At 34.0% G+C, this 72,089-nt stretch overlaps 3 annotated features.

The window, feature by feature from the left end:
* Window positions 33,033-33,534: an enhancer, noted in NCBI's record as "H3K27ac hESC enhancer chr1:191401715-191402216 (GRCh37/hg19 assembly coordinates)". NCBI's record gives its function as "activates a minimal SCP1, AML or CMV promoter by ChIP-STARR-seq in naive H9 embryonic stem cells {active_cell/tissue: H9 hESC(naive)}" and the evidence as "EXISTENCE:reporter gene assay evidence [ECO:0000049][PMID:30033119]".
* Window positions 33,535-34,034: an enhancer, noted in NCBI's record as "H3K27ac hESC enhancer chr1:191402217-191402716 (GRCh37/hg19 assembly coordinates)". NCBI's record gives its function as "activates a minimal SCP1, AML or CMV promoter by ChIP-STARR-seq in naive H9 embryonic stem cells {active_cell/tissue: H9 hESC(naive)}" and the evidence as "EXISTENCE:reporter gene assay evidence [ECO:0000049][PMID:30033119]".
* Window positions 71,185-71,718: an enhancer, noted in NCBI's record as "NANOG hESC enhancer chr1:191439867-191440400 (GRCh37/hg19 assembly coordinates)". NCBI's record gives its function as "activates a minimal SCP1, AML or CMV promoter by ChIP-STARR-seq in primed H9 embryonic stem cells {active_cell/tissue: H9 hESC(primed)}" and the evidence as "EXISTENCE:reporter gene assay evidence [ECO:0000049][PMID:30033119]".

Below are 72,089 nucleotides of genomic sequence, written 5' to 3' on the forward strand. Positions count from 1 at the left end.
ATGGAGTAGGATAAAGAGAACAGACATAGACTCACGCAAATATAATCAAATGAACTGTGACAAAGATCCACAGCCAATTCAATGGAGAAAGGATAGTGTATTCAACAAGTCATGCTGAAACAAATAGATGTCCATATCCAAAAAATGAGGCAAGACACACAGCATACACCTTCATCAGAAAATAACTCAAAATTGATCATAAATCTAAATGTAATGCAGAAAAGCCTGAAACTTCTGGGAGAAAACATAGGAAAGAATGTATGTGATGAAGTCCTTGATATAACACCAATAGTACAACCCATGAAAGAAAAAAAATGACAATTTGTATTTTTTAAAAATTAAAAATTCTTCTCTGTGAAACACAGAAATGAAAGAATAAAAGATAAGCTATATATGTGGGAACATATTGGAAAAACATTAATAAAGGTCTTGTATGTAAAATATACAAGAACATTTAAAACCATACAATAAGAAATTACAAAATTAAAATGGCAAAAGATCAGAACAGACACCTCATTAAAGTTACACATAAGGCAAATAAACATGTAACTATATGCTCACAATTATTTGTCACCAGATAATTCCAAATTAAAACAATAATACGATACCATTATACATCTATTAGAATGGCTAAAATTCATACAACTCAAAATACGTAATGCTACCAAAGAAACGGAGCAACAGAAACTCACATTAATTGCCGGTGGGAATTTAAAAGGTATAGACACTTAGGAAGAAGTTTAAGTCTCCTACAAAGCTAAAAATATTCTTAAAATATAATCCAGCCATCATGCTTCTAAGTATTTACCCAATATATTTGAAACTTATGGTCACACAAAAACCTTCATACAATGTTTATAAGTGACTTTATTTAGAAGTACCCCCAAATTGAAACCAATCAAGATGTTCTTTGATAGGTAAATGGATTAAAAAAAACTAGTACATCCATATAATGGAATATTATTCAGCCATAATAAATAATGAGTTAGTGAGCCATGAAAGACATGAATGAATATTAACTGCCCATTACTACATGAAAGAAGACTGTCTGCAGGGGCAAGATACTGTACAATTCCCACATATGAAAGCCTGGAAAAGGAAAAACTATACAGACACAATAAAAGATCTGTGTTTGCCATGGGTTCAGAAGGTAGAGATAGGATTGACTATATGAGTCACAGGGGATTTATATGGTGGTAAAAATATAATATATGATATTGTAATGGTGGTTACATTAGTATTATAAGTATGTTAAAGCTCATAGAACTTTACAGCAAAAAGAGCAAACCTTAATATATGCAACAATTTTTAAAAAAACCTTAGGAGTTCAGGGGATCCCAGGAAGGAATGCAGGCTGTGAGAAGAGAATCAACTGTGTTACAAATGAAACAACCTCACTGAATGGAGCGCTGACATGAGTAACTAGACACAAGAGGAGTCTAAGACTCAAAGCAAAAGCAAATGCATGTAAGCACTGCATTGTATTAGACAAAGTTGTATCCCACAGGGGTATAGGTTACCACTTCTAACACTGCTACACCTGTGTAAAGAAGATGAAATATTAAATAAATTCACACCAGATTTTGTTTACTATTGTGAGCCAAGTTTTCTACTTTTGGGAATTTACAGGAAAACAAAGGGATAAGGCTAGAGTAATCCATGGGGTGATGGATTAGAGTTGGGGAGATCAGTGTGAACTTATTTTTACCTCAGTATAGATACAGATGGTTAGACATAAAAATACTTACACATACATATATACACTGGTTAGTATACATTCAGATATTTCCTTGCCTTGTCAGCTTAGAGGCTTAGAAGATACAACACTTCAGTAGCAACAGTCCTCACCTTGCACCTGGATATTAGTTTTTTATACTATTCTCTAGGAAGAGAAAGCAGGAAACCTTAAAGAAATAGCTGATTACAAGAAATATGCAAGGTGAGGCTGAAATATCTTGTAGTGCCAGAAATTAAGGAAGTCTTAAAATAAAAACAGACAACAAAAGAAGTCACAGTGATGGAGGGATCTTGAAAGGACACAGGGAATAACTGAAAGTGCTCTCAATGCCCAAAGTGAAACAATTTGAGTAATGAAATAAATAAGCTAGTATTGTATTATAAGCCGAAATATAAAATCATATGTCTACACTAATACAAATTTTCAAAAAAAAAAAAAAGAAAGAAAAGACAACTCTCTTGTGAAAATTTCAAATAATTCTTGCAGGCATTCATCCCTCCAGGTCTCACATGTTAAATTATTCTCTTTTGAAAAGGTGTGTTAAAATTACTAACATTCAATCCAGGTGCTTTGTTAATAGATTTGAGCCATTTGAGTTTAATGTAGCAAGCAATATCACAATAACCCTCTCCAAATCTTAATAATTCAAAAGAATCTACAATTTTTCCTGTTTCCCATTCTTCATCAACTGAAAATTCAGTGCTTGAATTTTTTTTTATTAAATAGATAGTTCTTTCTGCTTTTGTGGTTTTACAATTGCACGGCCTAAGTGATTTATTGCAAAATGAAAAGTGAGTTACCAGGTAACAACGTAAGTAGTATGTTACTAACGTGGTACTACTATTGCCACGGTAGGGTTCACATTACACTCAAGGTGCTCAAGGGCAAGGCTGTTCATCCTCTATTTCAAGCTTATGTCTCATTTCAATGTCAAACAATGTCATTTCCCAAAAATATAGCCATGTGGTGGTCTACTGCTTCATTGATTTTGCAGGACCCAGCACAAGTTATGGCACAACTGACTATTTTTCACCAAAAGGCTAGTAGGTACACTAGCATACACACACCTCCCACCACCCTCTGAGAACAGAAGGCATCCTCTCTAATTGGCTGCTCAGATTCCAAGCAAGCTTCGATATTTTTGCAAATGTTATTTTAGCAAATGTTGTTTTCCTGCATGTTGTCTTGAAAGGGACATGTTAATTATATTAAGCCTGGCAAAGATCAAGAGAAGAGAAACATGATTGTCAGATTTAGTCAAATATTATTGTGAATATATACTATTAACTATATATGCATTTTATATATGATTATGGGAGACGAAGAAATAAAAGGTACAAAATGTCAGTATCCCCAAATTCTCCTAGGTTATTTTAGTACAATAATTATTAGTAATATAAATAACACTCTCCTAGTAGTAATATAAATAAAAATATCCAAGGCATCATACTGAAGCATAAGGACTGCCAGCAGAACCGGTTTAAATCATTACAATATATTGTCATCCTATATAGACGTCTTCTTTTATCATTTTTCCCTTTATTTCTTGATGTTTTCCTTGAAAATTTTTATTATATTCTTATCCTTTCTCTTCTGTATCATACTAGTAGAATACATTTTACTTTTAAATATTTTTCTTTGTAAGTTTACAATTTTAAATATTAAAATTACAAAACTTGTCTAAGATTTGTTTCCAGATAATTGTGAGTTGAAGTTTTCTTAATAGATATAAATTCCCTTCATTTAAAAATATTCTAGAACTATAAGTTTTAAAGTTTTTAAAATAATAAATTATTTTGAAGAATATTCATATCCATATAAAAACAGTCAATAAATAATGTTAAGATCATTTTTAAGACCATTCAGAAAATTTACATTAAACCTTTACCTCAAAAGACAGAGGAACCAGTGTAGATACATTATTTATTTATTTGTCTCATCTGTTTAGTTAACTATCCAAAATATTCACCACTCTTCTCCCAATAAGTAATATAACTTCTCTTCTTTTTCTTAGCTGTGTCATGATGACAAGTAAATGTAGCCAACTATCATATTCAGGTTGATTTCCTGCATTGGGAACAGATCTGAAAAGGAAGGTCTGCCTAATGGGCATATTTGAGTCTTTATTAGTTGCCAGATTTATGGAAATGTTCTATAGTCAATTAAGCTGATGGTGTTTTTCAGTGATTTCCAATTGAACTTATGTTTCAACCATAGAATTAACAGTAAGAGGATTCACTTAGAAGTGTTTTCAAAAGTGAAAATCAACCTTTTCTCTCTCCTTTTTTGTGGCTTCTCCTGAAACCAGGAAGATTTGGTGATAACTAGTTCATTGTCTGTCACTAGGTGTGAATATTTGACAGATTTCTTCAGTAGTCTTACATGCTAGAGCTGCTAGGATAGAAATAAAGTATAAAATTTTAAGACTGCAGTGAAAGAAATTGGTGATTGGCCTTAAAATTGGAAAAGTAAAAATGGGTTCATTAATAAGCATTACTTGTTGGAAATAAAATGATGAGACAAGGAAAAGAATCAGGTGTGCAAAATTTCATATAATTATATTATTATTAAAATAAAAGTATTAAAATTATGAAAATATACTTTTTGAGATATTATGATACAACAAACTCTTATATTTTTTATACCTTCACAATGAAAGACATCATGCAATTTATTATGCTCCCTGGATTTTACTTCTTTCTCCATAAATTGTTTGCTTAGTGATCCAAATGGATTTTGGACAGTGGAAATTTAAGGTTGAAATAAGGACTGTCACTCACTTGGTGAAATCCTCATTCGAAGTCTCAGCTTATGCATAAAATTAGAAAACAATATTTACCACATAGCAGTGATATGTGGATCACATGGAATTTTATGTGAAAATGCTTAAAATATTAAAATTGTGTATGTATGTTGTTAAAAAAAGGTTATGTGATAGAAATAGTAGTATACACTTTGGTTATAAAATTTAAAATTTGTAGTCAACTATAAAATGTCTTACCAGTTATTTTGTGTGAATACCTGTTCTGGGTTAATTCTACTCCCTTTCTCAAGTCATGTACTGATATCCTATTCCCTATACATCAGAATGGGACCTTATTTGGGAACACAGTTGTTCCAGGTACATTTAGTTAATGTGAGGTCAAACTGCAGTAGGGTGGGTCCTACTCAAATATGACTCATGGCCTCATAAAAGAGCGAAATTTGAACACAGATAAAGACACGAGGCAAACAGCATGTGAAGGTGAAGATAGAGATTTGGGTGAAACTTCCATAAGCCAACGAATGCCAAAGGTTACCAGCAAACCACCAGAATCCCTCAGAGAGAACCAACCTTGCCAACCTTTTAATCTTGGACTATAGCCCCCAGAAGGGTGAGGCACAAACTTTCTGTTATTTATGCCACCCTGTGTTGTGCTACTTTGTTAGGACATCCATAGGAACTAATACAGTGCCTATTACCAACGCATTGTCTTCTGTAGAGCTGGATTAGCCTTATTTGAAATTCCCATACTTTGCTAATTCCCATACTTTGCTAAGTTTACCTAATCCATTCTTCAACAATTTAAATTACTGCTATACTGTGATTGTTTTCTTAACATTTTTGACCTTATCTTTGTAAATAGTTGGTTTCTATGATATAATCATCTCTGACCTCTACTACAAATTTATTTTTCTTATAACTTAATTATTAGGACATAGTTAATCTTTAGTACATTCTTTGCTAACTTAAAACTCCTTTCTCAAAATCCTCTCTAATTATATATTCCCTCAGGATGTTTTATTTTCCTAAAAAGCTTCTCTAATTACCATTCCATGTAATCATCATCATTATTTATTCATTCAGCAGCTATTATAATTCTTCTAAAAACAATAATGGGATTATGCTACTCTCCAAATAAAAAAAAATTCAATAATTTCTTTCACACTTAGACTTAAATTATACATTAAAGTTGTCCTCAAGACCCTGCCTGTTCTGATCACTGTAACTCTCTCCAGTATTCTCTCTTCCATTTTTTTTCATCCCTCTAAGGCTCAGACTCACTGTGCTATATTTTAAATGCACAAAGCTCACTTTGCCTCAGTGTGGGGTTGCCAGATTGAGCAAAGAAAAAACAGGATGCTCTGTTACATTTGAATTTCAGAAAAACAATGAAAACTTCTTTAGTCTAATTATGCCCCATGAAATATTTGGGACATTCTTCTCCTAAAACAAATGTTGTTTTTCTGAATTTCAAATATAACTGGGTGTCCTGTATTTGATTTGGCAACTCTAGCATCAGGATTTTCGCACCTGTTTTTTTCAACCATAAGCTGTCTTTCTCAGATCTCCACGTGACTTGCTTTCTTATTTTGCTTAAGTGTCTTCTCAATCGTTGTCTTCTCCAACAGGCCTTGTTTTGATTACCCTACTTAAAATAGAATTGCAGTGAAGCAATGCCCTACCATGCTTTATTTTTTCTTTATAGGACTGATATTTAATATTTATGTGTTCACTTTTTGTTTGTCTCATCCCACTAATGAAGCTGTCAAAGGATAAGGATTTTTGTTTGTTTAGTTTTATCACCAGCAGCTATAATCATGGGTGTTCCCCTTCAATATTATATCCTTAGCCCATATACATATGAACTCTAAAAAACCTTCAGTAAGTTATTTTATATCAAATGCATGAATGATTGTCAATACTCATTGGATAACAGACATTATGCAGATATAATGCATATAACAAATAAATAAACATGGGTATGATTTATAACAACTTATACTCTGGTGGGGAAGATACACATTGGTTCAAATAATTTCAAAATAAATACATAAAATTATAATTGACATAAATGCTAAGTAGAAAACATAATGTTTTATAAGAGAAGATAAAATCAGTAATTTCATCTTTTCAGGGTGGGTAAAAAACTCTTTTCTAATGTAAATAGTTTTGAACTTAAATGTGTCTGAGGAATCCACATTAAAAAAGGACATAATTGTGTTTCAGTATGAGTGAAAATTATAAGCAGTTTTCCATGGTAGAGGATTGAAAAAAGTTAAGAATGGCTGGAATAGGGAAAAATAAAAAGTACAATACAATAAAAAGTTAACATTAGATGGATAATTTGTAAACCATGTTATAAAGATTTGTTTCTATCCTAACAATGATTAAGATTTTTAAATATATTTGAAGTTATTTGAGAAGCTTATATCATCAGACAGATTTTAGAGGTGGGGGGAGGGAGAAAGATAACTGGACCTGCAGTGTCAAGAGCAGATGACAGAGTGAATGCAGATGAAAACTTTGAGAAGGATGTTGTAAATGTCCCAATGGGAACTGTTAGTTTGAACTAGGTGATAGAGAGAGTCTGATAAATGTCAAGGAAGAAAAGCAGACAGGACTCAGTAATAAATTAACTACTGTGGGTGAAGGGGATGGACATGCCATGGTTCATTGCTAGTTCTCTGGCTTGCAAAAATGGATTGAATTGGGCCACTTACTAAGAGAAATCAAATAGTTAAGGAGAAGAGACAGGGAAGTGATCAGCTTGGGTTTTTTTATATGTTAGATTTGAGTATCCTTGGACATGTGTAAAACTTCAATTAGACTGTTAGGTAAATGGGTAGTACTCAGTGGAAAAATAGGAGTTAGGAATAAAAGTAATGACACAGTTGAGTATAGGTAATAATTGCATTTTTGTGAATGGATACAACGCTTATGGGTAGACTATAGTATAAGAAGAGATCAGATCAGATCATATCGCTTAACATCCAATCTTGAGTAATTCCAACTAGAAATGGCTTGGTAGGGGAAGACAAATCAGCAAAAACAGAGAGGGAGAAATGACAAAGTAGGCAAGATGACCACTTAAGAGTATCGTTGGTGTCAAGACAAAAAGTTTTCCAACAAGAAAACATCCTCAGCAGGCTTGAAGTTGCTACAGATTAAAATTACACAAGCCAGATATAACTCAAGGTTTATATCTGATCTCTGTATGTTAGCTGTGAATATCACCCATTGAAATCCCTTGTTTTACAAATTCTTAGAAGTTGTTAAACTCTATGATTAATACATTATTTTATTAGAAAAAATTGCTAATCATTGTTTATCTATATCATGAAATTATTGGGAAAAACAAGTTCATTTGCATTACCACAGTGAAAATTTGTTTCCTACAGAAAACATTGTATATATTCCATATGTATATACATTTTTCAAATATAAACATATTTATTAAAACATATTTTGAGACAGGTGCATTTCTACATAATTGCAATGGTTTAGTCATACATGTACAGTTTCAGTTGAACAGAATCTCTTAAGCTTTGAGCTCAAAGACAGACAAGGCAGAAAAGTATTGTCAATTTCATTTCATTCATTTCAGGACCTAGAAAGATGAGAGTAAGTGACCTACACAAGGCACCATGGCACACAATATGAGTAACAGCTATGCCATAGGAATAGAAACAAAGCTAAAACAGAAAAGACCTAACAACTGAAATACAACCTCTGAGAAAATTGAGGTAATCTAATATTCTATGCATCTTACAGAAGGAAAACTCAATCTGAACAGCATGACTTACTTTAATGACTTTTTTTTCAACCACTAAATACTCATTGTTCTTAAGTTCACATGAAAATTTTTCCAAAATAGGTCATCAGCTAAGTCCAAAAACAAGCCACAACATAATACAAGTAATTGGAATACTACAGAATATAGTAAATAGGAAGGGAAAGTTATCAGAAAAATAAAAAAGAAATTAAGCAAAATACTTTTAGATAATTCATGGGTAGGAAAAAAGTACATTAGAAAATACTTTGAGTGAAATAAAAATAAAATTGCAACATATCAAATTTTGTAGTATAGCTAAACCACAACTTAAAATAAAATTATAGCTTTGAATACATACAGGGTGAAAAAAGATGGGTTGAAAATAAATAATCTAAACCTTCTAACTCAAGAGCTAGAAAAGTAATGACAAATCAAGCTCTTTACAATTATGAGGTAAAATTCTATGGAGTAGAACAAAAAGATAAGAATGAAAAATATGCGGTGGGGGAAAAGCATGAGACATGAACTCAATACAGCATTTACCTCATATGATTTATATAGATGCTTAAAAGCTGATCTTACAGATTCATATGTAGAGTAAATGAACAATTTTCACCCATAGCTGCACCCTGGATAACAACAGTCCTAATCCTAAAGGGAACTGAACTCTTCTACTTCAAGTAAGCAAAGGCTACTGAAATGTATATGTAACTGGCACTAGACTCTTATACAACATTGAAAAGTAATTTCAAAAATATTATCATAATACATAATAACATGATATTTAATACCATATTAAAACTGTGATGTACGATTTTCATCAAAATGAGGGAAATACTCTGAATCTGAATTTATATGCAGTAACACTCTCAATTCAAGTTTGGCAGAAGACTAAATATAAAAAAGACAAGAACTCAAAAATTGTACATTGCTTATACCCTTTCTAAAGAAAACAAATCTAAAAGCTTTGAATGAGAGAATATTTTAACACCACATAAAAATAAAGATAGTAAAATGGTATCTAATAAGCTGAGAATCTACAAAGTATCATAATAAGAAATAGCAGTATGTTATACCATAGGAATTCAAAGAAATCAGAGAAAGTATCTTCAAGCAAACCACCTTAACTAACAGTAAGAATCTGGAAAACATTAATGGATGCAAGTTGCCAGTGTAGAAGCTAAAGAAGAATGGGCAATTAAAATCCTTGGAATGAAGTCCCATTTCTAGTAGCATGGTTATTTATGTATCCACTCTAGTAAAAAGTCAAAACATAAAAAACGAGGCTTCAAAAATATCAAAGTTCTTGAAGGAGAATAGGGAAGTAGCAAGTTATAATCTCAGTGGAACAGGAACTCACAGAAACATATTTTTATTTTGACGGTATTTTCTAAGTCTTATAATTTGAACTTTAGTTTCCATGGCTTTGTTGAAAATGGGAACATATATAAAGTTCAGTGCTGCTACAAGGTGGGTGACTCTTCCAAATAAAACAGAAACACCAAAAGCAAACACACTTGGTATGTGATGGCACCTGAAATATATTTTTTCTAGCCCTTATACCAAGAAGACTGATATGAGGCTTACCATGGCAGTGAGCAAAGGTGGAGGATAAAATGAGTATATGATAAGTTATAGCACAAAGCTCACCTTTGCCTGCATTTACAGATCAAATTTATGTGATCTGTGTTCAAAAATACAAATTTTTAATTAAGTATAAAATACCAGGTAGGTTATGTTCCCCAGTGCCTGGCATAGCATTGGGTCCTCCTCTATAGTGGAAATGATCTTAAAATTAGAATCTAAATATAAAGATTTTTCAAAATAATTTCCCAAGAGAGCACACAGCTCATAATTTAAAAAAAGAAAGAAAGACAGATGACATGCTATCATCCATGGGGTATAGCAACAGACCTAGAATATATATATACTGTGATAATCAGAACAGAAAGAAAACAAAAACTATGCTGACTGTACTTAGACAGACAGACACACACACACACACACACACACACTCATAATACATAAATTTAAAAATGTTTGCAGGAAATCATTTAATATATAAACACATAAATTCTAAATGTATAAGAATGTAAGAATCTGGGAAACATTAGTGATAAAGCAGATATACTTTTCAAGGAACAAACTAAAGAAAGACAGCAATTAAAATCCCAACAATCCAAATCCACAATTACAGTTTGAGATATCAACATTCATATCTCAGCTATTAATAGAATAAGTGAAAGAAATCAGAAAAATAGAGAAGACCTAAACACCATTAACAGTCTACCTTAGGTGTTTGTTTATAAAACCTTTAACCAACAAAAGAATACACAAATACCAGTCATAACAATAGATCATATACTGTGAAAGAAAACAAAAATAGCCCCAAAGATACATAATATAATATTGTACCATAACAGTATTAAATATGAAGGAATTATTAGAAATATATCAGCAATTTGCCTATATTTTGAAAATTAAAGAACACACATCTGAATAACCCCAAGGGCAAAAAAAGAAAGTATGTTAAATTAGAAATATTTTGAATTGAACAAAAATGAAAATATAACATACTTATATTTGTTATATGCAAACAAACAGTGTTTAGAGAGTAATTTATCACATTAAATACTGATATTAGGCAGGAAGAAATATATCAAACTAATGCTTTATGCTGCCACTTTAAGAAATAAGAAACTAAAAAGAGAGGATCAAGAAGACGAAATTAAAACAAACAGGTAGTAGAAACAAATGGCCAGTAGGAGGGATAAAATGGTGTTCACATGGGAAAAAAATCATGAACTTGAGAACAGAAAAATAATGAGGAAGGCAGATTACACCGAAATCTGATCTTTGTGAAGATCAGTGTAGTAGACAGAATCTTAAGATGTCTTCTTTCCTTCAAGTTTCTGTTCCTGGTTATTCAACCAGGCACTAATCTATATAGTGCTATGAAGGGACTTTGCAGATATAATTAAGGTTAATAATCAGAGAACTATAAAATAAGGAGACTATCCTGAATTATCCAGGTGGTCTCGGTCTAATTCCTGAGCCAATAAAATAAAAGTTAAAGCCAAAAGAGTAAGTTGAAGAGATGCAGCAACAGGAGATATCAGGAGAACTCAAACATGAAGCATGCCATCAGTGCTCTGAAATAAGGGCCAACATGCAATGATCAGAGAGAGTCATTTAGGAGCTAATGTCATCTCCCAGTTGAGAGCTAGTCAACAAGGGAATGGAGATCTTAGTCCGAAAACCACAAGGAATTGGATTCTGCCAACAACGTGAACGTGCTTGAATGGGGATTTTTCTCAGAGCCTCCTGATAAGAGCTCAGCTGGTTGATACCTTGAGTTTAGCCCTGTGAAACCCAAAACAGAGAAAGTCATCCAAGCTAAGCCAATCTAGACTTCTGATCATCAGAACCATGAGAAAATAAACTTGATGTTTTCAACTGCTCAATTGTGTAATTTTTAAGGCATCAGGAATTAGGAAACTAATATGATGAATATAATCATTAAACTTCCTGCAGGATGACAAAGAAAGAGAAAGAAAGAAATTTTAAATATGAGGTACTAAAAAAAAGGACATTACAATAGAGCCCACAGAATTTATTAGGAAAATAGGAAATGGCATGAGAAGCTCTTTGCCCATAAATTTAACAACTTTTAAAAGTCCTTTAAAAAACACAAATGCCAGGACCAATCTAAAAGAAATACATAATCTAAGATGTATTATATCTATTAAATAATTATTTTTATAATTAAAAACTTCCAAATGAGGAAAATGCCAAGTCCCAACAGTTTAATGGTGAATTCTACCCGACATTTAAGAAAGAAGTAGTTTCAAATGTACAGAATTTCTTCCAGAATATAGAAGTGAAGGGAATGCTTTCAAATTCATTTTAAGAGACTAGCATTAATATGACTCCAAAAACAAATTATTATAAAATTTGAAATCTGCATGTTACTATTTCTCAAGAACATTGACAAAAAACTCAAATTTAGTGCAAGAATATTTAAAAGTAGGTCATGGAAAATAAGTTTACCCTGGCAATAAAAACTGCTTCAGTAATCAAGAATTGATTAATAAAACTCACTGTATCTACAAACAAAAAAAAGAAAAAACGTATGATCATCACAATAGCTGCATAAAAATAATTTGAGAAAATTCAATATTTGTGATACAAAATCTAAGCAAACTGAAAAGAAAATAGGCTTTCTTAAGCCTTTTAAGGTAGACTAAAAATCCCTGCAGATAAAAATATACTTACTAGTTGAAGAAAGGTTTTCTTTTAAGAGCAGAAAGAAAGTGAATGTATCAGATGTCATTACTGTACTGAAGATCTTAGCCAGTGAAATTAGTCAAGAAAAAGACAGGAAATGCATAAAATTTGAACATAAATAATTTGTTTCTATACAAAGGTGACATAAATATCTACAAGGATTAACAACCAATCTATTTGTAAATATCTTCTAGATCAAATAAGTTTACCAACATTGCAGAATATGAGGTCAACACACACACACACACACACACACATATATCCTGTATATGTGTATATATATACATTCTGTATATGTGTATAAATATATAAAATACATAATACATATATTATAGATGTATGTATATTATACATACATATTACATACGTATGTGTATGTATCTATAAAGATGTGCTGTGACATAAAACAAAAAACCCAAAAGATACATAATATACACACACAAACACATACATATATGCACGTATAATGTATTATAACAATGAGCAATTGAAATTAAAATTTAAAGTACAAATTTTCAAAAGCAAGAGAAAGCATGAAAAATGTAGGTATAAAACTAACACAATATTTTTACTACCTGTATGTTGAAAACTACAAAACACTGATGAAAGTAATCAAAGAAGATCTAAATAAATGGGAAGTTATATAAATAAAATGGAAAATTGTTTAAGTCTTAGAATGCATAGTATTTTAAGATGTCAATTGTAAACAAATTAAAGAAAGTATTCAAATTTATGTATAGTTAAAATTCTACTAGAACTTTACTGAAATTAACAAATTGATTCTTAAATTTACATGGAAATGAAAACAAATAAGAATATCCAAAACAATTTTGATAAAGTACAAGATTAGACGTATCACACTACCTACTTTCAAGATTTTCTGTAAAGTTACAATAATCAAGACAGTGTAATATTACAGATATATACACAGTTAGATGACTAGAACAGAATAGTGTGGTTCAGAAATAGGCTCATTCTTTATGATTTATTAATTTTAAGTATATTTAATTAATAATAGATAACATTTTTAACAATAGTGTTGAAAGTTTTTGACATTGACAAGCAGTAAAATAAAGAATCTTGATCCGTACCTTGCATTATATAAAAAATTAACTCACAATAGGACATGAACTTAAATATGAAACCTAAAATTATAAAACTACTAGAAGAACACATAAGAAAATATATTTGTGGTCTTTAATATGACAAATATTCCTTAGATATGTCACCAGAAACATGTACCATAAAAGCAACAGCCAAGGTAAGAATCCCTGCTCTTGATGTACTGTTAAATGAGTAGAAAGGCCATATAAACTGAGAAATACTGTGCAATCACTCCTCCAATAAAGGGCTTGTATATATAAAGAACTCCCAAAACTCAATAAAAAACAAACAATCCAACAAAGAAAGGTAATAGAGTTGAACATATTAAAATATCCTCAACATCATTAGTCATTAAGGAAAACACAATGTAATCTGGCAATAAGATATCATTACATACTTAATAAAATGTTTAACGTTCAAAACAAACAAGCAAATCATCACAACAGTAACAATGAACTAAAAAGACCATATGTTTGCAATTAGGAAAGACAAATGAAACTCTCATACATTGATTGTGGGAATGCAAAATGGTAGAGCTATGTTGGAAAAAAAGATTTGGCAGTTTCTTACAATGTTAAATATACATTTACTAAAATATCCAGCAGTCTCACTTCTAGGTATCCAACTAAGTGAAATGAAAGCTTATGTTTATGCTGAAACATGCAAGTGAATATTTATAGAAACTTTACTTGTGATTGCCCAAAACTATATTCAAAATGCCTTTCTCTTGGGTGATGGATAACCAACTGAGGTACATCCACACAATGGAATTCTGCCTACCAATTTAAAAGTATGACACATTGAAAAGTGCTGGATCATATATGGATCCCAAATGAAAAATGCTAAATGAAGGGAGTCAGAATGAAAAGGCAGTGAGTCATGTGAATTCATTTTTTTGACATTCTAGAAAAGGTAAATATGTAGGAAGAAAACAGATCGATGGTGATGGGGCTGTGGAGGAGGTAGCTGACTAAAAAGTGGCATGAAGAAATTTTCTCTGGAAGCCTTCCATATTTTGATTGTGATTCTGTTCACTTGATTGTATACCTTTGTCAACACCCTCAGAAATGTAAACTGAAAACAGGTGTGTTTTGGTCAATGTAATTTATTTTTAAAAAAAACTGAAAAGAAGATAATAGTATTTTTTCTTGCTGTTATTAACCTAAATGTTAACATGGGAGTATAATTGTATATAAAAATATCTTAAAAGCTGGATTATTTGATTTAAACAACATTTGCATTAATTTAAAAATTACAAGAAAATCAATTCTGTATTATACAAAGCAATATTTTTAAAAGATGTTAATTTATATCATTGATTATAAAGATCAAATAAACTTAAGTTACATTTAAGCATTATTCTTTGCCCTAGGTTTCTATTCTAATCAAAATACAGTAGATTATCATGTTTGCAGATTATTTGAGAATTCACCTGCTTGCTATAATTTGTTAATTCAAAATAAATGCTCATGAGCTTTTGTGCTCATTTGCAGTCAGGGTGGTAAAGTATTTGAGTCACATGATGCACACTTTCCTAGCCGAGACAGACTAAGACCACACGCTACCTTACTTTTTTTTCAGCTGTTATATTGAAAAAAAGTCTTATTTGAAATCTATTCAACCTTTTAGGTTTTTTGTTTATTGTTTGTTTGTTTGTTTTGTTTAATTCTGTGAAAAAAAATATGACCCCCAAACATAGTGCTTGATATGATTTGGCTGTGTGTCCCCATACAAGTCTCACCTTATAAAGAAAAGTCTCACTCTTTCTTTTATAAAGAAAAGAGTCAATTATACCTCTTTTCTTTATAAATTACCCAGTCTAATACAGTGCTAAAACACTGCCTAGTGTTCCTAAGCACAAGAAAACTGCAATGTGCTTTAAGAAGAAAATAACATATGCTACAGAAGCTTCCTTTGGATATGAGTTATAGTGCCGTTGGCCATAAGTTCAACATTAATGAATCAACAATGCCATACATCAAGAAAAGGTGGAAAAAATTTGTTGATCTGTATATGAGGCTACTGAAGAAGCTGCTAACATAACATCCCTAGTATATGCTGAAGCTATAGAAAAGATGGAAAAGTGACTACATTTATGAATTCACAAATGGTGAAAATTTTTAAAAAACATACCAGACGGCATTCTTCTGAGGCTGAAAGCCAAAGAAATTTATGGTTATGTTACTCAGGAGCAAGAGAATATTAAGTCCTTCTTGGCTAGTGCTGGCTGGTTCACATGTTTCAAAATGTGATATGGCCTTTTTTTTTAGTGTCACTATTACTTATGCTGTATAACATCTTTTAGTACAAAAGCCAACAGAGCTGAACTCAGAATAAATCAAGAGTTTGAGTACATTTTGTAAACAGAGTAAATTGAAAAATAATATCTAAATGAGAAAACATTTCAATATGTGTTATAGCCTGAAGGGAAAAACAAGTGCCCTACCTTGATAAATTTATCAACTCTAAATAATTGAATGTATCAGTTGTCAGGAATACTTCATGTTTCTTAATTTTTTAAAATAGACTCAAATATTACTTTAACCAGTGGAGGAACCCATTTCTAAAATTTTTTATTATAAGCCTTAAAAGTAAACAACAATAACAACAATAAGACATCTAAAGAAAAAGGGCTCAGTATACTAAATCTTCATCATTTTATTGTAATCAATATATAATGATACTATAAATACTCCTAGAGTACTTGATCTATTCATACTTTGCCTAATATATAAAAGTAAGGCTAATAACTCCATGGTATTCAAACAGTGCAAATATTCTTATGAAACTATACTTGTACACAATTGTGATTTTAGGTTATTGTGAAGATTGTCAAGCATTTCTTCTTCATGATAATCTTTCCAATAGTCTTTTCTATCTATGAAATAAGATATATCCCAGGTGTTATTAAGTATACTTAAGTTATTTCAAAATAAATGCTCACAGCTTTTTGTGATCATTTGAGGACAGGGTGGCAAAATATTTGTGTCACATGATGCACCTGTTCTCAACTGAGATAGAATAAGATCACGTTCTACTTTTTTTCACCTCTTATACTGCAAAAAAAAAAAAAAAAGTCCTATTCATAATCTATTCAATACTATGCTTTCAAGCACCTTTGAGCTTTAAGTATATGTAATAAAACCTAGGCTATATCTTATTTCATTTATGTAACAATAGCATTGTATTGATTGTTGTTAGATAATTATCTATGAACCCCACTGCCTTTTTGTTTTTCTGCATTAGTTGCTTTTACCTCTTTTATGCTTTATTTTATATAATGCTGTAATTTATCCTACATGTATGTAGAATTATACATCTAAGAATTTTGATTATAATCTGCATTTAAAAGGGTCATGTAAAGCTTTTAATTAGTAAACTGATTTAACAAGAAGGATCAGAATATTGGAAAAAATAATGCTTTTACAGCCATTTGATTGAGTACCTACATGTTTCTGTAGGATTTCAAAAATCTATACTCAGTAGAATTCTATGTTGTAAACCACCTTTGCATTGGAATTGAGCTGTGAGAGGATATTTACTCTTAAAAATTGGTGCACAATAAGAAAATCAGGATATACACTGACGTATTAAGACTGAGCAAGGATAAAGACAGCATTACAGGAGAAGAGAGACGAATCATTTGCTTTTTATAAAGGATTAGTTTGGAAATCCCTCATCATTTGTATAATCTTCTTTATATATCTAAGTGACATAAAATATTACATATAGATTTTTATCTAAGAGAAAAAAATGTAACAGCTAAGTTGTCTCTGAGATTTTTGTTTAAAGTAATAAATTTGAAATCCCTTAAAAAATTTAAATAAAATGCTGCATTCTTCACTATAGTGGTAGTGTGAGAATTATCTTAGCAAACCATCTTCTTTCCAGGTAATCTGTTAATTTTTCACCCATTAAAATATAAAAGCTCTGCTGCATTTGTGTACTGTGTTAGACAATTTGCAAAGTTCAACCTTCTGATTTTTTTGTGGATTCTTTTATTTTTTATTTGACATCAGTTAATGCTCTAGCTGCATTTCTAAAGACCTGTCATTAATAAAATAATGTATTTTTGTTGTACTCCAAACTATTTAATAATTTCATGCATATCACAAACCTGAAGATTAGTTAAGAATCAATAATGTTTAACTTTTTTCTCAATGCATCTGTGTGAAATTTTCATTCTTTCCAAAACATTAACAACCTCAAGCTATTTTATTCATCAACAATTTATGTCTATAAACTCTACTTTACCGAATAAAAATGTTTATTTTATTTCAATTATTTAAATAATACAGATAAACAAGACATGGTCAAAAGGCTGGGCCACAGGACAGTCGCCTGTGCCTCACACTCAGTGGGAGGGGGAGTGACACATTAAGTATACTTCTCAAGTGTTTCACCATAAAAAATGATAGGTAAGTGAGGTACTGGATATGTTAATTGGCTTGATTTAATCCTGCCACATTGTATACATATATCAAAATATCACACTGTACCCCATAAATGTACACAACTATGATTTGTCAAGGAAAACACGGGCACAAATGCCCTAGATAGAGGTGACCCTTGCAGGTGTCTGTAGATCTATTCTGGGGAGTAACTCTCACCCAGTACTTCCATCTCAGATATTCAGCAGAAGTAAACATTTCAAAATTGTATTATATATTGGGGCTAGGCCTATTGATATTCTAACTGGCTCTCCTCTCATTAGTTTCAGAAGAAGGGCAGGGCAGCCTGAAGGTTATTAGGTGCTCATTAAGAAAAAGCTTTAATGTGATAAACCAGGAGCATAAAATAATAGTACTCCGATGTTGTGACACAATATTTAATGATCTTAGTCTACAAGCTGATGTTAAGCAAGAGTTTTTAAATTATCATGCTTCATCAGGGATCAGAAAGTAATTAAAAGGCAGTTAATGTGCTGCCATTTTTCATTTCTCAACAGATACACAGAAATTAAAAAGCAGAAATAAAATAATTTTTAGTCTTATTTAAGCTTCAACTACATAAATCAAGGACTAAATTTGCAATCCCTAGGCTTTCTCACTAGCGCTTAATATTCTGTTTCTAAAACATCCCACATATCACTGATTTCCTAAAAGGTCAAAATTTATTTGGTCCTGATTTTACTGCAAGACTTGGTTGTAAGAGTGCAGCAAAAGAATCACAATATCAACTAGTACTCTCTTAACATACCATGTGTAAAACCATAGAAAAGAAAATAACATCCCTGATCCTTTGCCTTCTACTTTTTTTTTTTTTTTTTTTTTTTTTTTTTTTTTTTTTTTTGAGACGGAGTCTCGCTCTGCCGCCCAGGCTGGAGTGCAGTGGCGCGATCTCGACTCACTGCAAGCTCGGCCTCCCGGGTTCACGCCATTCTCCTGCCTCAGCTCCCAAGTAGCTGGGACTACAGGCGCCCGCCACCACGCCCGGCTAATTTTTTGTATTTTTAGTAGAGACGGGGTTTCACCATGTTAGCCAGGAGGGCCTCTATCTCCTGACCTCGTGATCCACCCACCTCGGCCTCCCAAAGTGCTGGGATTACAGGCGTGAGCCACCACGCCCGGCCTGCCTTCTACTTTTGAAACTGAAGAAAAACAAGGTAGCATATAGACAAATATATATCTCAACATGGGCTAAAAGATTCAAGTTTAAAAAGAATGATCCTTTGCTGGGGGTGGGGTGGTGCGGATTATATAAATCACATCATATTTAGAAGACTTCATTGGTTGTTCTCTAGGTAATGGTCACAGTGGGCACCCTCATGAGCACCTTCCCTCATCATAGACCAAACCCACCACCTCAGCGTCCATTTATTCTTCAAAAGGATGACAATTAGCACAAAATTGGACCTCTGGTGTCCATTTATTCTGAATGCATGTGACTTTATTTCAGTTTCTGGTTTACTATTTGAACCCCAGCTTAGATACAGGCTCTGTTATTTGTGTATTTCCTAAATTAACTTTTTGAGATATTTATTATTATTACAACTATTAGAACATTCTCTATTCAAGGAGCATAACAGAAGACTACAGTTTAAAAATCCCCAAAGACATTTTGAATGCATACATAATCAGAGAGTAAAGTTTTCACCAGTTGAAGAATTTCTGAAAGAATACAGCTGTAAAATGCAATTACTTAGTGTTCTATAAATTAGTGATAAATAATTAAAGATAAAAATAAAATAATAGTCACCAATAACTATTTGTACATGTCACATGTGGCTTCGGCAAATTAACTGATGATTAGATCAACATTTTCTTCCTAAGGTAAAAATAATTTAAGGTGCTTGTAATACATACTAGTAGCAGTGTTAAAGACAAATCTTAATTTGATTTATAATTTGCTGAAAGCACCTTCTTTCTATAACTAATCTGATATCTTATATCTATACACTTTGTCTGAAATTCAATATATTTTTTAGCTTCTGAGATCGATAAACCAAAATTGGATCATCCAGGATGGAAAAATCAGTGTTCTATTAACAGACTGTAGAAACATTTCTTACATAAGTACTATTTAGTGAGTTACAAAGATTCTTTACTTTTAATGCTTTACATGGTTTACCTTTCCAATCACATACATGAGAATTGTTTTGATAAATTTTAAAAAATATTTTCTGAAATTAATTTCATCATGTTATTGCAAAAAAATCAATGGAAGAAACATGACCATGTTTAAATAGTGCAAACTCTCTGTTGCTGCTTCATGAAAGTGAATTACAAGTCTTACATTGTTTCTTTAGTAAAGATACTTAATATTCATCACATAAGAGGACAGATGTAAAGTGTAAGCCCCTGCTGAAATGCAAAGCATAAGTGTTTCATTTCCTGTCTCAGTAGAGCAGTGGGTTGAATAGTGCTTCTCAAAATTCATCTTCACCCAGAACCTCAGAATATGACTTTATTTGGAAACAGGGCCTTTACAGGTGCACTTTAGGTAAGGATTGAGATAAAGTCGTAATGGATTAGGGTGGGCCATAAATCTAATGAGTATCCCTTATATAAGAGACAGAAGAGTACACATAGAAACTGTATAGGGAGAGGAGGGCAATGTGAAGACAGAAGTAGAGATTGGGATTATGTTGCCACAAGCAGAGGCACACCTGGGGCCACAAGAAGAGAGAAGAGGCAAGTAGTGATGTTGCCCTAGAGTTTTCTGAGGTAGCATGACGCTGCTGACACCTTGAATTCAGACTTCTAGCTTCTAGTCTCTAGTAATGTAAGAGAATAAATTTCCTTTTTTGTTTATTTGTTTGTTTGGACAGAGTCGCTGGAGTGGAGTGGTGCGATCTCAGCTCACTTCAACCTCCACTTTCTGGGTTCAAGCAATTCTTGCCTCAACCTCCCGAATCTCAATCTCCATGCCCAGCTTTTTTTTTTTTATTTTTTTTTTATTTTTTATTTTTAGTAGGGACAGGGTTCTACCATATTGATCAGGCTGGTCTCAAACCCTCGGCCTCAAGTGATCCCCCCACTTCTGCCTCCCAAACATTTCTGTTGTTTTAAGCCACCAGATTAGTAAAAATTTGTTATGTGAGCTCTGTGAAACTAACACAAGTTGAAAATTACAATGGTGTCTCCACTCTCTCTAAACTTAGGGTGGTTGTTAGCTTGGGAGAAGTTTCAGAAGACCAGTTTTGAAACAAAAATATTGATTCTAATATAAAGCCATTAAGATGAGATTAATTTAGACTATGACCAAAAATCTGAGCCATAAATCACACATTTATAAATATATAAAAAGTTATATAAAGACTATGTAAGATATAAAGGATATGATAAATGCAAACGTCCCTTAGCCTATGAGAAATGAGAATAGAGTTTATGAAGACAACAGTGAATTTACCAGATTGTTTTCATAAAGTTAGAGAATGTCGGCCGGGCACGGTGGCTCTGCCTGTAATCCCAGCACTTTGGGAGGCAGAGGCGGGCGGATCATGAGGTCAGGAGATCGAGACCATCCTGGCTAACACGGTGAAACCCCACCTCTACTAAAAATACAAAAAATTAGCCGGGCGTGGTGGCGGTCGCCTGTAGTCCCAGCTACTTGGGAGGCTGAGGCAGGAGAATGGCTTGAACGGGGAGGCAGTGCTTGCAGTGAGCCAAGATCACGCCACTGCACTCCAGCCTGGGCAACAGAGCGAGACTCCGTCTCAAAAAAAAAAAAAAAAAAAATTAGAGACTGTCTTGATTAGAAGGAACCTTTAAGGTTACCTAGTTTTTACCTAGTTTCTATTTCAGTATCTCATCATATAGTTGAATCTCCTCTTTAAAATTACTTCTAAAGTTCCTTCAGCTTCTTCTTGAACTTTAGTGGCAGAAAAAAATCACTCCATTTTTAGACAAGCTTGTCAGTATCTTCTTCATGATAATAAGCCCAAACCCCTGTTCTGCATAGGAGACCTTCAAATACTTATGTCTTATTCAGGCAAAAATGCACACTTCTTCCTAAAATTTCTTATATGATATGATTCATTTTCTAGTCTTCTTGTCATCCAGATCAAAATCCTATGGAAACAATATGACTCATTTATGGATTTCTTAAAATAAAAATTTCAAAATTAAAAAAGATTCTAGTGATTCTAATCAAGAGAGTAGAATCATATTGGCTTCACTATCTATATCTTTATATTATTTCAGTTTAGGTTCCATTAGCATTGTTGACAGTCAAGTTACTCCTTTAGTGCAAAAATCACCATTAGTGCTTATTGTTTTATATTTCTGCTTCTAAGTTATTTTTTCATTAAGTATTATTTTCTGTACTTAAGGACAAAATTTTACATTTTTCTTATTTTTTATCTTGTTAAATTATAAGGGCTCTCCATCTCTATTCTAACTTTTTAGCTTACCAATTTTGTAATGCAACATGTCTGTTGCTCTCCCTCCCAATTTCATTCATGAAAAGGTAGAAGTATATCTTTTATTTTAACATATGGTTATATTTATAATATTATTAACTTTTACTAAAATTTTAATTAAGCTGGAAGCTGAATTAACGTAAAAATATTAATACGGGTGAAAATTCAAACCATCTTTTACTGCAAAGCAGTCCTGAAAAAAAAAATTGAAAACTAGTGCTCCTCTACAACCTCTAAATACTAGTTGAGTTAACTCCCAGAGTCTGGATTTCATCTTTTTTTCCTCCTTTTGGCTTATTAGTCCCTAATGCCTAGTAATTTCAAAATAAATTGCTAAGTTAATAAATGAATTTGACTTATCTTAATGGGTCTCTTCTGATTTTTGTTTGTAGGCCTAACACCTTCTTTCCCTTGTGATTTTAATTCCATTTATCCTGAGAATAGCGGAAGGTCAATTCCTCATTCAAATAATTAGTATACAGCATTATTTCTGGATGTACAGAGAGTGACTCATCCACATAATTTGTATGGGACTTCATCAACAATAATTTTGGCCATATAATATGAAAAAGAAAAATTGAACAGATCACTGCATATTAATTAAATAATAAAGTTATTAAGTAACCTCTCTCAAAAATGTAAAATTTACCTCTATTGATTAAGATTCACCTAATGATGTTTGCCAAGCTATACAGGATGAAGTATTTCTTAGGAAGGCTACCCAGTTGGTCAGAGGATAGACATTTTCTTAAAATATTCACTATAGAATAATATCTTATTAGAACTGTAAGGAGGAAAACAGTTATTTTTTGCTGTTGTTGTTTAGGTCTCCAGTTGGTTGAAACCAAGAAGACTCTCCCACAGTTATCTAGTGTAAAGAAATTGATATATAAACTAGATTGCACTATTTGTTAAACCTATAAAAAATAAACTGGATTAACAGGTCTTTTCCTCAACATTTTCTCTCCCACTGTCTATTTGTGGGTTTAAATTATAGGCACTGAGATATAAATGAGCCTTAAATAAGGGTGAGAGGTCAGCTGAATAATTTATATAGCTAGAAAATATAGTTATAAAAATATAAATTATTTACTAGCATAAAATTATTTTGGCCTTCTAAATTTGGCAAAGGTGATCTAGACAATTTGGACCAAAATTTCTGATAAGGAAATAGAAAAAATTGTCCAACATAATAAGATAATTCTATAATAAAGACATAAAATTAAGAACTTAATGAAGGTTTAATGACATGTAAGACACAGACTGAGATACAAATGAGGAACTGGTACATAGGTTAGGAAAAAAAATCAAGAGTGGTCAAAGAGGAACAAGAATTCAGACAAAGTAGAAAGAGGTAAGATTAATGGCGGACATTTAATTGGAGTCAAAGAAATAGGACTCAGACAATAGGACACAGGACACATTTTAATACCTAATAAGTAAGACAGATTCAGAACTTATGAAAATTCTTTAACTATACTTTTTCAAAAGGCACTATGAATCTTAAACGGGACAAATAAAGAGTAAAACGTACCAGGTAACGTCATAGTAACAACTATTTAAAAAAATTGTATGCCTGTATCAAAATATCACGTGTACCTCATAAATTTACTATTATATACCCAAAATGTTTAAAAATAAAACAATTTTTAAAAGGTAAAATCTTGAAATTACATAGTGATTAAGACAGACGATGTTCAAAGTAGAAACATTCAATAGATAACTGACTCCTAAGAGAAAAAATGAAAGTAATAAGAAAATGGAATGGAATTTTCAATAACAGAAATAAACAGAAATTTTAAAGCTATCAATACAATAATAAGGAAATATTATACAAAACTCTATGTCAGTCAATTCAACAACATAGATAAAATTGTCAGATCCTGTAAAACACAAAAATTACCAAAAATGTTATAAAAATAAAATAAAGATCTGATTAGTTTTATCTCTATTGAAGAAACTATAAAAATTTAAAATCTTTCCACAGACACAACACCGGCCTTATACAAATCCACTGACTTATTCTGTTACATTTATGGGAAAAAAATAACACTAACTCTCCACAGAATTGCTCAGGAAATACAGAAGGTGGGGCCTTTCTCAACTCATTTTATGAGGACAGTAAGTCCCTAATACCAGTATCAGTGTCTTTTTTCCCCTCCCACCTTCAAGCACTATCTTAAAAGAAAAGTAAATCTATAAGCCAATATCCCTCATAAACATTGATGTCCAAAAGTATTATTAATAGCAATAGGATAGTTGTCAGAGCCCATCAATTATAAAGTGAATGATGTGTCATAAGATAAGGAGTTTATGGAATGCAGTTTTCTTTTTATTTAAAATCAATTAATCAATGTTAATTTACCATATTAATAGGAAAAGGAGAAATATCAAGTGATAATTTCAGGAGATTCATTTTAAAACTTTTACACCTATTTATGATAAATTGAACCTTTCAGCAAATTACTCTAAGAAAGGAACTTTCTCAGCTGATAAAATCACCTATAAAAAAAACTAAAGATCACATCATGAAATAGTGAAAGGGCAATTTCCCTACCCCATCACACTCCCAAGATTTGGCCCAAGACAGGAATGGGCATTTTTCACTGCTTCTGTATTGCATTATAATGGAGGTCTTACCCATTTAAAAAATTTAAAAATACTTAAATAAATGAAATATACCAATTTAAAAAAAAGTTAAAGCTATTATTATTTGACCCCACCTGATTTGTTCATAGACAATTTTAAGGAATCCACAAAAAAGCTATTTGAAATAAGTATTTAGCAGGTTGTAAAACACATAACCAGTTGCATTTCAAAGTTGTCAAAATAAACTTGGAAATAAAAATAATTCCATTTACAGTTGCATGAAAATATATAAAATGTTCACAGGTTTAACAACATCTGTGCCAGATCTCTACACTGAAAACATCACAGCATCACAGAAAGAAGGTTGAACACCTTAATATTTGCCTAGATATATCATGTTCATGCACTGAAATGACTTAATTTTATAAGTTGTTGATTTTCCTTGAATTAATTGACACATTTAGCAAAGTATAACTCATATTTCCATCAGGTTGTCTGCAGAGTTCAATAAGCTGATTCTAAAATGTATACTGGAATGCACATTATCAGAATAATCAAAACAATAATTAAAAAGTTATAGGATTTACACTACCCAATTTTAAGACTTACAATAATACAAATTAAAACAGTGTGATATCAGGGTATGTGTGTGTGTTTTTAAAGATGTCAGAAGAGGCCGGGCGCGGTGGCTCACGCCTGTAATCCCAGCACTTTGGCCAAGAGGCCGAGGTGGGTGGATCACGAGGTCAGGAGATCGAGACCATCCTGGCTAACACGGTGAAACCCCGTCTGTATTAAAAATACAAAAAAATCAGCCGCGCGTGGTGGCAGGCGCCTGTGGTCCCAGCTACTCGGGAGGCTGAGGCAGGAGAATGGCGTGAACCCGGGAGGCGGAGCTTGCAGTGAGCCGAGATCGTGCCACTGCACTCCGGCCTGGGCGGCAGAGCGAGACTCCGTCTCAAAAAAAAAAAAAAAAAAGATGCCACAAAATTCAGTGAGAAATGATAACCTTTTCAACAAATTCTTCTGAAACATAGATACTTACATGGGAAAAAAATGGTATCTCTCCCCACTAATTGCCCTAGAAACTTGGAGGCTTACTCAATTAAGAAAGGTGAGTCCTGCTTCTAAGAGCCCACAGGCAAAACACAGGCTTCCCATGTATCTGCTGGTATCAACTTTAATACTGTCCCTATCGACCGTTGTCATGAGTGTCCGGTTGGTCTTCTAGTAATGTTTTACAGTCTTAAAGGGTGAGGAAACATGTCTTATTCACAATGTAACACTCATCTGTGGTGGTTAAAAATCCCCATGATCTTATGCTTTATTAAATATTTTTAACCACAAGTATTAACGAAGCATTCTACCTAGACCAGAGTACTATTTTGAGAGAAATTTTCCCAAATTTCTCAGTCTTATCCAAGGACAGGCATGCTCTGTGTTTACAGTTCCAAATTATTGCACTTGCATTACAATAATATCCTCTGACATTTTCACCCAGAACATTACTACATATGTAAACTAATGAACCTGTGGATTTTGGTGTAGGAAACATCTCAACAAATTACAAGTTCTAATAGTCCGGGACCCCAAAATTTGAGAGGCTGGAGTTGGATTATCCGTGTTTTCCGGAAAATTTCATGTAAAATTAATTTTTATTGACCAGGTCCAACTAGTAATAAGCATTTATTGATTTCCTACTATATGCCAGACCCGTTTTAAGCATGTTTTATAGATTATCTTCTTCAATTCTCAAAGAAACTCCATGCCATGGTTCTTCTTATTATTTTTGTTTTACCAAATCACATAAAAAGTTTAAATAATTTGCCCAAGGTCACACAGCACACATTCAACAATACAGTAAACTTCTCTTCTACCAAGAGGAAGGGAATGAATTCATCCTTAAACACAAATAGAGATTTTTACACTTTTCTTCCCAAGAGAGTGTTTACTTGCTATAGATTATTCAATTTCCCTTGTGCCCATACCCTTTTAACTGCTTTGTTAAGCTTCCCCTTTTAAGAAACAGAAAATATCTCCATCAGCCTCAAGTCCATTTGTCTTTGTGATATGTTCTGGCTAATATGACATTAGCAGATGTGTTGCAAGCAGAGATTTGACAATGTAGGTGTACTATTTGATGTGCTCTCTTGCACTCCTGCCACTGCCGTGAAAAGGATGTGTTCACACTGGCCAGTTGGTTTCAGAAGAGGATGAAACACAAATAGAGCCAAGATACCCTATGAAGTTTTCCTGGTCAAACCCAACCTACAGCAGAGCCCCTAACCTTGCTTGAGTGAGCCCAGCAGAAAACAACCTGGCCTAGAGAAGTCACTCCAGCCCATCCAACTAACCACAGATCCATGAGCTATCATACGTGATGATTTATTCAGTTTACTCAGTCACAGGGCAAAAAGTAACTGAAAAACTTGATTTGTGTGTAAATCGGAAGGGCCATTTCATATATTTAGAAAATAAGTTCATATTCCTGAGTTTACCTACATTCTGATAGCAAACTATTGGCAACTTTCAATTGGTGTTTTTTTCATTAAGATGCTATCTAATGGAGACATCTAATTTATATAAACATGTTAAGAATAATAAATATTTTGTACTCTTTTTATATGTGCCAACGAGTTTACATGTGTTTCTATCATCAACCTCTCACAATGCTCACAACTAGGTTTTAAAGTTTAAGGTAAGCTCCATTATCCCCAATTTTCAAAAGCAAGAAAATTCAGGTGTTGAAGGATTGAGTTTCTTGCATACGGTAAATAACCAGTAAGTAACAAAGTTAGGATTTAAAACTAGGACAGTTAGACTCAACAATTATACCCCTGTACAGAAAGATGAGATTTTTATTCACAGGGTGTGGATTTGGAATTCTAGTTCATGGACTCAAATAACTGAAAACCATATTTTATCCCAGAGAGCCACATTTTCCCTGTCTGTAATATGGACATTATCACAGGCACCTCACGAGTTAGGTGAGTATTTTCCATTTCTTGAGCTGGCTCTGAAAATTTGCTTTACAAATAGCATCTTTGTGTTTGCCCAACGCATCCTCTCCAGGGAGGCAATATGTCATGATGTCCTGATTAGGAGTATGATATATAACTCTCAGATGGATTTCAAGCTTTGTAAAGCGGGAGAGAGGAAAGATGTTTATCATCACCCTCACCTAGAATTCCTATCTCTGACACATCAACAGATAATTTATACTGGCAGATTGTGTACACTTGACCCCTTAGATTGGGGATATTTACACTGGCATCAGAGATCACAGGTAAGGCTCCCAACCCCCCTCTTATATCCCCATTTTGCAACTGCCCTGCATCACTATCATTTTTTGTACCAAAATCTCCTCTCTCTTGCTCTCTTTTGTGTGTATTTTGTTGTTGCTGTTGTTTGGAGTGTGTGTGTGTGTGTGTGTGTGTGTGTGTGTGTGTGTGTGTGTTTAAAAAACCAAGCCCTGCTTGAGAGCCAGGAGGCTGAAAGTCAAGGGCTTAGGTGAATTTCCATGTCTTCAGAAAGAAAAAGGAAACAACAACAACAAAACACACACACACACACACACAAAACTCTAATGGCACCTCCTGCTACTTTCCTCTGAGAACTGATCTTTTAGTGAAAGTTTACCATTAGGTTGGGGAGAGGAGAGGTACTGAAAAGGGAAATCTATGTGGAAAGAACTAGGAGGGCTCAGAAAGAGATAAAGAAATAACGGTGAGGAAGTAGCAATGGCAGGGCCATGAGGAAATAAGATGTGGAGGAAAATGGTGTGGTGGAAGGAAACTGCTAGAGTGTGTACTGTGGGTGGAGGTGACAGGACAGGGAGGTGGTTATGCCATCATTCATTTCTCAGAAGCAGAAAGGGGTCCTACTGTTTTTGAAAGCACCCAATTATATTTTCCTATTTAGATGGTTAACATGCACATTCTTATTTTCTACATGTCCCTCAGGCATTAGTTAGCTACTTTAATTTAGCTGATGTTAATTTCTAAGTTATTCTTTCTTTTCTAGAGAATAACCAAAAGTAAAATAAGTTTATTGTTGATTGTGGAGAGTGTTGTCTCAGAGGTAGAGCCTCAGTCTCGAGATATTTGCTTAGACCCTACCTCCTCACACAGTCTAACTTTGTGCTACTTTATTTTCTTTTAGATACTTAATTGATAATTTTCTTCATTAGAATACTGTATAAGTTCCTTGAGACCAAGAGCTTTGCTGGGGTTAATGCTGTTCTGATTCAGAGAAGACATTCAGTAACTATTGACAAATTAACTGACTTACAAGACACCATGAGGAGTAAATACCCACACAAAGACACATGTTTTTCTTCTCTCTGTTCTCTTCCTAGCCCTCCAGTTTATCCATGTATAATATGAGAAAAAAACACAAGGTGCAATTGGGTGGAAATCTTATTTTCCCTTTGGAGTTTGAGGAAACATTTTGTTCAGGATATATGGGAGAGGTATCAGTAAAACTAATTTTGACAGAGATGTAAACTGTATTTGTATGATTATTAGATTGCACTGAGACACACAAGATCACTGTTTGTCCTCTACCAAAGTGAGGCTCTTCAATCATTGCAATAATGGAATTGCTTGAAAATTGACAGAACAATCCCTATGTGGATCTCAGAACACTTCCAATAGAGAATCAAACAGTAAAATAGTATTATGCAAGTTTCTTGGACTGTGTCTCTTCTCCCTGACATCTCATCAATACCAAAGTTAATGTTGCTTTAGTTAATAATATCAGTTCCTTGTTATTTATTTGTCTTTTTATGTTGGCTTGAATAGCCTGAGGTTGAAACTGTGTATTATAATGAACACTCTGGATTTCAGCTGCCTTTCTGACTAAAGGCCTGTAACACTTCTCCATAATCAGCTTCTTTGAACGAAAGCAACAATATTGGTTAATTAAAAAATAGAAATATATTAATGGATTGGTGTCATTAAATAAAGGTTCACTTTTAGCTAACAAAACAAATTATTTTATTAAAACTCAAGCCATTATTGCAACATCCATGAAACCAAACAGAACATAGAATGTTAGAAATCTAGATTAAGAAAGAGGAACAAAAAAAAATAATTTTTGATAAAGTGTTCCTTGAGTTCAGTTTGCTCTGAAATTGTATTTAACATAACTCTTGCACCAACAGGAAGGGCACATGATGTCAAGGTCTATGTTCTGACTAGTAACTCACACCTATTTTGTGAATTAGAATATATAAACACAATATTATGGATTACAAAGTTAGCATCCTAATATTATTAATTGTATAAAGTCTTTACTTAAAAGATGTTCACATTACCGTCACTATTGTATGACAAATTCTATGTTCTCAGAGTATCTAGCTATTCACCAAGCCCATTTTGTCTTCGTCATGGAGAGTTGGACTTCATTTTCCAGCCTCCTTTGTAGTTAGTTTTGGCCAAATGACTGAATCCTCCCTAATGGGAAATGAGCAGAAGTAATGTGTACTGAAACTACTTATGCTTTTCCTACCTCTGACTCACTAACAACCATTTAAATTTAAAATCACATGTTAAAAGATGGGGAGTGTTCTCAGATCACATCCAATGTGTTCTGAGATCCACATAAAGATTGGTCTTGGTGGCTCATACCTGTAATCCCAACAGTTTTGGAGTCTGAGGTGGGATGTTTGCTTGAGCCCAGGAGTTCAAGGTTACGGTGAGCTATGATTGTGCCATAGCACTCCAGCATAGGTAACAGAGCAAGACCCCATCTCTAACAATAACAACAACAAAAAGATAAAGGCCCCACAGATGAAAAACCCAGTGTCTGTGAATTATTACATTGCCTGACAACTAGAAATGCCTATACTTTTACTTTAGGCGAGTCAGAATTGGACTTCTATTGTCCTGAGTCATTATATGATATGTATTTTATTTTCCATGAATGTTAAGTTTAACATTATTTCTTAATTAGATTAAACTATATGTGATACTATTTCTATAATAATTTATTAGACAAATATGAAAAATAAGATGGCTAAATATACTGAATGAATGGAAATAAATTTGTTTAAATTGCTGATTTTAATAATTGACATGAATATTCATTCACTTTCCACATGTAAGAGCTGTGAACCACATTGATTTCTATTTTCACAATATCACCATTGTGATAGAAAATAAGAGAAGTACCTGGGAAGTCATAGATAAACATATCAAAATAACTACCATTATATGAAGGGCCATTATATAAGGGACTCCATTTAAAGTATTTCAGGATTGTTAACTTTGCATATGTTAGCCACATATGCAACTCTTATTCTGTAAGTGAAAACAAAGATTACAGTAAATGTCCTCCTGCTTCCTAAAGAAAGATATAAAAAAAAGAGTTGTGGTTCAGAGAAGAGAGCTGTGTAACATAATGTATCAGCTTTACATTTCCTCCAAAGACTAATAGTAAGATTCTATTTAAAAGCCTTAAACAAGTCCCCTTGCAATGACTCATCAAAGGGGGCAAAGATTGGTGAAAATTCGGATGATAACTTAAAAAATAAAAACACAGTCTTACTGAGAATGGGAAGATACCATCTTATAGCAAGAATTAATTATAAAGCATTTCAGTTTGCATAAATTTTGCATGTTACTATTTATATCTCACTCTGTCACTCAGCCTGGAGTGCAGTGGCATGAACACGGCTCACTGCAGACTTGACCTCATGGGCTCAAGTCATTCTCCCACCTCAGCCTTCTCAGTAGATGGAACCACAGGTGTGCGCTGCCATGGTTGGCTGATTTTTAAACCATTTTGTAGAGATGAGTTCTTGCCATATTGCCCAGGCTGGTCTCGAACTCCTGGACTAAAGCTGTCCTCCTGCCTCGGCCTCCCAAAGTGCTGGGATTACATGTGTGAGCCTCTGCACACAGCAGAAATATCATTCTGGCTAGACTAATCCATTGACTCCATAATTAGCTCACTGCATGTATTTAGCAAATGCTTATGGATGTAAATGTATATATTATTTTATAATTCTAACAGATATGAAGGAAGAAAAATACTTGATATACAGCAACTAGAACCTACATAAGTTATGAATTCTAGTATTTGGCATTCAATTTAGGCAAAATTAATAAATGTTATATCTTTTTAAAGAGAAAAGCATATTGATTTAAAAGCTGATATAAGCTCACAGGAAAACAAATCCATAAAACCTTTGAATTACCAGAAAAATACAAAGAAAAGATGAAACCTGTAACCCTATATTCTACAATAATTTCTATAAACATTTGGTGGAATTCCTAAGAATATAACCATCATATATAGTATTTTCCTCTATGTATTAACTTCACTTATAAAATAATTTTCTATTGATATGCAAATATAGGTTTTTTATTTTGGTAAAATTGCCCAGTATTACATCCTCAGGACTTTTCCTTTTTAGTTTGTTGATGCTGTACTTCAGAGGTCAGCACACTAAGGTCCTTGGGCCAAGCCCAGCCTCTGCCTACTTTTGTAAATAAAGTTTTTTTGGAACAAAGTCATTGTTACTCATTTATATATTGTCCATGGTTGCTTTCTTTACGCAAGGAGAAAATTCCAGTAGTTGTGACAAGTGAATATTTTTGCAATAGAACTAAAATTATTTGCTATTTAGCCCTTAACAGAAGAAAATTTCCTACCACTCAAGGGGAAAATAATGGACAGGAGACAGGACTAACATGCAGTTCCCACTCGGATGGACAGAACAGCATGTGGAGACTCACATCATGAACTTTTACTCCAAGAACCACCACAGGAACATACCAAGAAAACCAAAATAATTCACAGACCCTTCAAAAGTAGTGGCTTGCTGCTGCAAAGTCTGTGAGACAGATGAAAAACGGAGTTCCCAAAGTGCGAGAGGGGGAAAAGTATGCCTCTGAACACATATCCCTATTGGGGAACCTGAAAATTCAGATCATGGGAGAAGAATTTAATTTTACCTAGAGCTGAAATGGATTTAGGGAGCCAAGCAAAATATAAAATCAGAAGAAGCAGTGGGAAGAGCCCTGTAGGAACTCCCAGTCCCCAGCTTGAACCAAGGGAAGCCATCCCTGGCTTTACCTCAAAAGGGTCCTAGGGGAAGGTACTCAGCAGAACTGGGGAGAAGCCACAGGGTAAAGGAAACTTCTAGCTGAACTTGTAATATTTTGATTGAGCGTGAATTTTCCTGAGCAGAATCCAGGGGAGCAAATGACAAGTGCAGATATAAGCACAGGAGCTGCAGCCAGCAGGAGAGGTCTGAGAGCCTGCTTGCTTTCTCAAGAGGAGAGACTTGTAGCCTGCAGCAAGATCTCAGCCTTTTGTGCAGGCTGCCTGCATATAAACTCAGGGCTGTTGGCGGAACACAGCAGGAGTGAGACTGGCTTTGCTGGTTGCATGGGAGCTGGATGAGGTTTGTCACTGCTTGCTTTCCCCCACTTCCGTGGTGACCTGTATGACACATCAGAGGCAGCCATAACCCCCCTTGGAACATAGCTCCATTGACCTAAGAACCAAACCCATCCCCCACAGTGGGCATAGCAAGCCCTGCCCAAGGACAGTCTGAGCTCAGACCTGCCTAAACCTGCCCCCACCTGATGGTTTTTCTCTAATGGCCCTGGTAGCCACAGACAAAAACATAAACTCTTGGGAGCTCTATGGCCCTGCCTATTGCCTGAGAAACCGTAATACTTATCCTGGGCAACATAAGGCAAGCTTATATCCACCTTCTACTATTGCAGCTGGTGATCTCTTGAAAGTGCCACCTCCGGACTGGAGGCCAACCAACTCAGAAACTCATAAAAAAAAAAAAAAAAAAAAAACACCTTTATTCAAAGAATGAGAAAACAACAGCTAATTCCACTGCCTGCAACATCTTGGCTAACCAGAGGTCCTGAGTCTGTCCATGTGACAACTTCACTGCTAGTATAAGAAGCATTCAAGAAAACCAATGCACTCAACAATACTACTATAATCAAGGACTCCCACAAGGTCCACTTAACTCCCCTGACATCTGCACTGGAGCAGGTGTTGGTATCCACATCTGGGAGACTTGAAGACAGATCACATCACAGGACTAGTTGCAGACATTCCCCAGCACCAGCCCAGAGCCCAGTAGCCATGCTGGGTGGCAAGACCCAGAAGGGCAATAACAATCACTCTAGTCTAGCTTTCAGGAAGCCCCATCCATAGGGAAGGGGGAAGAGAACCACATCAAGGGATCACCCCGTGGGACAAAAGAATCTGAACAGCAGCCCTTGAGTTCCAGATTTTTCCACTGAACCAGTCTACCCAATTGAGAAGAAACCACATGAGTAATTCTGGTTGTATGCCAAAACAAGGTTCTATAAAACCACCAAAAGATCACACTAGCTCTCCAGCAATGGATCCAAACCAGGAAGAAATCTCTGGATTTCCAAATGAAGAGTTCAGAAGGTTAATTATTAAGCTAATCAAGGTGATACCAGAGAAAGGTGAAATGAACTTAAGGAAATTAAAAAATACAGGATATGGATCCAAAAGTCTCCAGAGAAATAGTTATCATAAAGAGAAGACAATCATAACTACTGGAAATGAAAGACACACTTAAAGAAATACAAAATACATGGAACGTTTCAACAATAGACTAGAACAAGTAGAAGAAAACCATAAGAGCTAGAAACAGGCTTTCTAATTAACCCAATCTGACAAATACAAAGAAAAAAAGATTAAAAAGAAATGAACAAAACCACCAAGAAATTTGGGATTATGTAAAATGAACAAATGTAAGAAGAATTGGTGTTCCTAGAAAAATTAGAAATCTAAAAGTTTGGAAAACGTGTTTGAGGAAATAGTCAAGGAAATTGTTCCTGGATTGCTAGAGATCTAACATCCAAATTAAAGAAGCTCAAAGAATACCTGTGAAATTAATTCCAAAAAGAATCATCACCTAGACACATAGTCATCAGGTTATCTAAAGTCAAGACAAAGAAAATAATCTTAAGAGCTGTGAGGTGCGAGCATCGGGTAACCTATAAAGAAAAACCTGTAACATTAATAGCAGATTTTTCAGCAGACACCCTATAAGCAAGAAGGAATTGCAGTCCTATATTTAGCCTCCTTAAACAAAGTAATTATGAGCCAATAATTTTGTATCCAGCAATGCTAAGCTTCATAAATGAAGGATAGATAAAATCTTTTTCAGACAAACAAATGTTGAGAGAATTTGCCACTACCAAGTCAGCACTACAAAAACTACTAAAAGGAATTCTAAATCTTGAAACAAAACTTGGAATACACCAAAATAGAACCTCTTTAAAGCATAAGTCTCACAGGGCCTATAATACTATAACACAATTAAAAATAAAAACAGGGTATTCAGGCAACAGCTAGCATGATAAATGGAACAGTACCTGACATCTTAGTACTAGCATTAAATGTAAATGGCGTAAATGCTCCACTTAAAAAATACAGAGTAGCAGAGTGGATAAACATCCACCAACCAAATATCTGCTGTCTTCAAGAAACTCAACTAACACAGAAGGACTCAAATAAACTTAATGTAAAGGGATAGAAAAAGATTTTCTATGCAAATTGAAAAAAGTGAGCAAAAGTAACTATTCTTATATCAGACAAAACAGACTTTAATGCAACAATAGTTAAAAGAGACAAAGAGAGACATTATATAATGATAACAACATTTTCCCAAAAGGAAAGTATTACAATCCTAAATACATATGCACCTAACACTGGGGATCCCAAATTTATGAAACAATTACTACTGGACCTGAGAAATGAGATAGATGGCAACACAGTAATAGTGGGGGACTTCAATACTCCATTGACAGCACTACACAGGTCATCAAGACAGAAAGTCAACGAAGAAACAAAGGATCTACATGGCCTGGTGCGGTGGTTCATGCCAGTAATCCCAGCACTTTGGGAGGCCAAGGTGGGTGGATCACAAGTTCAGGAGATCGAGACCATCCTGGCTAACTCGGTAAAACCCTGTCTCTACTAAAAATACAAAAACAAAATTAGCTGGGTGTGGTTGAGGGCACCTGTATTTCCAGCTACTCAGGAGGCTGAGGTGGGAGAATGGCATGAACTTGGGAGATGGAGCTTGCAGTGAGCCGAGATTGTGCCACTGCACTCCAGCCTGGGCAACAGAGTGAGACTCCATCTCAAAAAAAAAAAAAAAAAAAAAAAAAAGAAAAAGAAAAAGAAAAAGAAAAAAGAAACAATGGATCTACACTATACACTAGAACAAATGGCCTTAACAGACATTTACAGAACATTCTACCCAAAAACTGCAGAATATACATTGTTTTTATCAGCACTTGGAACATTCTCCAAGAGAGACCATATGATAGGCCACAAAAAAAGTCTCAATACATTTTAAAACATTGAAATTATACCAAGTACTCTCTCAGACCACAGTGGAATAAAATTAGAAATTAACTCCAAAAGGAACACACAAAACTAGAAAAATAGATGGAAATTAAGTAATCTGCTCCTGATTGATCTTTGGGTCAACAATGAAATAAAAATGGAAATTTAAAAATTATTTGAACTAAATGATAATAGTGACACAACCTAAGAAAAACTCTGGGATACAGCAAAAGCAGTGCTAAGAGGAAAGTTCATAGCATTAAATGTCTACATCAAAAAGTCTGAAAGCGAACAAATAGAAAATCTAAGCTCACACCTCAAGGAACCAGAGAAGCAAGAGGAAACCAAACAGATACCCAGCAGAAGAAAATTAACATATCTCAGAGCAGAATTAATGAAATTGAAGCAAAAACTACAAAAGATAAGTGGTCCCAAAAGCCGGTTCTTTGAAACGATAAACAAAATAGATAAATAGTGAGATTAATCAAGAAAAGAAGAGAGAAGATCCAAATAAACTCAATTAAAAACAAAATGGGAGATATTATCATCAATACCACATAAATACAAAGGATAATTTAAGGCTATTATAAACACCTTATTTACACAAACTGGAAAACCTAGAAGAGATGGATAAATTCCTGAAAATACACAACCCTCCAAGATTAAACCAGAAGAAACAGAAACTCTGAACAGACCAATAACAAGTAGCAAGATTAAAACAGTAATAATAATAATAAAAAAAAAAAACTTGTCAACAAAAAAAGTCCAGGACCAGAGGGATTCACAGCTGAATTCTATCAGACATGCAATGGTGATACCATTGCATGTTTCAGTAGGTACCAATCCTACTGAAACTCTTCCAAAAGATAGAGTAAGAGGTAATCTCTCGTAAATCATTCTATGAATCCAGTATCACCCTAATACAAAACCCAGGAAAGGACATTAAAAAAAAAACAACTACAGACTAATAGCAGTGATGAACATAGATGCAAGAATCCTCAACAAAAAACTAGCTAAATAAATTCAACAGCATATCAAAAAGATTATCCACCATGATCAAGTAGGTTTCATATCAGGGATGCAGGGATTATTTAACATATGAAGTCAAAAAATGTGATACACCACATGAACAGAATTAATAACAAAATTATATGATCATCTCAATAGTGTACAAAAAGCATTGATAAAATCCAGCATCTCTTTATGATTAAAACCCTTAGCAAAATCGGCATAGAAGGGACATACTTTAAGGCAATAAAAGCCATCTATGAGAAACCCACACTCAATATTATACTAAATGTAGAAAAGTTGATAGTATTCCCCCCAAGAACTGAAACAAGACAAGGATGCCCACTTTCACCACTTCTATTCAACAAAGTACTGGAAGTATTAGCCAGAGCAATCAGACAAGAGAAAGAAAAAAAGGGCATCTAAATCAGTAAAGGGAAAGTCAAACTGTTGCTGTTCGCCAATGATATGATTATATACCTAGAAAACCCTAAAGACTCATCCGAAAAGCTTCTAGAGCTGATAAATAAATTCAGTAAAGTATCAGGATACAAAATCACTGTACACAAATCAGTAGCAATGCCATACAGCAACAGTGACCAAGTTGGGAATCAAATCAAGAACTCAACCACTTTTACAATAGCTGCAAGAAAAATAAAATACTTAGGAATATACCTAACCAAAGAGGTGAAAGATCTCTATAAGGAAAGTTACAAAACACTGCTGAAATAAATCATCAATGACACAAACAAATGGAAACAGCTCATGCTCATGGATGGCTAGAATCAGCATTGTGAAAATGACCACACTGCCAAAAGGAATCTATAATTTTAATGAATTCCCATCAAAATACCATCATCATTCTTCATAGAACTAAAAAATACAATCCTAAAATACACATGGAACCAAAAAGAGTCTGCATAGCCAAAGAAAGACTAAGCAAAAAGAACAAATCTGGAGGCATCACGTTATTTAACTTCAAACAATACTACAAGGCTATAGTTACCAAAACATCATGGCACTGATATAAAAGCAGGCACATAGACCAATGGAACAAAATAGAAAACCTAGAAATAAAGCCAAATACTTAAAGCCAACTGATCTTTAACAAGGCAAACAAAAACATAAAGTGGGGAAAAAACAACAAATGGTGCTGGGATAACTGGCAAGTCACATGTAGAAGAATGAAACTGGATCCTCTCTCTCATCTCATACAAAAATCAACTCAAGATGGATCAAAGACTTAAATCAAAGACCTGAAACCATAAAAATTCTAGAAGATAACATTAGAAAAACTGTTCTAGACATTGGCTTAGGCAAGGAGTTTATGACCAAGAACCCAAAAGCAAATATAACAAAAACAAAGAAAAATAGATGGGACTTAATTAAACTAAAAAGCTTCTGCACAGCAAAAGAAATAATCAGCAGAGTAAACGGGTAGCCCACAGAGTGGGAAAAAAATCTTCACAAACTATGCTTCTTACAAATGGCTAATATTCAGAATCTACAAGGAAATCAAACAAATCAGCAAGAAAAAAAATAATCCCTTCAAAAAGTGAGCTAAGGACATGAATAGACAATTCTCAAAAGAAGATACACAAATGGCCAACAAACATGTGAAAAAAAAATGCTAAACATCAATAGCGATCAAGGAAATGGAAATCAAAACCACAATACAATACCACCTTACTCCTGCAAAAATAGACATAGTTAAAAAAAATGAAATACTACTCAGCCAAAAAACAGAATGAAATAATGGCATTCGCAGCAACCTGGATGAAGTTGGAGACCATTATTTTAAGTGAAGTAATTCAAGAATAGAAAACCAAACATCATATGTTCTCAGTTATAAGTGGGAGCTAATCTATGAGGACGCAAAGACCCAAGAATAATATAATAAACTCTGGGGACTTGAAGGAAAGGGTGGGAAGGGGGTGAGAGATAAAAGACTACACATTGGGTACAGTGTACACTGCTCTGGTGATGGGTGCATCAAAATCTCGGAAATCATCACTAAAGAACTTAGCTATGTAACCAAATACCACCTGTTTCCCAAAACTATTGAAATAATAATATTAACAACAAAAAAGTTTTAGGAATTTAAAAAAAGGAAAATATTGCTTACCTTGCCTAAAAGGACCTAAAAATTGCACTGTCATTTTTATCTTTCTAATTGGTTTCTCTTTTTAAATATATATTCATAAAAGTAAAATGTATAGTAGAAATGGAAATATATCCATAATGAAGTAAAATACATGGTAGAACTATAAAGATACTTTTAAAATAAATCATTTTTAAAAATCTTTACTTGACAACTAGATCAAAAATATGTATTACATTCAGAAACCCATTTGTTATTCTATAAATGTTTGGTACATTTTTCCATAATATGACTGATCTGAGTTGCAACATGGTAATCCATAATATGGTCATTTCATGATTTATTTCATTATCTGTTAGTGATCCCTTTCTTTCCTTCCTTCCTTCCTTTCCTCCTTCCTTTCCTCCTTCCTTCCTTTCTCTTTCTTTCTTTCTTCCTTTCTTTTCCTTCTTTCTTTATTTTCCTTCTTCTGTTCTTTCTTTCCTTTCTTATTTTCTAAGTTGCAACTAATGCTGCAATAAATATGTAACAGTTTGGTTCACATTACAGGAGGGTTTTTGTGTGGGGGGGTAATTATTAAGGAATGGAACTACTGATGGAGTAGATATCCATCATTACATTTAACTACTCATTATGTCTATCCTAAACCTGTGTTTAGAAATCCTCCGCCTCTTATGATAGATCCTACCTTCCATTAAACAAACTGTAAAGTTCAGATATAAGCTTTTTCTGCCATTCCTGAATATGGGGCTTGGGAAATCAAGTGGTCTCTTAGATTTTTAATTAAACAAGGAAGAAGACAATGAAGAGAAATAAAGAGAAAAAGGAGATCTAGAGAAAGAGGAAGAGGAGGAAGCATAAAGGCAGAAAAAACAGGAGGAGAAAATGAAGAAAAAATGAAGAGAAGTAAGTGAAAACAGAGAAGAGGAGGATAAAGAGAAGGAAAAAAGGTGAAAACAAAATATCTCCACATATACAGAAAAGAGGAACCACGTAGTATATTTTATGACAGAGGAAGGAGGGCAACTGAGGCAACCACATGCAATTTCCCTAGTCCCATTTGTGGAAGTGCACAGACTTGGCATTGATGGTATTGTTGGAGCAAGGCCCACTGTTACTGTCTAATGGTGGCAGCCAGTGAGAACTTCAAATGGTTCTGAGGGAAGATGTGAACATTTTTTTTCCTGCCTGTTCACCCTCCAAGACTGGTTTTCAGATGCTGGCTGGGATTCCTAGAGGAACTTAGTATATTTTTATTGAATTGTACTATCCAGATACGGTTTTTGTTTCTTGAAATTAGAAACTATGAATCATAGAGACATTTTACCAGAAATGATTGTAGGCAACTGACTCTCAGGGTAATGGGTAGAATTTTGCATTGCTTCTCTGTCCTGAAAAGGCTAATGGCAGTGAGTACAATTAACGGCCTATAGCTCGTGGCATGCAGTGTCCAAAAAATTAAATAATTGCTTGGATCTACTGTGATAACTGAAGGGGCCATTAAAGCCAAGTGTTTTCTCACTATCAGCAAAATATTTGAGTTTTGCAGAACTGGTGCGCCTTCCCTATTCTTCCAACTACAACATACCCAATTCCAAAGATATGATATAAGTTTAACGGTATTTGTGATCCTCTGTTAGCATTTCTGTGAATAAACATCCTATATTATACTATTTACTTATATTTGCTTCTCACAGTTGTGGGGCCAGTTTGGGTGTGTTTGGCTGAACATATTTTGCCAGTAGCTAGACGTGTGGATTATCTGTTTCTTTGGGGGTATAAGCAACTTTCTATCTCGCTTTTCCTGTCTCCCTAAGGCAAACATACCAATTCTAAGTTCTCAATTGAAAGCAAACATCTCTGCTGACCAGATTTTCTCGTGAGACAGAAATTAACAAATTTGCCAGTATTGTTCTTATTGGTATAATCCCAAATATTTGCCCTGATAGTGACCATGGAAGTCCTCCATATTCCATGAACATTTGTAGCAAACCTAGTTTATCTTAACCAAGGACTATGACTTCATTATCAAATACAATTAAATCTGTCTTTAGTCTTTCTGTGATTTCTAGACATGCTTATGATATTTCAGAATTTTTAATTAACACGACTGCTCTCTAAGAGTTGGAGCAGAACAGAAAATCAACGCCATAGGCAGTGTCTGTATCTTGCTCCAGTGACTGAAGCTGGATTATGAGCTGTTTGGACACAGCAATGTAGGGTTTTTCAACTTTCTTGTAATATTTGCAGATACAGACCTCAGCTACTTTTGTTTCTTCCAGATATATATTTTTGTCATTGTTATTTCCAAAGAAAATATTATTTTTATATAAATAATTTAGCATCATTTTTATGATGTACATTCTATACTTACAATCATGAAAATGCTTATTTGACCTCTATGTGGTAGAATTAATATGCTCTGTATGTTTTCAACTGTCCTGCTTCAATTTTAATATTATCAACAAGTACCGAATCATTTCTTTAGTGAACACTTGTTTTAAATTATAATCAAAAATTATAATCAATTATATATTGTAATACATATGTATACATATTAACATAATACATTACATATACATAATACATATACAATTATAATTATAAACAATCACCACAGTAAAACTTCAATTCACTCTAACTTTTGGCTTATCTGGTTGTGTAAAATGTCAAAATGTAGTTTACCACAATGTATTCTAAAATAGAAAAATTTATACATGGAGCATCGAGAAAAACATAAAATATATCAATAAAACATTAGAGGACCAAGATATTTAATCAGAGGAAATGAGGAATGATATTTCATTGAAGCACTGGTATTATTGCTTCTGGGCAAATAGGCTAGGTAACATGATGTATATACCTTCTGTAAAATAAAATTACACTTATATAACTTGCCAGACTTCTTGAGAAAAAAATAGTGAATATAAGTCTTTTTGTCTTTTGAAAGCTTTAAGTCAATCTTTTTCTTCTCTTTATAGTTTAACAAAAGTCAAAATAATTGTACCTATAAATGAATCAGCTTAGAAATACAAGAACACCATAATTTAATTATCCACGCAGTATAATCTTTGTTATGAAGATTATCTCATGAATTCATGTTATTAAATAATGTTAAATTATAGCATGTATGCTCTAGATCAGAAAATAATTGTATGTTCTATGCTTAACTAAAATAATACTCCCTATAATAAATTTATTTCATGTATTTTTGAATAATTCATTCACATAATGATATATACTTCTAAAGAACAATTCTGATGTAAATATGTATTTAACACTCTTCAAGTTTGAACTTTTAGAAGTTCCACTTTTTCTGTCTAATGTGTCAGCATTTTCATGCTACCTACAATGTATTTGTTCAATCTGTATGGAGGTATTTTTTCTCATCCTTGTATCTCCAATTGTTAAAAATATTACTGCATACTCTATAAGCAAGGTAGCAAATACTATGTATCTAAAATCTAATTTGGTTGAAATAGAAAATTCAAGAAAAGCATGTACCATACTAGACTATGAAAAGCATGGCTTCTCTAATAGTAAAAATTTTTAAATGCACATCCATATTTTTTTAACTGTTAGAGGGATCACTGGTTTCTGACTGTCCCTTTTCAAGAAGGCCTGTTCCAAGGAAACTCCATGTTAAATTTATATATTTTTAAATTATACTTTAAGTTCTAGGGTACACGTGCACAACGTGTAGGTTTCTTACATATGTATACATGTGACATGTTGGTGTGCTGCACCCATTAACTCGTCATTTACATTAGGTATATCTCCTAATGCTATCCCTCCCCCCTCCTCCTACCCCACAGGCCCCAGTGTGTGATGTTCCCCTTCTTGTGTCCAAGTGTTCCCATTGTTCAATTCCCACCTATGAGTGAGAACATGGGGTGTTTGGTTTTTTGTCCTTGTGATAGTTTGCTGAAAGTGATGGTTTCCAGCTTCATCCATGTCCCTACAAAGGACATGAACTCTTTCTTTTTTAGGGCTGCATAGTATTCCACGGTGTATATGTGCCACATTTTCTTAAGCCAGTCTATCATTGATGGACATTTGGGTTGGTTCCAAGTCTTTGCTATTGCGAATAGTGCCACAGTAAACATACGTGTGCATGTGTCTTTACAACAGCATGATTTATAACCCTTTGGGTATATACCCAGTAATGGGATGGCTGGGTCAAATGGTATTTCTAGTTCTAGATCCTTGAGGAATTGCCATACTGTCTTCCACAACAGTTGAACTGGTTTATAGTCCCACCAACAGTGTAAAAGCGTTCCTATTTCTCCACATCCTCTCCAGCACCTGTTGTTTCCTTTTTAATGATCGCCATTCTAACTGGTGTGAGATGGTATCTCATTGTGGTTTTGATTTGCATTTCTCTGATGGCCAGTGATGATGAGCATTTTTTCATGTGTCTTTTGGCTGCATAAATGTCTTCTTTTGAGAAGTGTCTGTTCATATACGTCACCTACTTTTTGATGGGGTTGTTTGTTTTTTTCTTGTAAATTTGTCTGAGTTCTTTGTAGATTCTGGATATTAGCCGTTTGTCAGATGAGTAGATCGCAAAAATTTTCTCCCATTCTCTAGGTTGCCTGTTCACTCTGATGGTAGTTTCTTTTGCTGTGCAGAAGCTCTTTAGTTTAATTAGATCCCATTTGTCAATTTTGGCTTTTGTTGCAATTGCTTTTGGTGTTTTAGACATGAAGTCCTTGCCGATGCCTATGTCCTGAATGGTATTGCCTGGGTTTTCTTCTAGGGTTTTTATGGTTTTAGGTCTAACATTTAAGTCTTTAATCCACCTTGAATTAATTTTTGTATAAGGTGTAAGCTTTCTACATATGGCTAGCCAGTTTTCCCAGCACCATTTATTAAATAGGGAATCCTTTCCCCATTAATTGTTTTTCTCAGGTTTGTCAAAGATCAGATGGTTGTAGATGTGTGGTATTATTTCTGAGGGCTCTGTTCTGTTCCATTGGTCTGTATCTCTGTTTTGGCACCAGTATCATGCTGTTTTGGTTACTGTAGCCTTGTAGTATGGTTTGAAGTCAGGTAGCGTGATGCCTCCATCATTGCTCTTTTGGCTTAGGATTGACTTGGCAATGCAGGCTCTTTTTTGGTTCCATATGAACTTTAAAGTAGTTTTTTCCAATTCTGTGAAGAAAGTCATTGGTAGCTTGATAGGGATGGCATTAAATTTATAAATTACCTTGGGCAGTATGACTATTTTCACGATATTGATTCTTCCTATCCATGAGCATGGAATGTTCTTCCATTTCTTTGTGTCCTCTTTTATTTCGTTGAGCAGTGGTTTGTAGTTCTCCTTGAAGAGGTCCTTCACATCCCTTGTAAGCTGGTTTCCTAGGTATTTTATTCTCTTTGAAGCAATTGTGAATGGGTGTTCACTCATGATTTGGCTCTCTTTTTGTCTGTTATTGCTGTAAAGGAATGCTTGTGATTTTTGCACACTGATTTTATATTCTGAGACTTTGCTGAAGTTGCTTATCAGCTTAAGGAGATTTGGGGCTGAGACGATGGGGTGTTCTAAATATACAATCATGTCATCTGCAAACAGGGACAATTTGACTTCCTCTTTTGCTAATTGAATACCTTTTATTTCTTTCTGCTGCCTGATTGCCCTGGCCAGAACTTCCAACACTATGTTGAATAGGAATGGTGAGAGAGGGCATCCCTGTCTTGTGCCAGTTTTCAAAGGGAATGCTTCCAGTTTTTGCCCGTTCAGTATTATATTGGCTGTGGGTTTGTCATAAATAGCTCTTATTATTTTGAGATAGTCCCATCAATACCTAATTTATTGAGAGTTTTTAGCATGAAGGGCTGTTGAATTTTGTCAAAGGCCTTTTCTGCATCTATTGAGATAATCATGCGGTTTTTGTCTTCAGTTCTGTTTATATGCTGGATTACGTGTATTGATTTGCCTATGTTGAACCAGCCTTGCATCTCAGGGATGAAGCCCACTTGATCATGGTGGATAAGCTTTTTGATGTGCTGCTGGATTCGGTTTGCCAATATTTTATTGAGGATTTTTGCACTGATGTTCATCAGGGATATTGGTCTAAAATTCTCTTTTTTTGTTGTATCTCTGCCAGGCTTTGGTATCAGGATGATGCTGGCCTCATAAAATGAGTTAGGGAGGATTCCCTCTTTTTCTATTGATTGGAATAGTTTCAGAAGGAATGGTACCAGCTCCTCCTTGTACCTCTGGTATAATTCGGCTGTGAATTCGTCTGGTCCTGGACTTTTTTTTTGGTTGGTAGGCTAATAATTATTGCCTCAATTTCATAGCCTGTTATTGGTCTATTCAGGGATTCAACTTCTTCCTGGTTTAGTCTTGGGAGGGTGTATATGTCGAGGAATTTATCCATTTCTTCTAGATTTTCTAGTTTATTTGCATAGAGGTGTTTATAGTACTCTCTGATGGTAGTTTTTATTTCTGTGGGATTTATGGTGACATCGTCTTTAATTTTTTTTATTTTGTCTATTTGATTCTTCTCTCTTTTCTTCCTTATCAGTCTTGCTAGCGGTCTATCAATTTTGTTAATCTTTTCAAAAAACCGGCTCCTGGATTCATTAATTTTTTGAAGGATTTTTTGTGTCTCTATCTCCTTCAGTTCTGCTCTGATTTTAGTTATTTCCTGCTTTCTACTAGCTTTTGAATGTGTTTGCTCTTGCTTCTCTAGTTCTTTCAATTGTGATATTAGCGTGTTAATTTTAGATATTTCCTGCCTTCTCTTGTGGGCATTTAGTGCCATAAATTTCCTCTACACACGGCTTTAAATGTGTCCCAGAGATTCTGGTATGTTGTGTCTTTGTTCTCATTGGTTTCAAATAACATTTTTATTTCTGCCTTCATTTCGTTATGTACCCAGTAGTCATTCAGGAGCAGATTGTTCAATTTCCATGTAGTTAAGCAGTTTTCAGTGAGTTTCTTAATCCTGAGTTCTAGTTTGATTGCACTGTGATCTGAGAGACAGTTTGTTATAATTTCTGTTCTTTTACATTTGCTGAGGAGAGCTTTACTTCCAACTATGTAGTCAATTTTGGAATAAGTGCGATGTGATGCTGAGAAGAATGTATATTCTGTTGATTTGGGGTGGAGAGTTCTGTAGATGTCTATTAGGTCTGCTTGGTGCAGAGCTGAGTTCAATTCCTGGATATTCTTTTTAACTTTCTGTCTCATTGATCTGTCTAATGTTGACAGTGGGGTGTTAAAAGTCTCCCATTATTATTGAGTGGGAGTCTAAGTCTCTTTGTAGGTCTCTAAGGACTTGCTTTATGAATCTGGGTACTCCTGTGTTGGGTGCATATATATTTAAAACAGTTAGCTCTTCTTGTTGAATTGATCCCTTTACCATTAAGTAATGGCCTTCTTTTTGTCTCTTTTGATCTTTGTTGGTTTAAAGTCTGTTTTATCAGAGACTAGGATTGCAACTCCTGCCTTTTTTTGTTTTCCATTTGCTTTGTAGATCTTCCTCCATCCATTTATTTTGAGCCTATGTGTGTCTCTGCACATGAGATGGGTCTCCTGAATACAGCACACTGATGGGCCTTGACTCTTTATCCAATTTGCCAGTCTGTGTCTTTTAATTGGAGCATTTAGCCCATTTACATTTAAGGTTAATATTGTTATGTGTGAATTTGATCCTCTCATTATGATGTTAGCTGGTTATTTTGCTCATTAGTTGATGCAGTTTCTTCCTAGCATCGATGGTTTTTACAATTTGGCATGTTTTTGCAGTGGCTGGTACCAGTTGTTCCTTTCCATGTTTAGTGCTTCCTTCAGGTGCTCTTGTAGGGAAGACCTGGTGGTGACAAAATCTCTCAGCATTTGCTTGACTGTAATGGATTTTATTTCTTCTTCACTTATGAAGCTTAGCTTGGCTGGATATGAAAATCTGGGTTGAGAATTCCTTTCTTTAAGAATGTTGAATATTGGCCCCCACTCTCTCCTGGCTTGTAGGATTTCTGCCGAGAGATCAGCTGTTAGTCTGATGGGCTTCCCTTTGTGGGTAACCTGACCTTTCTTTCTGGCTGTCCTTAAACATTTTTTCCTTCATTTCAACTTTGGTGAATCCGACAATTATGTGTCTTGGAGTTGCTCTTCTCGAGGAATATCTTTGTGGCATTCTCTGTATTTCCTAAATTTGAATGTTGGCTTGTCTTGCTAGGTTGAGGAAGTTCTCCTGGATAATACCCTGCTGAGTGTTTTCCAACTTGGTTCCATTCTCCCTGTCACTTTCAGGTACACCAATCAGACATAGATTTGGTCTTTTCACATAGTCCCATATTTCTTGGAGGCTTTGTTCATTTCTTTTTACTCTTTTTTCTCTAAACTTCTCTTCTTGCTTCGTTTCATTCATTTGATCTTCAATCACTGATACCCTTTCTTCCAGTTGATCAAATCTGCTACTGAAGCTTGTGCATTCATCACGTAGTTCTTGTGCCATGGTTTCAGCTCCATCAGGTCATTTAAGGACTTCTCTGCACTGGTTATTCTAGTTAGCCATTCGTCTAATCTTTTTTCAAGGTTTTTAGCTTCTTTGCGATGGGTTCGAACTTCCTCCTTTAGCTCAGAGAAGTTTGATCATCTGAAGCCTTCTTCTCTCAATTCATCAAAGTCATTCTCCATCCAGCTTTGTTCCATTGCTGGTGAGGAGCTGCATACCTTTGGAGGGGGAGAGGCACTCTGATTTTTAGAATTTTCAGCTTTTCTTCTCTGTTTTTCCCATCTTTGTGGTTTTATCTACCTTTGATGATGGTGACGTACAGATGGGGTTTTGGTGTGGATGTCGTTCTGTTTGTTAGTTTTCCTTCTAACAGTCAGGACCCTCAGCTGCAGCTCTGTTGGAGTTTGCTGGAGGTCCACTCCAGACCCTGTTTGCCTGGGTATCAGCAGCAGAGGCTGCAGAACATTTAATATTGCTGAACAGCAAATGTTGCTGCCTGATCGGTCCTCTGAAAGCTTCATCTCAGAGGGGTACCCGGCCATAGGAGGGGTCAGTCTGCCCCTACTGTGGGATGCCTCCCAGTTAGGCTACTTGGGGGTCAGGGACCCACTTGAGGAGGCAGTCTGTCCATTCTCAGATCTCAAACTCCTTGCTGAGAGAACCACTACTCTCTTCAAAGCTGTCAGACAGGGACATTTAAGTCTGCAGAGGTTTCTGCTGCCTTTTGTTCAGCTATGCCCTGCCCCAAGAGGTGGAGTCTACATAGGCAGGCAGGCCTCCTTGAGCTGTGGTGGCCTCCACCCAGTTTGAGCTTCCATGCCGCTTTGTTTACTCAAGCCTCAGCAATGGTGGGTGCCCCACCCCCAGCCTCGCGGCCACCTTGCAGTTTGATCTCAGACTGCTGTGCTAGCAATGAGTGAGGCTCGGTGGGCGTGGGACCCTCTGAGCCAGGCACAGGATATAATCTCCTTGTGTGCCATTTGCTAAGACCGTTGGAAAAGCGTAGTATTAGGGTGGGAGTGACCCGATTTTCCGCATGCTGTCTGTCACAGCTTCCCTTGGCTAGGAAACGGAATTCCCTGACCCCTTGCACTTCCCAGGTGAGGCAATGCCTCTCCCTGCTTCAGCTCATGCTCAGTGTGCTGCACCCACTGTCCTGCACCCACTATCCAACAAGCCCCAGTGAGATGAACCCGGTACCTTAGTTAGAAATGCAGAAATCACCTGTCTTCTGCGTCGCCCACACTGGGAGCTGTAGACTGGAGCTGTTCCTCCATGTTAAATATTTTTTTCTGGCCAGGCACAGTGGCTCATGCCTGTAATCCCAGCACTTTGGGAGGCCGAGGCGGGCAGATCACGAGGTCAGGACATCGAGACCATCCTGGCTAACACAGTGAAACCCCGTCTCTACTAAAAAAAATATGAAAAATTAGCCGGGCATGGTAGCAGGTGCCTGTAGTCCCAGCTATGCAGGAGGCTGAGGCAGGAGAATGGCGTGAACCCAGGAGGCGGAGCTTGCAGTGAGCAGAGATCACGCCACTGCACTCTAGCCTGGGTGACAGAGTGAGACTCCACCTCAAAAATTATATGTATATATATATATTTTTTTTTCCCTCTGGTACATTTTTAAAAATTCTTTCTTCATTTTCTTACAGAGAAAGATTGAGGACTTCCAGCTCTGACCAAAATTTCCTAATGAACTTACTCTCCCACCTAAAAACAAAAAATATCTATAAATGCCAAATCTGGTTAAAAACACAAATAAAAACTAACAAAAATATCTGATGTCACTGAAGGGCAACTAAAACAGGCAGGACTTGACGGGCTACTATGTATGAGAAAATAAGGTACTGTAGCCTTCCACTCACCATGGACTTTTCAAAGAGGATATTTACTAACTCTTTGAATAGAGTCCAAACAGAAATCACATTTACATGGGCTGAAGAGGCAGAATTTATATTTTAGGAATGCCATAGCAGTTAGAACTTGAGGATCAGAATCCCAGCAAAGAGGGAACCTCAGTGACTGGCTTCATATTCTATGAAGAATTTTCCCTTCAGGCTGTAAATTTCTTTTTTTTTTGAGACGGAGCCTTGCTCTGTTGCCCAGGCTGGAGGGCAGTGGCACGATCTTGGCTCACTGCAAGCTCCGCCTCCCAGGTTCATGACATTCTTCTTCCTCAGCCTCCTGAGTAGCTGGGACTATAGGCGCCCGCCACCACGCTGGCCTAATTTTGTGTATTTTTAGTAGAGACGGGGTTTCATCGTGTTAGCCAGGATGGTCTTTATCTCCTGACCTCGTGATCCGCCCGCCTTGGCCTCCCAAAGTGCTGAGATTACAGGCGTGATCCACCATGCCTGGCGAGGCTGTAAATTTCTACAAGTTATAATGAAAAATGTCTGGTATTCAATCAAAATTTTAATACTGTAAAAATTAGAACAAAAATAGCAGAATAAAACAAATAATAGGGAGAGATGTACAGTCAATTCAGATCTTGCAGTTATCAAGAATAGACTATGAAATAACTTGTATTAATATGTTTAAATATGTGTAGAATTCCTAAGAAACTGAAATAAATCCAAAGGAATTAAATAAAAATTTTAGAGCTAAAACTCTTAAGCTATAACAAAAAATTCAACATATAAGTTTAATAAAATATTAGGTATAGTAGTACAAGGAAGAATGAAATAGGAGTGATATAAATAAAAATATTCATGTTGAAACTAAAGAGAAGATCATGGGGGATATAGAAAGATAGAGATAAATGGGACATTGTAAAAAGTTCTAACATACATGTAATTGCTGTACAAAATGTATAACACAAAGGGAATAAGAAATAAGAAATACTTGAAAAAATAATTCCTGAGAATTTCCCTAAACTGATGAAAGCCATCAAAATACATAATCAAGAATTTCTATAAGAATTTCCACAAATTTCAATAAGGATACATAAAAAGACAGCCTGACCTAAGTATATCACAATAAACTGCTGAAAATGATGAGTCAGAATAAATATTTTTTTAAAAAGCCTGAAAAAGACAGAATAATATTATCAATGAAGCAAAGAAGTAATAATTATGGAATCTGACCAATATCCAAAATAAATATTGTCAAATAAAAATTCCACTGTATCTCACTTAATGCTCTTGGACTGTCTCTGCAGCGTTTCAGTTACATTAAATGGGTCAGTATGACAGAAAAGGAGTGAGTTTAGAGAGAAAAAGTAAGACAGGAATTCAAAGTGGCAACATAATTGGCATTTTACTCTGAGTGGACTAGGTATACATTAGAGGATTCTTTGCAGAGTAAGTTGTTCTGAATTAAACAGCATAATTCTGACTTTTGTGATCTTCCTAACACAAAAAGATACAAAGACAGAAAAAGAATGACATGTTAAGTAACCTTTGTTATACTCCAGGCTAGAAATGATGGCAAATGGGTTCAAGTTTTAATAGTAGAGTGGAAGAGAAGTAGTTTGTTTCTGGCTATAATTTGACAGCAGAGCTCTCAGTACTTGCTGAAGAAGCAGATACAGAGAGTGAGAAAAATAGAGGACTCGAGTAAGATTTTAGATGACAGGTTGGTAAAGGGAACCATCACAAAATAAAATTGAAATTGAAATTTGGCATAGATGTATAGGTCTTTGATCACAGTTGTGAAAAAATATGAAATGTGCATATTCCAATTTTTAGAACATTTTACACTTGTTTTAGCTAATTTTAACTCAAAATATCTCTAAGTTAAAGAGTATCAGTTAAGATCAGTTATTGTTAACTCCTCATAAAGCCTTTTTTGTTTACTTCATGATAAGTTAGAATGTGAATTTCTCTAAGAGTGTGATTTTTTAAATTGTGCAAGTTAGATCATTTTGTTTCATGGTTTCAACAAAACTACAGGGAAATCTACTCAAGCTGTCAGCACATAGCACATTTGATGATCAACAATTATGTGAACTTTGGCATATAAATTAGAAAGACTGCAAATAATTAGTATTTCTATAACAAAACTCATTTTATTTCTATTTATTTATATAAGATATTTCACAGCAAATAAATTAATAAAAGGAATAGAAATGATAATAATTCCTCATTTTACCAACTGATAGTCATCCACAGATATATAAAGTAATTCAGAATAGTAAATCTCACACAATTCACTGATGTCTTTTTAATAAAACATTATGTTCATGTTTAATAACTAATCAAAATTATTAGTATACACATTTTTGAGAATTGTATATTGTTACAACTAATAACAATATTTGTCAATTGTTTATAAAGTCTATAAATAGTTTAATTCTCCGAACCTATTTAAAGAAATTAAAATAATTATGTGATAATTTATAACACATATTTTATAGCAAACATGCGTTGTAAGGATCAAAAGTTAATGTTAAATATGTACTGCTTTATATTTTATATATCTATTCATCTGCATAAAATTCTTTGCAAGAAGTGGAATGGAAATTTGAGCTTCTTCATCATGTAAATTTTCAAACATTAAAAAAAGTCTAACATGTGTCTTTTAAATAAATATTGTCAGGTTTAAAATCCATGTGAAAATTACATTCCATTGGATTAATTTTAAAAGTTGATAATGCCAGATTCAATTTAAAATATCATCCTATAAAATGTATGTAAAATTCCATAGTTTGTATCACTTAAACTTACTATAAAATACTGTATTTGCCACTTAATTTTTTACCCCAAAATTTTATTGTATAATGAATGAGTGTAATATTTTTTCTACCTCACGTAGTATAAGGCATTGTATGATTTCAGAAATTAAATAAAAGAAAGGATGATCATTATATGTTAGAAACTATTTAAACAGAGAAAAGGGAAATGCGCTTAAGGTAGATAAAGGTTTTGTTTTAGGTAGGGCCAGAACATACATTTTACCTCCTGAGGAATAATGTCAGATAACTAGACTTAGGTAGCTCAGATGGCATTGAAAAATTAGAAATACACATTTTTGAGTTATTTCCTTTTGTTTTGTGTGTGTTTCTGAAGTGGAAAATAATGATTTGCTCTTTTTAAAACTTGATTGAAATGGTGATTGATTTTTTTTCAGAATATGAATCTCAGGTAAAAATTTGATACAGTAGTCGGGCCCCTCTAAACAACAAGCATCTCTTCAGAGCACAGATAAACGCAGTGGACTCCGACGTGATCTGTGATGAGCCAATTTGGACTGAACAGCTTAGCTAGAGGAGATACAGGCAAACTGCTGGGTTTATATTTCCGAATGCTACTAAGTAATCAAGGAAATGATCTGCAAAATGTTTTATGTACTATTTTCTGTACTGGCTGAAAACAATGCTATAAATAATACTTTGGAGGTGTATATAAAATCATGAATATTAAATGATGTTCCAAATCTACGAATCTCACATTGGATAGTAGCATGATTGTAAGAAAGTTTTTCTTTAACAAACACGGCTTTAACTTCTTTTGTTTATATTGGTTCAGATTATTATTTAAAAATTTCTGCCGGGCGCAGTGGCTCACGCCTGTAATCCTAGCACTTTGGGAGGCTGAGGTGGGCTGATTACAAGGTCAGGAGATCAAGACCATCCTGGCTAACAGAGTGAAACCCCGTCTCTACTAAAAATACAAAAAATTAGCCAGGCGTGGTGGCTGGCGCCTGTAGTCCCAGCTACTCAGGAGTCTGAGGCAGGAGAATGGCATGAACCCGGGAGGCAGAGGGTGCAGTGAGCCGAGATCGTGCCACTGCACTCCAGCCTGGGCGACAGAGCGAGACTCTGCCTCAAAAAAACAAAACAAAACAAAACAAAAATTCTGCTTACTATACATGACCCTTGTTATTTAGACTTTTGTCCTTGATGTATAGTTATTTGTAAAATAGTTGTTGTTGTTTTAGTGCTGTCTTGGCCTAGTTTTATGGCTCTGGGTAGAGACTGGTCTATTTCCATTTTTGAGGAGTTGATTAAATCTACATTCCAACCACTTCCTTCACTGGGCTTTCTCACTTTTTGTCACCGTACACTCACCCTCATAGCCTTAAACTCAGGTACCAGACAACTAGAGACAGCTCCTATGTCCCTGGTGCCTACGAAATTATTCAAATGAGCTAGTGTACAGGCAGCTCAAGAAACTTTCCTAACTCCATCCTGCAAGTGTTGTACATGAGCTGCCCCCTGCAGCTCCAGCTTGCTGTTACCCTATCCACAGAGTTCAACATCTTGTGTGATCCTGCCTGATAGACTTCTCTCCTCTGGAGGTATAAGTAACAAAGAATTTTGCTTTTAATCCACCCAAATCTCAACATATGTCTACCATTCATATAACTGTAAAAATCACATACAATATTATTTAACAAACATTTATAGGTATATACTAGTGACAAAAGAGCAATGATCACTGACTTGTTGAGGCATACATTTTATCCATCTTCCTATTTCTATCTATATTACACATATTTTACATATTTGTAAAATTATAGCATTTCCTTTTTTATGTGTTTCTTTCTGCTATATGGTTTTCTTATGAAAAAATATTTAATCGAGAGTGAAACTTTATTGAGAACATGCCTGGTCAAACTGGTTTAAAAAAATAAAAACTAGAATCCTAATTTCTTTTTTTTGAGACAGAGTCTCGCTCTGTCAACCACGCTGGAGTGCAGTGGCGTGATCTTGGCTCACTGCAACCTCTGCCTCCCAGGTTCCAGTGATTCTGGTGACTGTCTCAGCCTCCCGAGTAGCTGGAACTACAGGTGTGCCCTATCATGCCTGGCTAATTTTTGTATTTTTAGTACAGATGGGGTTTCACCATGTTGGCCAGGCTGGTCTTGAACTCATCACCTCAAGTGATCTGCCTGCCTCAGCTTCCCAAAATGCTGGGATTACAGGCGTGAGCCACTGTGTTTGTTTTTGATCAGGGACGCATTTAAGACTTTCTTCTTTTACCATTGTGTGTGATATTAGCACTTTTTTTTTTTTATATCCTTTATCAGGTTCAGAAAGTTTCCTTTCATTACTAGATTACTGTTTGTTTTTCTAATGATCAAGTCCTGAATTTTTTTTCTAAATCTATTGCTATTATGTGTTTTATTTTCCTTTATTCTATTAGAGTGGTATATTTCATTAATGGATTTTCAGATGTTAAATTGATTTTGCATGCCTCTGATAAATTCCCACTAATCATAGTTATATATTTCTCCATTTAATTTGCTAATATTTTGTTAAAGTGCCCTAAATGTGTTTTTTTTATTTTTTACTTTTTATGCTATATTTTTACTGTAGCATTTTTGTTTAGCTATGTTTAGATATGCAAAATATTATCATTGTGTTACAATTACCTACAGCATTCAGGACAGTCGCATGCTATATGGTTTGTAGCCTAGGAGAAATAGGCTATACCATATAGCCTAGGTGTTTATAAGCTATACTATCTAGATTTGTGTAGGTATACTCTGTGATTGATGTTTGCACAAGATAAAATCACCAGAGAACAGATTTCTCAAAACATATCGCTGCCATTAAGTGATACATGATTGTAAATTCATATTCATTATATCTTTTTCATGTATTGACCCTTCTTTCAGTAGGAAATTGCCGTCTTTCACTGTAATACCACCTGTGAATTGAACTGTATTTTATGTGATATTGCTATAGCCACAGCCGGTTTCTTATGGGTTTGTTTGCATGATATATTATTTTCCTTTCTTCTTTTCTCAATCTGCACGTCTTTGTATTTTAAGAATATCCGTCTGCATGTCTTTGTATTTTAATTTTCATATACTAATTGTTGCATTTGAATCATTTCTAACAATTCTTTTAAAAATTGGAGTATTTTGTTATTCACATATAATAATGTAACATAATTGTTCATGTGGTTGGATTAAGGTCTGCATTTTGCTATTTGTTTGTAATTCAATTACTTTAGGTAAAATAGATGAAACTTACCAAAATATATTTTAATCTTTCCCCACACCATCCTTTTTACTATTGTTATCAATATGCATTACGTATCTATCAATTTTTCTTAAGCCCATTGGTAGAGTGCTATGTTTTGTTAAAGTCTTTAAAGAAAGTGAGAAAATAGTATGGATTTATTTATAAATAATATTTTATGTTCTTTATACCTTCTATAGATATGAGTTGCCATCTGGTATCATTTACCTTCAGCTTGAAATTTCTTTACTATTTTTTTCTAGTGCATATCTGCTCTTCTCAAGGACTTGGTTTTACACATCTGAAAATATCCTTCTCATCTCTACATTTTTGGAGGATTGTATTGCTTGATGCAAAATTCTTGACTGATTTTTTTTCTTCAGCACTTTAAATATCTTCTTATACTGTTTTCTAGCTTCTATAATTTTAAATATGAAGTTCAACGTTGATCTCATCAATCAAATTAGCAGTCTTTGCCTGAGATTCTCCTAGAGAGGATTAGTCATTTCCTAGGTGTGGGCAACACTTCAGTTCTTCACTCTCATTTTGCAGTATGAGATCTGAATATTCTAAATAAATTGATCATTTTCCAAGACTCCAAAGATCCTTTCAAATTTTGTGTTACCTCAGTAGGGAGCTGAGACGTAGAAGGGGATAGGTTCACGTGCTTAAGCTACTATTATTTAGAAATATTGATATCTGTTTTTTACTACATCTTTCGACTCATAATTTAGGCTTTTATGAATTCTTGCTTCAATTGTTCGATGTTCTGTTAACTGATTTCCTGCCTTTAATTTCACAACCTATAATTTCCTATCTAACCTTCTAGCAGTGAGATCTTCCTGAATTGCAAATCTGCAATGCTATAACCCTACCTAATTTTTCACTGGCTGCCATTTGTTAAGATCACATTACGTAAAGCCTAAATCGCAATGACTAGAATTAAGTTCTACCCATGCTCACATTCTGCATGCCCCACTACTGACATACCACCCCTTCTCCCACCTTTTATCAGACATTCTGAAATGTGGAAGGCTTTCTCAGATAACTACACAGGCTTGCCTCTTGTCGCATTGAATAAAGTGTTATCCTCCACTCAGCTCTACTCATTCGTTTATTCATTCATATTTTAGCATATATTCCTAGAGTTTCTATTAAACAGGAATCCTTAGAGGGACCGGAAATGAGCAGCTGAATGAGTAAAAGAATGGGCCTTTATGAGGACTAGAAGGTCATAATCCTTATTTCTGCTGGTAGACACTCAAAAGAATGCATGTATGTATACGTAAGTATATATTTGTGTCATTGTATGTTGTTATTAAAGAATATCTGAGGCTGAGTAAATAATAAAGAAAAAGGTTTATTTGGCTCATGATTCTGATGGCTAAAAGTCCAAGATTGGACATCTGCATCTGGTAAGGGCCTCAGGGTGATTCTACTCATGGCGGAAAGCAAAAGGGAGCCACTTTGTGAAGAGATTATATGGCAAGTGAGGAAGCGAAAAAGAGAGAGGGGAGGTTGCAGGCTCTTTTTAACAACTAGCTCTGCAGAAAAGGAATAGAGTGAGACCTCAGTAACCCTCAAGAAAGGTTATTAATCTATTAATGAGAGATTTGCCTTCATGAACCAAACAGCTCCTATTAGAGCTATCCTCCAACATTGGGTATCAAATGTCAACTAGTATAGCAAGGAGATTTTGCGTAAAAGTAAAATAGGACTACCATATGATCCAGCAATCCCACTGCGGGTATTTATCCATATGAAAAGAAGTCAGTATATCAAAGAAGTATCTGTACTCTCATGCAGCACTATTCACAATAGCATAATGTAAAATCAATGTAAGTGTCCATCGATAGATGAATAGATTAGAAAAAGTGCTCTCTCTCTCTCTCTACACAGACACACACACCCCTCACATATATACACCATGGAATACTAAGCAGCCATAAAAATGAAATTATGTCATTTGGAGCAACATGAATGGAATTGGAGGTCATTATGTTAAGTGAAATAAACCAGGCATAGAAAGACAAATATCACATGTTCTCATTCATATGTGGGAGGTAAAAGTTGATCTCGTGGAGGTAGAAGGTGGAATGATAGACACTAGTGACTGGGAAGAATGTGTGGTTTGGGGAAGGGATAAAGAGAGGTTGGTTACAGATACAAATATACAGTTATGTAGACAGAATAAGTTATCAACTTGATAATTACTTAGTCTATTTAGGTAACAAATTATCACTTGCACCCCATAAATATGTACATATATTTGTATCACTAAAAAAATTTCAGATGAAGTTTGGAGGTGACAAATATCTAAACCATAGCATTATGTGTGTACATATGTTTACATGTATATGTGTGTATTGTATATACACACACATATAGCGTATGTCAGGTAGTGAGAAGAAATGTGAAGTATATAAAGTACAAGATATAGAGACTTAAGGAAGTGTTTATTTTAAATCTGTGGAGTAAGTTATGAAAAGATGCACGGAGAAAGTACTCTAGGCCATGAAAAAAAATAATAAAAATTAGGGAAAATTTCCTGACACAGCAATAAGCTTTGAGAATCAAAGGAATGGAAGCTATTCCCTCTCTCACCTTGGAGGATGTATTCTGCTCTCTCACTATTCACTTCGTGACATTATCCCACAAATAGCAGCCTTTTATGGTCAATAAGTCTGCTGCATCAACAATAATAAAATGTCTATATTCTCTATTTTGTTTATCAACATTCAAAGTGATTTATTTCAAGTCTGCCTACGTGAGGGATTGACTGGAGATTGGAGGCTATCTATACACAATAATAATCCTATTCTCATGTGAACAATTATTACATGAATTCAAATATACAGCAGATAGAATCTTTACCAGTATGTGGCAGATCTAGGGTGAAGTTTCTGGACATAATACGATTATCTTGTAATAACATTGCACATATGTTTTGCAGTAAACCCTGCTACTATTTGAACCTGACTTGAGGACCCAGAAATTTAAAAAATACACATTTTTTCTCTAAACTAAATTCTTTGGTGTATAGTAAAATCATTTCTACTGCTTAGCTATGCAATCAAATAACAATTACAACACAACATCCTATTTTCAATAAAATCTTTGTTACATTTCAGGAAATGTGAGGAGTGACATAGCGTTTGGGTGAATAATTATGATTACCATCTATTGGCAAATACTATACATACCCATCCTTACAGGCTCATTTATACTGCTTTGTTAAGCAACACTATATAGAGTTATTATATTACTTTTATTTATTTGATGGTATATATGCATGGTTTTATATAATATCTGAAATAATGCCAAAGAGTAAACTACTTCTCAAAGTAATCTATAAGTATAAAATAAATAGCAAACATTGCCTTAGTATTTCATACATAGTTTCATGTATATATTTTTGTTTGCACTGCTATTTTGCAGAGTGCTTCCAGAAGCTGTGAAGTCTGATAATTATTGCTATACCATTTGACTTTGATAAAAATAATTCTAGAAAGCAAAGGATTTTGTGATCATATATCATTTTAGTCTAAAAGAAATATTCTGTCCTCTAAGAGAAAGATAATTAAAATGAAAATCTTTAAGTACCCAGAGAAAACTGTTAGGTTATTAAACTTTTTCTTCAATCTGTTTAAGTTTTATGTGCACACTGCCATTTAGGAGAAAACAAATTTTCCCCCAAATTATTTTGTTTTATTTCTCATTTGTTTATTTGTTTGATCCTAGTGAAATACTTCTACATATATTTCATAGTGCTTGTCTAAAGATCTTATATGCATGTAAGATTAAGTTAGGGCCTGGAATACAGACTGGGTTAATTTTTGTTGCAATGAAACACATATTTTCTAAAATCTATGTTTCCATTAATTAGAATATAACATATATACAGCATATGACTATTTACCAAGCATTTTTAAAAACTGTGACTCAATTATCCTCAAAACATCTCAAGAAAATAAGTTTAGAATAATAAAAATATTAACCTAGATCTTTTGCTTCCAGTGCTTTTGTTCTGTACTCATGGACTCTATAAGGAAAATTAAAACTCACTTGTGTATTGTTAATGATTGAAACTGGTATGGGTATTACATATGCATTAATATGCAGATATATATGTATGTATGTATTTCTCAGTCACTATATACAGATATATAATATGTATATATATATAGTTCTCAATTATGAAAAAGTATAACATCATTTTTTCATGAAATGTACCACCCTTCTTATTGTGAATTTGAATGACTGAAAGTGTATATGAGATGATACCATTACTTGATTAAAAATATTAAACTTAATATAGTATAGAAAATAGAATTTCATATTTTATCATTGAAAAGCTCTTTCAATAATAAAAACAAATTTTACACTCAGATAAAATAAAATGATTAAGCATGCAGATGCTTACTTAAAGAAGAGTTTAAATAGTCTCTATTTCAACTAAAGAATTGTTGAAAGCTAGCAAAACTGCTGAAGGTTCATTTGTAGATATGGAAGATAGGATTAGGGAGATTTAAACAGTAAAATTGATGGTGACATTAAGGGTAATGCTGAACTTATTTTAAAACTTTCCAAATAGTGGCATTAGTTATATACCCATAAAATAATTCCATAAATAACCATGAAGCTAAGCCTCTGAGATTCTGCATGACATGTCCTTATAGCAAAACAAAACAAAACAAAATTTAAAAATTAAAACTTCAGGTAACATAGATTTGCAAAATGTAATTTTGACCAGTTTAAAAATAATCACATCCAGAGGGAAAAGGTACCATGTAAATAGAAGACTGTTTAGAGAGCCATATCCCAGAAGGGCTAAGGGGGAAAATAAAATAAATGGAAAAGGAAGTAATCAAGTCTCTAATAGCTGGTAAAACTAATAAACCAGGATGCCCTTGTGACTCATTAGAGTAAACAAGAGGAAATGAAAACCTGTATATAGATAGTCCAGTCAACAGTTTTAATCCATGGAAATTGAAGCTACAGAGAATATTGTAAAATAAATGTACAGAAACCCCTGACAAACCATTTTGGATTACAATGTCTTCAATTTTCCTAGACCTTATTTGCCATGTTATCTCTCTTCTACCATCTAACACTAATATGTAAAAAAATGTGAGAAATAAAAAGACATGAAATCAACATTTATAGGCCAAGTAATCTCCAAATATATATTACACTGGGAGCCTCCCATTTTTGCCAGTACTTGTGGCCATTTTATGTATTCCTTCAATAACTACTATCCCTAAAGTCACACTCATTATTCCATGTCACCATGTATCACTGTATCTTTTCTGGTTGTGCTAATGACAAATAATTTTCAGTGAAATTGCCTTAATTTTAAATAAGTGGTTGGTATTTCATCTTTCTTTTGTCATTCTGACACTCTATATTTATACATTTCTTTTGATTTTTTCCTTCAGAATATAGAATTTAGCTATCATCTCTTCTATTTTTTTCTTCTACCTGAATTCAAAACATTATATGTTTTTATTTTGTATAAGCTACAATTACAATAATTTTGGTACATTAAAGGTTCTTAAATTATGTTTGAGTCCTTAATGATATGCCAACTGAATTACAAACTACTAATAACTTATTTTATATGATTTAAAATATTATTATAGCTGTAAAATTCTTAGCATTGTTTGTGCTCCATAAACAATTAAAACCAAAGAAATTAATATGAAAATAGCAATTGTACTGACTATATAAATTCCCTGGCATAACTCTAGTGTTAGAGTTTGTGTGTTTAAGGATGTATGCCTTCATGGGATGCATACATTTAGAAAAATGTAAAAAATATGAACAACCAGGGATGCCAGTGCACTGCAGAACCTCTAAAATTAGCCTCAAGCCTGAACAAATTCACTTTATGAAAATTAATTAGACCAGGCCAACATTTTCTCATCAGCCCTGCCCAATGCCCTCTCCTGTTGCTTCTTGTGCCTGTGTTTTTGGTCCTTGATCTTACTTATTTCTCGGTGATTTTATTTGGATTCCCTATAACTGCCCTTGGCTTCTTTCCTCTCTTCTACTCCTTGTTACTGTTCTTATGTATCACATTTCCGCCTCTAATTCTATTAACCGATCTCATTTGGAAGTTTTTCATTTGATTATTTTATTACACTCTGCACCACTGTGTGTGAAAAAAACAATATCAGAAACAAATGAAATGAGGAATAGCTTTGAGGTGTGTAAATGAACTTTCTTCCAGTGAAATAAGTTATATAATTGCGAATATATTTTCTCACACCTCAATAGACGGAGCAAGGTTACAAGTGTTTATATCAGGAACACAGAGAGCTCTCTGCAACAACAGCAGAAGCTTCTTCTCTGACTTCATTACTGGAGTACACAAACCTTAGATGATTGAAAATGGTAGCACAGATGGGTTTTTTTTTCCCTCATAGGTTAGAAGTAATTTTAATGAGGCCTAAAAATTGTCACCTTCATAGATGAATGTATTTAACATTTTTCTTATTTATTCACGTATAGCTAGCTCTAAATTAGACAGTTCCTCTTGTCCTCCTGGTAGTTTTCTTGATGATGCTTTTTACTTACACAATTCTCTATAGTTTGGAAAAAAAGGGCCTTATTCTGCATTCCTATTTATTTTATTAACACCCTGAAATAAATATTTTATACAAAATTGAATCATCTGATATTAGGCAACTTGCTGGAAATTTTATTTCTAGTAAATCAGGAAAAAAACTCAAATGTCCCCATTTTTGGTTTAGTGAACTTTAGTATGTGGGTGTATATATATATATATAAAATATAGATATATATATGTGTGTATATATATATGTGGCTAATTTTTTGTATTTTTAGTAGAAACGGGGTCTCACCATGTTAGCCAGGGTGGTCTCAAGCTCCTGACCTCAGGTGATCAGCCCGCCTCGGCCTCTCAAAGTGCTAGGATTACAGATGTGAGCCACCTTGCCCGGCCACTTTAAAATATTATACTTTGTTTCTCATTAAAACGTTTCAGATTGCTCTTCTCCTATTGATTATTTTAACCTAAGTTCAAAGACCTGCTTCTTCCTTATTCTACTTCCTGGACTGAATTCTAGCTGGATTCTTATAACGCATTTTACCCAACATTGAGTTGATCAAAAGAGAAAAAAATTAATATATTAGAGGTATAAATGTTTCCCCTAATGTCAGAGTGTCCTAATATAGAATGAAACCTTTTAAATTACATCATGGTACTAGTACAAAAATAGGCACATAGACCAATGGAACAAAATAGACAGCCCAGAAATAAGGATGCACATCTATGACCATCTGATCCTTGACAAAGCTGACAAAAACAAGCAAAGGGGAAAGACCCCCTATTCAAAAAATGGTGCTGGGATAACTGACTGGCTAGCCATGTGCAGAGGATTGGAGCTGGTCCCTTTCCCTACACCATATACAAAAATCAACTCAAGATAGATTAGAGGTAAAACCAAAAACTATAAAAATATGGAAGACAACCTAGGCAACGCCATCCTGGACATAGGAATGGGCGAAAATGTCATGACAAAGATACCAAAAGCAATCACAACAAAAGCAAAAATTGACAGGTCAGATCTAATGAAACTTAGGAACTTCTACACAGAAAAAGATGTTACCAACAGAATAAATACATAACCTACAGAATGGGAGAAAATATTTGCAAACTATGCATCTGATAAAGTTCCAATATCCAGTATCTATAGAGAACTTAATCTAATTTACAAGAGGAAAAACAACCCCAGTAGAAAGTGTTCAAAAGACATAAACAGACACTTCTCAAAAGAAGACATACATGCGGCCAAAAATCATATGAAAAAAAGCCCAATATCACTGATCATGAGAGAAATGCAAATCAAAACCACAATGAGATACCATCTCATATCAATCAGAATGGCTATTATTAAAAAGTAAAAAAAAATAACAGATGCTGATGAGGTTACAGAGAAAAGGAAATTCTTACATATTTTTGGTGGGAGTGTTAGTTCAATCATTGTGGAAAGCAGTATGGTGATTCCTCAAAGAGTTTAAAAGCAGAACTACTATCCAACCCAGAAATCTCATTACTGGGTATATACCCAAAGGGATATAAATCATTCTGCCATAAAGACACATGCACATGAATGTTCATTGCAGCACTATTCTCAATAACATAGACAAGGAATCAATCTAAATGTCCATCAATGACAGATTGGATAAAGAAATTGTGGTGCATTTATACCATGGAATACTATGCAGGCCTAAAAACGAGTGAGATCATGTCTTTTGTGGAAGCATAGATGGAGCTGGAAGCTATTATACTTAGCAAAATAACACAGGAACAGAAAATCAAATATTGCCTGTTGTCACTGATACATGGGAGCCAAATGATAAGAACTTGTGAATACAAAGAAGGAAACAACAGACACTGGGGTTTATTGTCGGGGGAGGGTGGAAGGAGGAACAGGAGCAGAAAAGCTAACTATTGAGTAATGGGCTTAATACCTGGGTGATGAAATAACGTGTACACCAAATCTCTGTGTCACGTGTTTACCCATGCAACAAACCTTCACATGTGCCCACAAACCTAAAATAAAAGTTAAAAAGGGATTAAGTCACATAATAATTTTGTGGTTTCTAGATTGAGATCTGAACTGATATTCATGTATATTTTCTTATCTTCTGTTTTCTTTATTTCTAGAAGAGTTCTTGGCACATACTAGGCATTCAATAAATATATGTTTAAAAACAAGTGAATAAAAAGTAAATAAATGTGCCTCCATTCCTCTTGCAATGGAACTAAAATTAAATTAGTATGTCAGAGTAACAAAATTGGCAAATTAGGCACAATAAAGAGAATATAAGGAGTACTTATAGTATGGAAGGTGCAGATTTAAAGATCAATATCATTAGACAAACTTGGTGAAGATTAAACTGGTAGGAAAAATGTTCCTCTGTCATCAGCAAGCTTTTATTCAAATGTTATTTTCTCTTACAGTTTCAAGTAGTTGTATGTGTCATTTCTATACACAATGATGTCCATAGACAGAGAAAGGACCCCTGGATGTCTTGTGTTTCTTTCTTGGGGATAAACAATCCCCCTTTAGATGTCCTCAGGAGATCTCTTTCAAGTTTCTATGGGCATGATTAGGCCACATGTTCATGCAGCAGGAAGGATCTCAAAGTACAGGGCTGTACTCAGGTCTCCTGAAGATCTCACTCCTCCCAGTAGCTAAATATGTGTCAAACTCCATGGTGCCACGTTTATTCAGAGTAAGTTAATAATACATGATGAGAATGAGGTTGGCTGTATATTTTAACCTCAAAAACATACTATGACAAGTGGAAATATCTTGAGGTTTCAGCAGTGCAAATGTCTTCTATAACTTTTGAAAACAATAGAATCCTTCCCATTGTTCCAGGGAATATTTCACCAGAAATATTGGAAGACAATAAATTAAAAATGAGCACACAAGCCATCTGACTTAGAAATCCTTAGATTTTTTTATCGCTATGAATTTTGTTGTTAATCATATATGAGCATCCTGATGTTTTTAATAATGTATTGTGAATTCAGTTAGAAACCAAGCTGATATTCTTCTTATGTCTACTCTTAAATAGAACAGTGGAGGATTATCAGTAATTTATTAAACTGCTGTTCAAACAAATATTTTTAATGGATATATAAAAACAAAATATTTGTATTTCAAAATCATAATATTATTGCAACTTAATGATCAAGATTTTATTCTCCATATTGGAGTGCAATGAGAACTCAAACTTTCATAATATTCTTTTAAAGAAAATAGCAGACTATCTTATGGAATGTGCACCATTCGCAACTAAGAAACTGTTCATTCTCACAGATCCTCATTTCCTTGCAAGGATAAAAAAAGAAGGTTAAAATGGTATTAAGTAATTTGAAATATATCTTATTCACAAGTTTATTTCCTAGTGTACTTCATGCTGTCCTAATTTACATAATATCCAGAAACTGTTTGGAAACTATTATACCAAAAATGTAACATATAGAAAAGATAATTTTGCTATACACCTATTTCTTTGATTACAGAGAAAATAAACATTTCATGAGACAAATAGGTGTGAGATCCTTCAGATCTTTTTGTATGGGAGAAAACTTCTTCAAAACACCAGATATGAGATTGAAAATAAACACATAGACAATAGTAACATTTATTTGGATCACATAATGTTGAATCTGGGTAAATAATAATGAATTGGTCAAGAAGAGTCATCTTATCAGTATAATTTTAATAAAGTTACATTAGTAATGGACTACATGAAAAAAGAATACATCATCAAACTATATACATTTTAAACACTAAGATGTGCAAAAAGTATATTTATGAAATCTCTGAAGACAGAGACTCTCACTTAACCTTTGAATCTTGATTACATACAACAGTACTTGACAGCCATACTAAATCCCCCAAAATATTTGTTATATAAATAGGTATTGAAAAAGTTCTCTATCACAGGGCAACACTGCTCAGCAAATAATTACTTGGTGAGTAAATTAATTAAATAAATTGAATAATATATTTAATGCAGATAACTTTTGAAATACATATGAAAGTTTTACCCTAACTATAAGTCACATATAGAAAGAGTATAAAAGTAACTGTACACCTTTACTTTTTGTAATGTGAATACCCATAAAAACTTCTCCCTACTAATGGTATAAATTATTGTCCACAATCAAGAATTCTCCATTTACTTTGCCCCCCCCACCAATTCTCTCCTTACTAAATTTAATCAATATTGTAATTTATGTTGACTGTGTTTTTGCACATTTTAGGGTTACCTTCTTAAATATGTATCCCTAAACAGTGGATTTAGTTTTGCCTGTTTTTGAGCTTAGTATAAATGGTATTATGCAACATACATCATTCTGTATTGTGTATCTTTTGATGTGTGTTATGTTTGTGAAATTCATCCAGGTTGTATTTATCTATATAGTTCATCTATTTTCAAGCATATATTTGACGGCACTGTATAAATTAATATAACACAATTTATGTATTTTCCTGTTGTTGCATGTTGTTTTATTTTCCTGTTTGTACTTCTTTTTAAAGATACAGTTATGCATATTCTTATACATGTCTTCTGATATATATGTGCATAGATTTCAGTTAGATGTATGCTTAAGAATGAAATTGCTGGATGATAGACCATGTGTAGTTTAGCATTAGTGATATTAACTAAATAGTTTCTGCAATGATTGTATCAATATTTATTCTCACTAGTGACTTACTTATTACTAATAAAGTCAAACACCTTTTCCCTTGCTTATTTGCCACCTAAATTTCCATTTTAGTAAATTAATTAGCTGTTTGAATTTCTTGCTGATTCCTCTACTCATGTTTTTTTAGCTTATCAACACATGCTAGTTTGTTTTATATTCTTAGGTATATGTTTTAGGTATACCTTTCTTAGGTATATGTTTTGCAAATATATTCTTTCCATTTTTTTGGCTGGCCTATTTATTTTGCCTAAAATTATTTACAGGTTAACACTAAGTTCTTCATTTTAATATGGTCATATTTATCTGTTATTTATTCATGACTATTGATTTTTTTCCTATATAAGAAACAATCAGAAATCAGGATGATATTATGCTCTAATACAGTCAAATATTTGTATTTGTTTTTATACTATTTCTTCCCCATTTAGAAAGTGGCATTGTCAACTTGGTGCATGCCATGTGAGTATAATAAAATAGTATATAACACAAAGAAGATATATAACAAATATTTATAGAATGGTATTCATTTATATCTATCTGTCATCTATCGATCTATCATCTATCTATCTAATCATTCTATCATCCACCAAATAAACATTGAATTTATTTTAAAATATAATTTGGTAATAAAAATTAGTGAAATTATTGTCATGATTTTAGAGAATAAAAGATTATACTCATGTCTCTGTGCTGCCTACCTCTGAGCCAATCATTCTAATCTGAGTTTAAAGTAATCCAATACACCAAGTCTTGATTAAATGTCCTTCTTGGTGACAGGGTTTTAACTCCAATGACAGCCAGCCATATGCCATTTTAGAGGAGTCCTTTGTCATAATTTGAGGAAAAATAATATATTATTAATTCATTCAACCAAAAATTATTGTGCCAGGTTCTATTTAAGTTCATTTTAGGCTGTCTGGAAGAACTTATACAAAATTATAATTGAATAAGTTGCTTTAATACAAGGCAACAATTTTCTTAATAATTATAAATGTAAGTGGCCTAACTTTGTTACAGTAGATAGGCAGATATGACAGGGCAGAAGAGGCCCCCCCACCCCAACTAACAACCAGGAATTTCAGGCGACAATCAGGTGATGGTCTGGAAGTTGTTAACTGTCTCTCTAAAATAATAATTGGTTGCAGCCAGCTCTGGCGAAAGGCAGTCTCCCTGTAGATAGAAAAAAACTGAAACCAATGATCATGAGCTTCCTGATAAGATCCAAAGAGTTGGACAAGTGGGCTCACGCATGTCCACTAAGAGGCAAAATGGTGGAGTTTAACTGGTATATGACCGTACAGTGACATTCCACCTTCAAAGGGAAGGATGCCTCAGGTGAACATGTGTACAACCCCAGTAAAAACACTGCGCATGCTCCCCTCCCAAGTGCTCGCAGGCCATTGTGCATATGGACAAACCACCCCAAGGGCAGAATCAAGGGAGAAGGGATGCAAGACCCCTGAAGTATACCAATGTATAAAACCCCAACTCATAAAGGTCAAACCCGCACTTGTGCTTCAAATTGCTGCTTGGGCCTGTTCCAAGTGTACTTTCCTTCCTTTCATTCCTGCTTTAAAGCTTTTTAATAAATTTTCACTACTGTCCTAAAACTTGCCTCAGTTTCTTCTGCTGCTTTATGCCTCTCAGTCAAATATTTCTTCTGAGGAGGAAAGAATTGAGGTTGCTGCAGACATGTACAGATTCACTGCCAATAACTTGGATAACTGCCACTGATAGCAACTTGACTAATTTTAACCCCAGAGAAATTACTGTACTAACAATGCTCACATTTTCCAATCTACTGCATACTATTGTGGCTCTGGGCTTCATATTGTGCTGTAGGCAATACGTTGCAAAAAATAGCATTACACGGAGTAGTTAAGCATTGACTGTTCTGTTTGGAAAGAACGTGTAAAGGGAGGACTAGAATGTAAATGATTCTACACTTATTAAAAAACCAAACAAAATACGGGGACATCTAAAATGTAAAATGAGGCTAGTCTTTAAATCTGAGCATCTGAATAAGCATGACAAACATTTCATATCATTAGGTGGTATTTATCATGCATGTGCATATATGCATACATATATTGATATTAAAATGAACACTTAAGTGTTTTTATAATTATCAAATTGCTTTATTTCAGTGAAGCCTAAGAACAAGTTTTGTTATGCCCTCAGGAAAAATAAAAGATAACAAAATTATCCCTCATGGGTACCTCAAATTATGGCCTTACTAAAATTATAGCTGTACATGCAAAACAACATATTCATGAGTGGTTGGTTAAAACCTGAAATTATGGAGAAGGCTGAATTGACATATACAGCATTATCGGCAAAAACCTTCACACACTGTGCCCTCTAAAATGAGGCTTTATTTTCTGTCTGAAACATTGACAAGGGATATTCAATATGGGATATGCCAATGCATACTCGTTTATCTGTCATGCATTTTTCTTATTCTAATTTCTCCATAGAGTTTAGCAGTCATGACTTTTGTAATTATTATTGCATTATTCCCTCCATTCATATAAAATTATAATTTCTCTTTAGTAAAATAAAGCATGCAATTTGACTAATTTGTATTTAATGCTTATATACCAACAGTAGAATATTTAGCAGATTGATATAACACCATAATTCATGATACAGTATTCCATATATAATACTCATGATCAGAAGTGAGAACTTGCAATTTTTACTTCTCTTGATAGCAGCTCAGTTACATACTAGGAAATTAAGAATAAGAGTTTATTGAGATTCAAATATCTGTGATATGTAATTTAAAAAAATATTTCAAGTATAATAATATAGAAGTTAAACAATGAATGTTTCATGTAAACATGTTACCTTAATTATTATTAAATATTCATGTCATCATTTGTTTTTTATGCAATATTATTATACCTAATAGATGTTAGAAAATGAACTGTCAGAAAAAAATTTATAAGAACTAACAATTTAAAAATGCCAATATCAAGCAGTGAAGCAAATATTAAGATAAAATGCAATGTAAAAAAAATCAACATTTATAAATATGGAAATCAACAATGGATAAGACACCCCAGGAAAAATTAATATAAAAGATGCTAAAATAAAACTTTAAAAAAGGGTAATATTTGGATGGGCAAAAGTAAGAAATAGTCTAAAATATATACAAAAAAAATCAGGTGAAAGAATGAGTGACAAATTAGTATTTATTGAATATTTGTTGAGACAATGACTAGAAAAGTCTTAAAAAAATTACTAAGACATACTTAAGTTATAAGAAATGACTTTGGATTAATCTGCAATCATTTTTAAAAGTATCTTCAAATACTCAAGTTTGGATTTAATACAATTGCCATGATAAAAGACAATAAAGTAAAAATATAAATGTTTTTCATGCAAGTATGAAATTATTTTTAAAAATCAGACTACTGTGTAAAAATAGAGACACATAAAAAATACATGAAGATCATGCAACTGAACTGAGTTCAGGTTCAGTTAGATCTAGGAATGAAATGCCGTCAAAAATATACTAACCAGACATCATAAAGAGAATGATAAATATTACATCAAATAACAGTTTAGTTCATATCCTTGTGAATACGGTAAATTATGTAATTACTAGCTCTGTGAACTTGGGCAAATTATCTTCTATGATTTGCAGAAGCCCTGGTAAATAGTTCAATAAACATTAGTTTTCATTATCATCCACTTTCTTGATGGCAATGTTAAAGCGTAGAACAAAAATAAAATTATAAGCCACCAACCAATTGAATGGATCCCCCCCTCTCAGCCAAAGGCATTCAAAATAAACATGAAAAACTAGTTGAGGTGATGATGGGAAGGGAGTGTGGACATGCATCATTAAATGCTCCTTTTTTTTTGAATACAGGCACAACTGACCAACATTAACATTAAAACAAAGATCTTATGACTGACCAAGCTGACTCTTTGTAGCAGTAAGATACATCATATGACAGATAGCAGGCCCTGAAATTAATCAAAGTATTTTACACAAAACTATATTTCCTTGAGATATTTTTAAGTGGCACTGCAAAGCTGTCTCTTGTAGGGAAAAATCTACATTCACTGAAAATTCTCCTTCCCTTTTCAGGCCTTTCTCCTGAACTAGGAGAGAATAATTAAGAATAATTAACAGTCTGGCACCTTTTTACCTCTAACAAACATTTACAATCTATTCTCTTTGAAGCCTGCTACCTGAAGTCCTCATCTGCATAATAAGAACCTTGATATCCACAACCCCTTACCTTAACCCAGACATTCCTTTATATTGATTCCAAGCCTTGACATAATAATTTAACTCTTTCAACCATTTGCCAGTCAGAAAATCTTTGAATCTACCTATGACCTAGAAGCTCCTGCTTCCAGTTGTTCCACATTTCTGGACCAAATCAATGTATACCTTACATATATCAGTTGATGTCTGCTTGCATCATCTGTCCCAATAAAATGTACAAAATCATGCCATAACCCAGCCACCTTGGCGCATATTCTCAGGCCCTCCTGAGGCTGTGCCACGGGCATGTCCTTAACCTTGGCAAAATAAACTTCTCAATTGATTGAAACTTGTCTCAGATACTTTTTGGTTTACAAAAGTTAAAAAGAAGACAAAACATGCAAAAATGAGGAGATAAAACCTTATTCGTAATCATAAAGAACAAGTAACATTTGCATAGGTCAACTGCATCTATATTTTGAGCCTTTTCCCCTAAGTCAAGAGCAACAATTAATAATATTTCTAAAAACATTTGTGAAAAATCACTTGATGAATTCTAATTGATAATAATATACTAACTTAACATGTTGACAATGTCTTTATATTTGTTGCATCTTTTATTTAC

Source organism: Homo sapiens, chromosome 1 (genome assembly GCF_000001405.40).
Source record: "Homo sapiens chromosome 1, GRCh38.p14 Primary Assembly".
NCBI classification, from domain to species: domain Eukaryota; kingdom Metazoa; phylum Chordata; class Mammalia; order Primates; family Hominidae; genus Homo; species Homo sapiens.